A 70,871-nucleotide genomic window follows, 5' to 3' on the forward strand; every position below is an offset into this window, starting at 1 on the left:
CTGAGATTGGCAAGCATGACAGCCATAGCTTCAGCTCCGGTTCTAGCTTACCCCAGTGGTTTTCAATTTCATTTGGTTCATTCCCTGGGAATTGCCCTTATTTGCTTTTGAGCTCAGATAACACTTTTGAGATGTTTGGAATAGTTTATCCAACATTTTTCTGGTGGTTTTTGCCATGGTACATTGTAAATTATTTTTTCAATCTCTTACATGAAATTAGTCTTTTCCTTTTTCTAACTTCTACTTTGGTCAATTTTTGTTATCATATACTAAAAGGAAATCAGTAAGCCCTCTCTGTTTTCAGATCTGCTGCTAAACACACATATGTAATTATTTACTTATAATTCTCACTATATATTTTATATGTGTTTACATCTTCTTTCTGCTTGCAAATTTTGTTAATTTTTGGTTTCTCTACGTTTTTTCTTAATCTTGCAAAGGGTTTAGCTAATTTATAGGTATTTTCAATGTAAAAGCATTTGCGTTTTATCCTATCTACTAACATTTTTCTTAATTCATTAATTTTAGCTTTTACATTTCTGAATTGCTTTTTCACTGTTCTTTTTCTAATATTTTAGATGAATAATTATTTGTTATATTCTTTTATTAAAATGAAGACATTTAAGGCTATGAATTTTCCTCTGAGAATACATATTGTGGTTTAAATTACTCCCGTTGCTTTCTGAATAGTTTTCAATTTTCTTTTTTTCTTTGATCCAAAGTTTATTTATAAATGTGTTTTTAATATAAGCAGATAAAGGCCGCCTTTATATTATCATTTTATTTAAATTGGATCTGTAAATTATATTTACAGATTAAATATAATCTGTAAGGGAACTAATTTTAAAATTCTGTTTCATCTTTCTTTTTGGACCAAATCCTGATTGATATTTTAAATATTCCATTACTTTCTCCCTTTTCCTCAAAAATAGTATGCTCACCAATCCACACATACCTATTAACTCAAGTTTATTGATTGTGTTATTTAAATCCTCTATGTATCAGACAGGAATTGTTTTCAGCTGCTAGAAAGAAAACCAGCACAACAGTAATTTCAACAAGAAAGAGATTTATTTTCTCTCTCTCACACACACAAAGCAAATCTGGCAACAGATAGTCCAGGAAAGATATGCCAGCTCTATGATGTCATTAACAATCTGGATTCCTTTGAGCTTTGCAATCTTGAATTCTACTTTGTATCCTCAAAGTTGCTTCATGGCCACAAGATGGCTGTTGCAATTTCGGCCATCATATCCAACATTATGGACAGAAGAAATAAGAAAGGGAAGGGGCAAAAGACATTTTCCAGTTGAGTCAGCCTTCTTTACATATCTTTCCTAAAACCTCACCCAATAATTTCTGTTTATAAATCAATGACCTCCTTCCACTCTCTTTAGCTGCTATGTTGTTTACTGAACAAAGGTTTATGTTTATGTTTATTAGAGTCTTGATTTTTACAATTATATAATGTTCTTATTTGTCCTGTTTAGTGCTTTTAACTTTAAATTCCACTTGTATCTTTTTTTATTTGCATTTGCCTAATATTTTTGGCCAACCCCTTAAGTTAAATATGTATCAATTTATTTAAGTGTATTTTTAATCTCCTGCCTCTGTAATTTAACGAGAGAGATCAGTCCATTCAAATATAATATAAAGTATCACGTTTTATTTTGTTTTACAGCTTGCTTTATATTTACTATTTATTTTGTATTGCTGTTTGCTATTTTTCCTTTCTTCTAATACACATATTTCTTTACTATTTACTTAAAATAGCATATCAAATGTGGCCTCTATCAAAATGTTCTATTTCTTCCCCATTTTTTTCCAATGCCAGGAAGATAAAACATTTAGTACACTTTCACCTCCCCCTACCTTCGTCTCCTTATCCTTTAAAAAGGCCTTTATCTCTCCTTACCTCCCATCTTTCAGCCTACCTCTATATTTGGTGCAGGAACAATTGGATACCTATTTGAAAAAAATCGAAGCTTAACCCATACCATCAATTTATACAAAAGTTAAACTGAAATGGATGAGGCCAAGCATGGTGGATCACGCCTGTAATCCTAGCACTTTGGGAGGCCAAGGTGGGCAGATCATTTGAGCTCAGAAGTTCAAGACCAGCCTAGGCAACATGGTAAAACCCTGTGTCTACAAAAAAAAAAAAAAAAAACCAAAAAAAAAAACACAAAAATTAGCCAGGTATGGTGGTGTGACCTGTAGTCTTAGATACATAGGAGGCTGAGGTGAGAGGATCTCTTGAGCACAGGAGGCAGAGGTTGCTGTGAGCCGAGATCGCACCACTGCACTCCAGCCTGGGTGGCAGAGCCAGACACTGACTCAAAAAAAAAAAAAAAAGAAAAGAAAAGAAAAAATAGATTTAAAATTTTTTAAATTGAAATGGATGATAAACCTATATCTAAAATCAAATCTATAAAACTTCTAGAATATAATATAGGAAAGAGACCTTTACCATCTTGGGGTAAGTAAAGACTCTATTAGGTAGAACACATAAAGCCCAATGTATAAAGAATAAATTTTACTACATCAAAACAGAATATTAAGATAAACAAACAACCTTTTAAAAATGGGCAAAAAATTTTTGGGCAGTTTACTATAGAAGATAAACACATGAATTTAACATGCTGCTGTTGGGAAAATACAAATTAAAACCCGTATGTGGTATCACTTCACACATATCAGGCTGGCGATTTTTTTTAATGACAATGCCCAGTGCTGGCAAAAATGTTCAGCAACATATATTGCTGGTGGCAATGCAGAATAGCCACTTTCAAAAATCAGCTAGCAGTTTCTCATAATAGTAAGCACACAATTACCATACAATCCAGCAATCCTGCTTCTGTACATTCACCTGAGAGAATAAAAAACTTGTATTCACACACATATTTCTATGCAAATTTTTATGCCAGGCTTATTCATAATCTCCTAAAAGGGAAAACAACCCAGTGTCTTCTAAACAATGATTAAACTGTGGTACATGTCCATATATGCACATAATGCACTACTACTCAGCAATACAAAGTAACAAACTACTGACACATGAAACAACATGGACAAAGTTCCAAAGCATTTTTCTAAGTGCACAAATTCAGACTCCAAAGGGAATACATTACATATGATTCCATTAATGTGACTTTCTGGGAAAGGTAAAAGGATAGGGAAAGAAAACAGGTAAGTTTTTGCCAGGGGCTGGGTATGAGAGGGAGAGACTGTGATTGTACAACTGTGATGATTTATCAAAATTCATAGAACCATATATCGAAGGCTGTAAATTGTACTTTATGTAAATTACACTTCAATGAAAAGGACAAAAAAATCCAAAATTACTCCATTTTGCACTCTGTGGTTACCTCATGATCAACACAGTGATAAGGCACAAAGTCTGTTCCTTCCAAATAATCTAGTGAATAGAGTTCATAAAATCCTCAAGAATGGTGTATGGTTTTGTCAGAACCATAAGAGGTCAACTAGAAGTTGAAATTCCTACTCAGACTTGGGTGGGACCGATGCCAGTAATATATTCTTCAGGAATTTAACTGCTTCAGATGAACTATTTTCTTCTGGCTGGTAATACTAGCAGTTCTCAGTTTGCATGTCCAATCAGCACCTGTTTTCAGCAGCAATTTAACTTGGGGGCAGGGCTCAGTCAAGCCTGTCTCCGCAGAGTTGCTTTCTGAAAAGGTTTTTTTCTAATTCTATGTTTTCCTTGTGCCTGCAGTCAGACTCTTTGAGCTCTGAAGCTAGGCAGTGCAGCTTTTCTTCCACAGGTCTTTCTGATTTCCTTTGCCTACCTGACTCATGGCATCCTTCATTGTGGTTGGTTCTGGCTGTTCATGCAGGAGGAGCTCATTGTGACCTGACAGTGATAGGGAGGCACGGGATCTCCTATGCCTTGCTCAGTTTACTCCTGTCCTGTGTGCCCAATGCCAGAACTACTACTGAACTGTTAATACTATAGATTTCCCTCCTGTCCAATAATACTGTCCACTTAACAACCCCTCGCATCTTTTACAATCTGCACTTTCCCAACTTTTATTAGACAGTCCAAATTTTCCATTTGCCAGCTCAGATACCACAGCCTCAAGCCAAGATTTTAAGTCTAAGAAAAAGAAAATAAAAGAAAAGCAAACAAACTATTCTTTTCCCAAGACTTGTGGCCTTGGGAAAAAATATTCAGTAACTATCTGGGCTTATTGAAAACATCCCAGCTCCAAATGCTAATGTTGAAGAATTAATTTCTTCTGAATAATTAGTTGGTCAGTTTCCATGAATAATAATAGTGTGTTTAAAATGTAGCTTACCAATTCAGGAGGTTGAGGCAGGAGGATAGCTTGAGGCCAGGAGTTTGAGACCAGCTTGGGCAACATACCAGGACCCCATCTCTACAAATAGATAATAATAATAATAAAATAATAAAGATCTTGTCCCAGTGCAATCGATTCCTTGCCTCCTCAGTGTGCCAGCTTTATGAATGCTTTTACTGGTTCTTTTACATGGAGAACTCCAGCAGGAGGCCATGGGTTCTGGAGCCAGGATGCATTCTGAAAAACTGATAATATATTTAGTATCAGTCCTCCTGTCCATGCAGGCCACTGTTCTTGAACCACATTTGCTTGATCTCTCTATACATTCTTTCTTAATAGGCCTCCCATTCCTCATGAAAAAATAGACTTATTGCAGATCATTCTACCAGCAATTTTGCGGACATGCCAAAATTCCAGCTGTGAAAATACCTTAGGCTCATACTAGTACATTTGGATCTCATTCATTCAAATTACAGTTGCTGTTTTTTCTATGTAAATACTTATTTTGTCATGTAATAATTTTTCCTCCAGCATTCCCTTAATTTTTTTCTGTTTTTTATTTGTTTGAGACAGAGTCTGGTTCTATCACTCAGGCTGGAGTGCAGTGGTGGGATCTCCACTCATGGCAACCTCCACCTCCCCAACTCAATCGATCCTCCCACTTCAGCCTCCCAAGTAGCTGGGACTACAGTCACACACCACCACACCTGGCTAATTTTTGTATTTTGTTGTACAGATGGGGGTCTCATCATGTTGCCCAGGCTCGTCTCAAGCTCCTAGGCTCAAGCAATCCATCTGCCTTGGCCTCCCATAGTGCTGGCATTGTAGGTGTGAGTCATTGTGCTCAGCTGCCCTTAATTTTTATAATGAGGAAATGTTGGAAGAAAAATTATTTTCCTTTTTATTTTAGAATATTTTTCAATTTACAAAAAAGGTACAAAACTGATACAGAGTTCTCATATAAGCTTCACCCCTCACCCAGTTTCCCCTAATGTTAACACTTTATATTAGTGTGTCTGGAATTGGTGGGTTCTTGGTCTCCCTGACTTCAAGAATGAAGCTGCCGACCCTCGCGGTGAGTGTTACAGTTCTTAAAGATGGTGTGTCCGGGGTTTGTTCCTTCTGATATTCGGACGTGTCCGGAGTTTTTTCCTTCTGGTGGGTTCGTGGTCTCGCCGACTTCAGGAGTGAAGCCGCAGACCCTCGCAGTGAGCATTACAGCTCTAAAGGGCGGTGAGTCCGGAGTTGTTAGTTCCTCCTGGTGGGTTTGTGGTCTCGGTGGTTTCAGGAAAGAAGCTGCAGACCTTCATGGTGAGTGTTACAGCTCATAAAGACAGCACAGACCCAAAGAGAGACTAGCAGCAAGATTTCTTTCGAAGAACAAAAGAACAAAGCTCCTACAACATTGAAGGGAATGGGAGTGGGTTACCGCTGCTGGCTGGGGTGGCCTGCTTTTAATTCCCTTATCTGGCCCCACCCACATCCTGCTGATTGGTCCATTTTACTGAGAGCTGATTGGTCCGTTTTACAGAGAGCTGATTGGTCCGTTTTGATAGACTGCTGATTGGCACGTTTACAAACCTTTAGTTAGACACAGAGTGCTGATTGGTGCATTTACAATCCTTTAGCTAGACACAAAAGTTCTCCAAATCCCCAGCCGATTAGCTAGACACAGAGCGCTGATTGGTGCATTTACAAACCTTTAGCTAGACACAGAGTACTGATTGGTGCATTTAAAAACCTTTAGTTAGAAAAGTTCTCCAAGTCCCCACCTGTCCCAGAAGCCCAGCAGGCTTTACCTCTTACTGGCACTCGCCAGGGGACTTTGGAGTACCTAGCCCAGGCACTCTGGCAGCCCAGATGGAGCTCCTCCCAGACAACCTAGAGGAAAAAACGGGAAACGACAAAGAGACGGAGACCCGCCATGGTGGCCAATGAGCCGGCAAAGAGGTAACGGAAGTCCACGCACGGGACCCAGCCTCCGATCAAGCCCAACAGGCGCCAGCCAGCTGCACCCAGTGTGGGGCCGCTGAGCCCGCACCCACCCGGAACCCGCACTGGCCCACGAGCGCGCGTGAAGCCCGGGCTCCCGCCAGCACCTCTCCCTCCACACCTCCCCATGAGCAGAGGGAGTCAACTCCGGCCTCGGCCAGCCCCAGAGAGAGGCCCCCACAGCACAGCGGCGGGCTGAAGGGCTCCTCGAGTGCGGCCAGAGCAGACGCGGAGGCCGAGGAGGCTCCGAGAGCAAATGAGGGCTGCTAGCACGTTGTCACCTCTCATTAGCATGTTACACTTGTCACAACTAAGAAAGCAACATCTGTATGTTACTATTAACTAAACTGCAGACTTTTTTCAGATTTTGCTCATTTTTTCACTACCTTCCTTTTTCTCTTCCAGGATCTAATCCAGGATACCACATTGTGTTTTCTCAATATGTCTTTTTAGTCTCCTTTGGTCTATTGACATTTCTCAGTCTTCTCACTTTAATTTTTAAATGATTGGAATTTTTTTTTTTTTTTTTTTTTTGGAGACAGGGTCTTGCTCTGTTGCTCAGGTGGGAGTACAGTGGTACAATCTTGGCTCACTGGAACCTCTGCCTCCCGGTCTCAGGTGATCCTCCCACCTCAGCCTCCTGAGTAGCTGGGACTAAAGGCACATACCACTATGCCTGGCAATTTTTTTTTTTTTTTTTGGTACAGATGATGTCTCCCCATGTGGCCCAGGCTATGGTTAGGATATTTTTATGTCAGTTTGACAGGAAGGATCTGAGGCCTTCTCTGCCAAGGTACTACAATTTATGAAAAATGTTATTTCCCAATAATTCTAAAAAGGCATATTTGTCAACAGAGAGGAGCAAGAAAAATCTAAAATGTTGCCTCATAATATAATCATGGATTATGCTACTGAGGTTGGATTTTCCTTTACTTATTTAAAACAGGCAACTTTTTCATACAGGCTTGGAGCAAACATCTCTACACTTAAGCCATATCCTCTGCTCCATCAACTAGTTTGCCATTTTGAGTAATGGGATGAAGGGTGCAGCACTCACAGCAAGCTGCACGCCCAACACCATCATCCTCTTCTTCCAAAAGAAATGCAGTTCTGTTTAGGACAGCAAGGTGTCTGGCTACAATCCTCAGGCTTCCTTGTAGCTATGTGTGGTCAGGTAACATGGTCCTAGCCAATGAGATGTAAGCAGAAATCTACTGAATGTAGATTTCTCAATGCAGGGAGAGCAAGTATTTTCCTGATTATTATTTTTTAAAGGAGCAGCTGGCATGTGCCTTTTGCACTATGTTCTTAAACCCTTTTTCCTGCATAAAATGTAAACTCATGGTCTAGAGAAGGAGCAGTCAACTTCCCAGCATGGGAATTTCAAGGAGGATTAGTGGGAAGAAGAAGGCGCCACCAGACTACATCCTGACTGCCTGTCTCCAGACTTCTTGTTACATAAAAAGAAAAAATGAAATAAAATAAAATAAACCCTTTACTTGTTTAAGTCAATATTTTTCAGATTTAAGTGATATATAGTCAAATGTAACCAGATCAATAAACAGAGCCACACTTGTGACATGTACTGACCCAGTAAGTGCAGTAGACAGTGACAGTTAGTAACTACCTTAAATAATCTCTGAGAAAGATGTCAGGAGATTAGAGACAGACAATATTCCACATTTCAATATTTCAAAAGAAACATACAGACCTCCCAGCTTAATCAACTCCTGGAAAAATTCTAAACACTATTCTCTCTAAACAGAGTCACACTTCTGAAAGACATTGTTTACTGCCCTTCAAGTAAAAGTTCACTTAACTTTGGCAGCTCATTGAGCCCAAATTAATGCACAAGCCAAGGTCCATTGCAGCTTAGAAATATTTCTCTGCTTCAATATTAAGAGCTCTCTTAAAGCACTCCTTGATATGAGAACAAACTAGTCATGAGTGCTGCTCCTCAGAGGCAAAATTCTGTGTGGGTTTGTGGATGATGAGGGCAATACATGCAAAGGGCTAGGTCCACAATTCAGTTTTAACATCGTTGAAAAGACATTTAATGTGTGCAGACACTGGTTGAGTTATTTACATAGATTATCTCATTTGATGCCCACACCTCCAATGAGATGCATGCTTTTATTATCCCCATTTTATGGATAAGGAAACTGAAGCATAGAGAGATCAAGTAACTTGCCCAAGAAGACTGGTTAAAGAAGAGCCTCATTCCTAATTCATAAAAACCTTAGAAATCTATCCTTTGTTTGGATCTGATAACCAAAATGAGTGATTGTGCTGTAAGTCTCAAAACATCAAGGTTTATTGAGCCAGCTTGAGGGTGCACCAGGAAAAATGTGAGTCACAGAAGCATCTGTGGCTGTTTTTTTCCCAAAGAGGTGAACAGGAGGTTTAGTATTTACACATTTTCCTTAAAAATGAGGGGTGGTAGTGAGACAAATAATTATATATTTGTGAGACTTTAGTGGCCAGTAAATCCACACTTACATAAAACAAGGTGAACATTTGAAGAAAAAGGGAATGGAGAAAGCAAATTTCTTGGGGAGAGGTAAATAAATGATTAATCTCATTTTGTCTTTGTTCTGTACCTGGGACAATAATCTAGTAGTCTTTTGAAAGGGCTGGTTTCTGTTTAGCCCTTAGGGAATAAAACCTATGACTGTTAGCGAGGGAGGGAGTATAATGAGGCGTGTCCAATCTCTCATCCTGTCATGGCCATGAATTCAGCTTTCAAGGTTTCTCTGCAGTTCCCCTGGCCAAGAGGGGCTCTGTTCATTCAGATGAAGGCTTAGAATTTTACTTTTATTTCTCAGATCCATCTGTGCAGCTCAGGGAAACTACTAAGGCTCCCACCTCCTTAAAAATTGCCATTTTCTCATGCTACTGGTCACTGACGCCTTGGTTTAATGCTTTTTCCTTTTTTTTTTTTCCTTTCTTAAACTTTTTTTAGAGACGGAGTCTTATTTTGTTGCCCAAGCTGGGGTGCAGTGGCCTGATCGTAGCTCACTGTAGCCTCAAACTCCTGGCCAGAAGTGATCCTCCAACCTCAGCCTCCTAAGTAACTGAGACTATAGGCATGCACCACCATGCCAGGCTAATTTTCTTACTTTCTTGTAGAGTGGTGGGGGGTGCGGGGGGGAAGTCTCACTATGTTGTCCAGGCTTGGCTCAAACTCCTGGCCTCAAGCAATCTTCTCAACTTGGCCTCCCACTGGGATTACAGGAATGAAACTGGCACTTTGAGTTTACAGAGACAACATCCCCTCCACATTTCATGTGACATATGTGCATAACAAATGGCAACCAGCAAAACTTTAGTACTTGGAATTTCAACAATGTTGAGACTGATCTTTGCTTTAGTTCTTTGAATGGGTGGGCCTCAACATGACTCATTGTAGCCAAGTTGACTCCTGCTCCTCATAGTTGTTATCTATTAGTCTGGTTGTTTGGTTTTGTACCTCAGATTCCATATAGGTTAGGTGCTCTATCAGAAATGCATATGGCTGCAAGTTATTGAAAAGCCACTTTAGCAACACCTAATCAAACAGAGGTTTATTTTTCTCACATAAGTCTGGTGGTGGCTGGACACAGTGGCTCATGCCTGTAATCCCAGCACTTTGGGAGGCCAAGGCGAGTGGATCGCTTGAGCTCAGGAGTTCGAGACCAGCTTGGGCAACATGGTGAAACCCCGGCTCTACAGAAAAATACAAAATTAGTTGGGTGTGGTGACGAACACCTGTAGTCCCAGCTACTCAAGAGGCTGAGGTGGGAGGATAGCTTGCGATTCTCTTAACCGCAGCCTCAAGGTTTCCCTAACTTTAGGTGTCACATCCATAACCAAGGCAGGCATTACAAAAGAAGATAAAACATCAGCCAAATTTGTCCCCTTTTCTCAAAAAAGCAAAAGCTTTTCTAGAAACTTCCCTGTAAACTTATGTTTAGATCACATTTGCAAAAAAACAAAAATAGTCACGTGGCCACTATGGTTTCAGGGTTGGCTGGAAACTTGCATATTTAGGTTTTCCACTCTCTAGGTTAGAGGCAGGCAAGAGAAAATAAGGCTGGGCATGGAAGTCAAGTTAGCCAAACCAGTGACTGTGACAGATTGCATGCTATTTATTCTCAATGGATAAAGAGAAAATAATGTGATTATCTCATAATGAAATCAATACTAAAATGACCTTGAGGGTCAATACTTCTACTTGTACCGGCTTCTTGGTGATGTTTGGGCTATGAATATCAGTCCTGACACTCGACTCCAAGCCAAGAAAGAAATTCCAACGCAAATGTCTAATATTGAGCTCTGACATGTACAGAGCTTGGAAACTGGCACTCCTTTCAACAACAACAAAACATTGAACAAACAGAAAAGCAATGACTTATCTTAGACCAAGAGATTTAAGGCCCCAGGGCAACCTGCCAGCACCAAATTTGGAGCGATAGGTGAATACAGAGAATCAGAGCAGAACTTAGATTTCCTGAAGCAGCAGCCACTGGAGCCAATTAGGTAGGAAAACTTAAGTGGTGGTTTTGGTGAATTGCTTGAGGCTGGGTGTGGGCTAGTTTGAAAGTTGAAAATTCCTAGGGGACAAATCGGAGGCAAAGGCTACACTTTCATGGCTTTTGCCTTCAGGAACCCCACCAGTTTCTGACAGTATATATCAGAGAATTTCTGCTTCCTGTTTCCTGAAGGAGGAGCAGGAAGCAACCACTTTGAAATATATTCAGTATATTCTTTGTAACAAATGCTTGCCCTACGAGGGAAACTACCTTTCCAGAACCATTCCTGACCTAGGAAGGGATTATTAGCCAGTGCTAGTCCTTTTTAGCCTTCTTATCTCATCTAAAGGGAGAAAAAAAGCTAAGAAATAATTCTGAAGATTACAGCCCAGGAACTCAACTAAAAATCTGAAATTTAATCATAAAATTATAGAACATTTCCCTTCCCTAACACCATGCCACTGCATCAACAGTGCTCCAGTATAATAGCAATAGATTACAATGGGAGAGCTGAGAAACCCAGACCATTTAAGAAGAAGTTGATAGGGAAACGCAAAGACAGCAAAGGAGACAAAAACAAAGATACTGAACTAAAGCATCTGGCACCTACAGCTACAGCAAACATTAAACACCCCAACTCCTAACTGATTAACATAAAAAGTCAAACTAAAACCTAATTACCTCAGTTCCTATTACCCAATACATTATACCTGACTTTCAACAAAAAATTGCAAGGAATGCAGAAAGGCAAGAAAAAACACAGTCTGTAAAGATAAAGCGAGCAAAGGAACCAGACTTAAATATAACAGTGATTTTAGAATTATCAGAAAGTAAATTTAAAATAATTATAATTAATATGTTTAGAGCACTAATGGAAAAAGTAGACAACATGTAAGAACAAATGGGTAATGTAAGCAGAGAGAGAGAAAGAAAATCTCCAAGAAAGAATTGTAAAAATGATAGAAATTTTTAAAAAAACAACTGTTACGGAAACACAAATACCTTTGATGGGCTCACCAGTAGACTGGAAACAGCTGCGGGAAGAATCAGCGGAAAGAACCAATGAGATTGAAGATATGTTAATAGAAACTTCTGTTAATCAAGTTTATCCTAAAGTTGCCTCCTTACATATTTAAGTTCGGCCTAAAGGTTTTTCTGCACATCTTGAACTATAACAAGTGGAGGTATAAACCAACCATAGCCCGCACCTGTGCCAATGACTGAATTTTGACTAATCAAATGTAGCCAACTGTTTGAACCCTGTTTAAATAAAGCTAACACCAAGCTGTAACCAATCCAGTTGTTTCTGTACTTGACTTCTGATTTCTGTATGTCATTTCCTTTTTTTGTCTATAAATCTTCTTCCATCACATGGCTGCACTGGAGTCTCTGTGAATTTGCTGTGATTTTGGGAGCTGCCCGATTCACCAATCGTTCATTGCTCAATTAAACTCCTTTAAATTTAATTTGCATGAAGTTTTTCTTTTAACATTTCCCAAACTGAAATGCAAAAATTAGATATAAAAAAAGAAACAAAATATCCAGGAACTGTAGACAATTACTAAAGGTATAATATGCTTATATGAGAATACTAGAAGTAGGAGAGAAAGAAGCAGAAGAAATATATGAAATAATAAAGGCTGATAATTTTCCAAAATCAGTGACAGACACCAAACCACACATCCAGGAGGCTTAAAAGACACCAAGCAGGATAAAATTTAAAAAAAAAAAAGTCCACACCTAGTCATATTATGTTCAAATCACAGAAAACTAAAACAACCAGAAAACATGAAAGAAGCTACAGAAGAGGAGAAATTTACCTAAGGAGGGACAAAGATAAGAATTACATCAGAAATCTCATTGGCAACCATGCAAGAAAGAAGAAGGTAGCGTGAAATGTTTAAAGTGTTGAAAGGATAAAACTAGAATTCTGGATACAGTGAAATTATCCTTCAAAAGCAAAGAAGAAATGCTTTCTCAGACAAAGGCTGAATCTGTCACCAGTAGACCTGCCTTGAAATAAATGTTAAAAGAAATTTTTCGGACAGAAATGAAATGACATAGGTCAAAAACTGAAATCTACATAAAGAAAAGAGCTTTCAAGAAGGAATAAATGAGCATAAAATAAACTCTTTAATGTTCCTTAACCTTAATTGATCTAATAAATATAACTATTTTTTCAAAATAATTATGTTTTGGGTGATTATAGTATACGGATAAGTGAAGTGAATAATAGCAAAATTTTAAGGGACATAACGGAGGAATTGGGAATACTCTGTAATAAGGTACCTGTACTACCCATGAAGCACTATAGTGTTATTTGAAAGTGGACTTAATTAGATATAAATATATACTGCAAATTCTAGGGAAACTACTACATTTTTAAAAGTATAATCAATATCTAAGATCTCTTTTATTAGAGAATAATATAAAATGCTCAATTAAAACCAGAGAAGGCAGTAAAAGAGGAAAAGTTAAAAAAGAAACCAAGAACAAGTGAAATAAATGGAAAACAGTTAAAACATGGTATATATGAATCTAACTATATTATTATCATAATCAATTTAAATGTGAATGGTCTAAATACATAAATTAAAAAATGAATAATGTCAGAATGAATTATTTTAAAAGACCCAATTATGTATTGTCTGCAAGAAGCCCAATTTAAACATAAAGATATACCTAGATTAAAAGTAAAGGGATAGAAAAAGATATACCATGCTAACACTAATCAAAAGAAAGCTGAAGTAGCTATATTAATTTCAGACAAAGCAAACTTCAGGGCAAGGACATTATCAGGAATAAAGAGGGGCATTACATACCGATAAAGGTGTTAATTCTGCAAGAAAACATAAAATTCCTTATTGTATATCCATCTAGCAACAGTGTCAAAACATATGAGGCAAAAGCAGACAGAGCTGCAAAGAGAAACAGACAAATGCACTGTCATATTTGGAGACTTCAACACCTCTCTGTCAGTAATTTACAGATATAGCCAAAAACATCAGTAAGGATATAGTTGATGCTGAACATCCTTATCGATCAACTTGATCTAATCAACATCTATAGACTTTATTGTGTGTGTGTGTGTGTGTGTGTGTGTATGTGTGTGTCAGTCTCACTCTGTCACTCAGGCTTGGAGTGCAGTGGGCAATCTCTGCTCACTGCAACCTCTGCCTCCCAGCTTCAAGTGACTCTCATCATGCCTCAGCCTCCTGAGTAGCTGGGATTACAGGCATGCACCACCACACCCAGCTAATTTTTTGCATTTTTAGTAGAGTCGGCATTTCACTATGTTGGCCAGGCTGGTCTCGAACTTCTGGCCTCAAGTGATCCTCCCACCTTAGCCTTGCAAAGTACTGGGATTACAGGCATCAGCCACTGTGCCTGGCCTGATATTTATAGACTATTTGATCCAACAGAGACAGAATACACATTTCTTTCATGTTCACATGGAACATTAATCAAGATAGACCACATTCTGTTTCATAAAATTCACCTTAAAAATTAAAAAAACAGAAATCAAACAAGATATTTTCACAGATTACAATAAAATTAAACTAGATATTTTTAGAAACCTAGAAATATGCTAGGCAATGCCCTCAAATATTTGGAGATTAAACAACACACTTCTAAATAATATATGGATCAAAGAAGATGTTTCAAGAGATATTAAAAATATTTTGAACTAAATGAAAAAATAAACTTTTTAAAATTTATGGGATGCAGCAAAAGCAGTGATGAGAGGGAAATTTATATATCAGCAATGAACAATTGGAATTTGAAATTAAAAACATACCATTCAAACCAGCACTGAAAAACAAAATATTTAGGTATAAATCTAATAAAATATGTACAGAATCTAGTTCAACACCTTATGAAAGAAATGAAAAATCTAAATAAATTGAGAAATATCCCATGTTCATAAATAGCAAGACTAATGTTGTTAAACTGTCACTTCTTCCCTACTTGATCTATAGATTCAATGCTGTCTGAATCAAAATCCTAGCAAGTTATTTTGTGAATATTGACAAACTGACTGTAAAGTCTATATGGAAAGACAGAAGATCCAGAATAGGCAGTATAATATTGAGGAAGAACAAAGTTGGAAGACAGACACTATCTTACTTCAAAGCTTATTACAAAGTTACAGTAGTCAAGACAGTAGGGTATTGATGAAAGAAAAGAGAAATACTGTTGTTCCTCAGTATCATGGGGGGAACTGGTTGCAGGATGTCTGAGGATACCAAAACCTGTGGATTCTCAAGTTTCTTATATAATACGACGTAGTGTTTGCATATAACCTATGCACATCCTCCTCCTGTATACTTTAAATCATCTCTAGATTATATATAATACCTAACACAATGTAAATGCTATGTAACAGTTATACTTTATTGATTTTTTATTTGTATTATTTTTATTGTTATATTGTTATTTTTAGGGGATTTTCTTTTTGAGACTGAGTCTTGCACTGTCGTCAGGGCTGGAGTGCAGTGGTGCGGTCTTGGCTCAGTGCAACCTCTGCCTCCTGGGTTCAAGTGATTCTCCTGCCTCACCTTCCTGAGCAGCTTGGATTACAGGTGCCCGCCACCATGCTCAGCTAATTTTTTGTATTTTTAGTAGAGACGGGGCTTCACTATGTTGGCCAGGCCGGTCTCGAACTCCTGACCTGATAATCCCCCCACCTTGGCCTCCCAAAGTACCAAAATTACAGGCATGAGCCACCCCTCCTGGCCATTTTTAGGGGATTTTTAAAGAATATTTTTGATCTGTCATTGGTTGAATCTGTTGATGCAGAACCCATGGATACAGAGGGCCAACTGTAGATAAATGGAACAAAATAAAGATGCCAGAATTAGATCCATACAAATACAGTCAACTGATCATTGACAAAGGAGCAAATAATTCAATGGAGAAACAATGGTCTTTTCAACAAACGGTGCTGGAATAACTGGACATTCATATGCAAAAAACAATCTAGACACAGACCTTATATCTTTCACAAAAATTTACTCAAAATGGATCATAGACCTAAATGCAAAACACAAAACTGTAAAACTTCTGGAAGATAACATAGGAGAAAATCTAGGTGAACTTGTGTTTGGTGATGACTTTTTGGGTACAATGCTAAAAGCACGATCCCTGAAAAAAACTGAACAGTCGAAATTTTTTCATTACAAATGTCTGCTCAATGAAAGACATTGTTAAATGAATGAAAAGACAAGCCACTGTCTGGGAGAAAATATCTGCAAAATACATAATCTGATAAAGGGCTGATATCTAAAATATATAAAGAACACTGAAAAATCATCAATAAAAAAAACCCAATGGGTAACAGATCTGAGCAGACACCTTATCAAAGAAGATACATACGTGACAAACAAGCATAAGATGCCCAATGCCATATGTCATTAGGAAATTGCAAACTAAAACAATAAGATTCTACTATGCACCTATTAAAATACCCAAAATTCAAAATACTGGCAACACCAAATGTTGGCAAGGATGTGGAGTAACAGGAAGTCTCACTCATTGCTGGTGAAAATGCAAACTGTTACAGCCACTTTGGAAGATCATCTGGTAATTTTTGATAAAGCAAAACATAGTCTTACCATATGATCCAGCAATCATGCTCCTTGGTATTTACCTAAATGAGTTGAAAACTTATGTCCATACAAAAATCTGTACAAGAAAGTTTACAGGAGCCTTATTCATAATTTTAAAAGACTGAAAGCAACCAAGATGTCTTTCAATAAATAAATGGATAAACAAACCATGGTATATACATACAGTGGAATACTGTGCACAATAAAAGAAAATAAACTATCAAGCCATGAAAAGACACAGAGGAATGTTAAATGTATATTGCTAAGTAAAAAAAAAAAAGCAGTATGAAAAGACTACATACTATATGATTCCAACTCTATGACATTACGGAAAAGGCAAAATTCTGCAGAAAGTAAAAACATCAGTGATTGCCAAGGGTTGGTTGCAGGTAGACCAGATGAATAGGTGGAACACAAGGAATTTTTTAATGCAGTGTAATTGTTCTGCTGACACTGTAATGGTGGATATGTTATGCTTTTTTCAAAACCCACAGAGCTATGCAACACAAAGAGTGAATCTTAATGTAAACTATAGACTTTAGTTAGTAATAATGCATCAGTTGTAATAAATGTACAATGCGAATGCAAGATGTTAATAACAGGAGGAACTGTAGGGGAGGAGGGAGATTAGGAAGTACATAGAAACTCTCTCCACTATCTGCTTAATTTTTCCATAAATGTAAAACTGTTCTAAAAAATAAAGCCAATTAATTATTCTTTTTCTAATATCTCATTTGAATGAGAGGTCATGGTTAAAGGAAATTGTCAGAGAAAGTGTCAAGAAAGAAGTGTGACTTTAGCTGGGTCCTGAAGGGTACATAAGATTTGAGAGTCGGAAAGGGCAGAAGGCATTTCAGCTGGGTTTGAGCCATGGAAAAGACTCAGAGGGCTCAAATTGCGAAGGAGCAGGAAATAGCACAGAATAAATCAATGCAAAGACAACAGGCAGCAATTTAATGGAAACCAAGGGCCAAGGCAGGGCTAGAAACACTGAAGCATCATTCCAATATCAGATAAATATAGGCATGAGAGCTGACTCAACCTCGGCCGGGTCCTCAACACATATTCGTTCATTCATGTAATATTTAGTAAACATTCACTATGTTCCAGACACTGTGGTAGGCACTGGGGACAAGCAGTGAATAAAACAAATGGAAATCTTTGTTCTCACTGAGCTTACACTCTAGTGAGGGGAGAGAGACAGAACCTGTCTGCTATTTTCAAGAAACAACAAAGAAAACATTATGGCTGGAATGAGAAACAATGGCCTTTTCAATAAACAGTGCTGGAATAACTGGACATTCATATGCAAAAAATAATCTAGATACAGACCTTATATCTTTTGAAAAAAATTTACTCAAAATGGATCATAGACCTAAATGCAAAACACAAAACTGTAAAACTTCTGAAAGATAACATAGGAGAAAATCTAGGTGAACTAGATAGATTTCATGCACTGGAATGAAGTGAAGGGGGAAAGTAGAAGGTGAGATAGCGGAGATAACAGAAGTCAGAGTATATAGGGCACTGAAGCCAGAATAAATAATGACTCTGGCTTTTACTCTGAGAGATGTAGGGAGTCACTGGGGGATTGTGAGTGGCAGAGTGACTTGATTGACACCTCAACAGGGTCATTCTGTCTTCTGTGCTGAGAACTGTCAGAGAGGGTACAACAGTGGACAGTGACTGCAGGGATACCAGCGAAGAAGTTGCTGCCATAATGCAGGTAAGAGAATGGAAGCTTGGACTATGGTTTTAGCTGAGCAAATGATCAGAAACAGAGTCTGGATTCTACAATGATTTGCTGATGGATCTGATGTGTGAAAGAGGGTCAAAATGTCTCAGTTTTAGGCTTGAGCAACGAACTGGAAGGCAGGAGCTGCCTGTAACGAGAGACAGGAGAGAAAGAGAGAGAGAGAGAGAGGACTTTGGAAGAGCAGGCTCATGATCAGGCCTGAGCTCAGTGTCTGAATTCAGGTAAGCTATCTTGAAAGGGGAAATATCAAAAGCTAGAGATCAGAGTAAGGCTGAGACTCAGAGTCAAGTGGGGAAGACTAAGTTGCAGTATGTACTGGCAGTGAAGATAAGTATTTATTCATTCATTGAACATACCTTGAAATCAACCACTTTTAATGTGCCAGGGACACAAAGATAGAAAAGACATTTGCCCTGTCTGGAAGGTACTAATAATCCAATAAGGAAAACAGAAATATAAATAAATTATTCTAGTACACTAACCATCATAGTAGAGGTATTCAACATTTGTTGAGTCTCTGCTATATGCCAAGCAGTGTAATGAGGAAGCAGAGGGTATGCACAAAGTTCTACAAGAGCACAAAATAAGTTCTGGCAAAGGTTTGTAAAGACATTCACAAGGGTTTTCACCACAGTATGACTTCAGGGAGTTGGCAGTAACCTAGATGCCCGATCAGTAGGGATATGTATGAATAAAATTTCTGGCATACTCGGTAGCAAACTAGGTGTACACACAGCAATGTGGGTATAGCTCAAAAACAGACTGTTGAGTAAAACAGTGGGAAATAGAGATTTACAGTCCAATACCATCTCTGTAAATGCAAGAGGCATAAACAAAACATTATCTGTGTTAAATTATCAAGGATCTCTATCGAACATATTGCAGCTTGTGTCTAGAAGAATGAGAGTGGGGATCGAGAAAGATGAGGAAAAAATAATATAAACACTATAAAATAATGTAAACAAGGACCCTGTAGGGACTGATATGACAATGTGCTGAAAATTGAGGAGCAAAGTTAACTCTCTGTACCTGAGATAAAATAACTAGCTAATAGGAATCCAGCTGAAAACCTTAAGGTGCAGGGCCTCTATGGGGCCCAGGAAGGATGTGTAGAGACATGAACGGATGAAAGTGCATCACAGGTTCAGGGAACAACACAGGTTGAGTGTGGCTTGTAGTAAAAATGGTTGTGAAGAGTTGACATATTTTTAAGCCCTGGGTAAATTGAACAACAGCTTACACTTGGAGGGGTATAATCATTCTAATCAATGTGTCCCCTTTTACTATAATACATTGGAGTTGCAGCTAATGCTCTGCTCCCATTCAGCCTATGATGAGATTCTCTTTCAGCCCTATTGGGTTCTTGGCCTCATGTGACTACTCCAAAGACCCTAGTCCAAAAGGTCTTTCCTGTTTGCTATGGCCTTGAGGAATGTGGCCCTAGATCCACCGCTTTAAAGCTGGAGTTCCACCAGCAGCAACATCCTCTCATTCTGGGGCACCTGCCTGGGGCAGGTCATCCTGCCTCTGCCAACTCAGTGCTATTAGTTAACTCTCACCTGCCATATTCCAGCTGGAATCATCTCCCCTTCTCCACCCCAGACTAGGTCATGTTCCGCCATCATGGAAGCGCCTATTCTTCATACCCCTTATCACAGCTGCAACTACTCATTTACTTGTCTGACAATTTGATTTATGTCCACCTACTTTGCTAGGTACTAAGTTCAATGCTGGCAGTCGTTTCTTCTTTTTTTTTCTTTTCTGTTTTGCTCACCGATTTCTCGTTAGCACTTAGCACAGTGTCTGGCACACGATAGATGCTCCGTCAACTTCTCAGTTGGATACCAGCATCCCGAAGGGAACATGGATTAAGGCAGCTATAAGCACGGTGTAAAAACAGGAATAAGAAAAAGTTGAGGTTTGTTTCACAGTGGAATGTAAAGGGTTGCAAGGAGGTGCATCGGCCCCTGTGGACAGGACGCATGACTGCTACACACGTGTTCACCCCACCCTCTGGCACAGGGTGCACATACAGTAGGGGCAGAAATGAACCTCAAGTGCTTAACACAATTTTTAAAAAATATATAGTCAAGTGAAAGTATGAAAATGAGTTGAGGAAAGGCGAGTACGTGGGTCAAAGCTGGGTCTGAGGAAAGGCTCACATTTTGAGATCCCGACTCAATCCATGTCCCTTAAAGGGCACAGGGTGTCTCCACAGGGCCGCCCAAAATCTGGTGAGAGAGGGCGTAGACGCCTCACCTTCTGCCTCTACGGGTCACAAAAGCCTGGGTCACCCTGGTTGCCACTGTTCCTAGTTCAAAGTCTTCTTCTGTCTAATCCTTCACCCCTATTCTCGCCTTCCACTCCACCTCCCGCTCAGTCAGACTGCGCTACTTTGAACCGGACCAAACCAAACCAAACCAAACCAAACCAAACCAGACCAGACACCCCCTCCCGCGGAATCCCAGAGAGGCCGAACTGGGATAACCGGATGCATTTGATTTCCCACGCCACTGAGTGCACCTCTGCAGAAATGGGCGTTCTGGCCCTCGCGAGGCAGTGCGACCTGTCACCGCCCTTCAGCCTTCCCGCCCTCCACCAAGCCCGCGCACGCCCGGCCCGCGCGTCTGTCTTTCGACCCGGCACCCCGGCCGGTTCCCAGCAGCGCGCATGCGCGCGCTCCCAGGCCACTTGAAGAGAGAGGGCGGGGCCGAGGGGCTGAGCCCGCGGGGGGAGGGAACAGCGTTGATCACGTGACGTGGTTTCAGTGTTTACACCCGCAGCGGGCCGGGGGTTCGGCCTCAGTCAGGCGCTCAGCTCCGTTTCGGTTTCACTTCCGGTGGAGGGCCGCCTCTGAGCGGGCGGCGGGCCGACGGCGAGCGCGGGCGGCGGCGGTGACGGAGGCGCCGCTGCCAGGGGGCGTGCGGCAGCGCGGCGGCGGCGGCGGCGGCGGCGGCGGCGGAGGCGGCGGCGGCGGCGGCGGCGGCGGCGGCTGGGCCTCGAGCGCCCGCAGCCCACCTCTCGGGGGCGGGCTCCCGGCGCTAGCAGGGCTGAAGAGAAGATGGAGGAGCTGGTGGTGGAAGTGCGGGGCTCCAATGGCGCTTTCTACAAGGTACTTGGCTCTAGGGCAGGCCCCATCTTCGCCCTTCCTTCCCTCCCTTTTCTTCTTGGTGTCGGCGGGAGGCAGGCCCGGGGCCCTCTTCCCGAGCACCGCGCCTGGGTGCCAGGGCACGCTCGGCGGGATGTTGTTGGGAGGGAAGGACTGGACTTGGGGCCTGTTGGAAGCCCCTCTCCGACTCCGAGAGGCCCTAGCGCCTATCGAAATGAGAGACCAGCGAGGAGAGGGTTCTCTTTCGGCGCCGAGCCCCGCCGGGGTGAGCTGGGGATGGGCGAGGGCCGGCGGCAGGTACTAGAGCCGGGCGGGAAGGGCCGAAATCGGCGCTAAGTGACGGCGATGGCTTATTCCCCCTTTCCTAAACATCATCTCCCAGCGGGATCCGGGCCTGTCGTGTGGGTAGTTGTGGAGGAGCGGGGGGCGCTTCAGCCGGGCCGCCTCCTGCAGCGCCAAGAGGGCTTCAGGTCTCCTTTGGCTTCTCTTTTCCGGTCTAGCATTGGGACTTCGGAGAGCTCCACTGTTCTGGGCGAGGGCTGTGAAGAAAGAGTAGTAAGAAGCGGTAGTCGGCACCAAATCACAATGGCAACTGATTTTTAGTGGCTTCTCTTTGTGGATTTCGGAGGAGATTTTAGATCCAAAAGTTTCAGGAAGACCCTAACATGGCCCAGCAGTGCATTGAAGAAGTTGATCATCGTGAATATTCGCGTCCCCCTTTTTGTTAAACGGGGTAAATTCAGGAATGCACATGCTTCAGCGTCTAAAACCATTAGCAGCGCTGCTACTTAAAAATTGTGTGTGTGTGTTTAAGTTTCCAAAGACCTAAATATATGCCATGAAACTTCAGGTAATTAACTGAGAGTATATTATTACTAGGGCATTTTTTTTTTAACTGAGCGAAAATATTTTTGTGCCCCTAAGAACTTGACCACATTTCCTTTGAATTTGTGGTGTTGCAGTGGACTGAATTGTTGAGGCTTTATATAGGCATTCATGGGTTTACTGTGCTTTTTAAAGTTACACCATTGCAGATCAACTAACACCTTTCAGTTTTAAAAGGAAGATTTACAAATTTGATGTAGCAGTAGTGCGTTTGTTGGTATGTAGGTGCTGTATAAATTCATCTATAAATTCTCATTTCCTTTTGAATGTCTATAACCTCTTTCAATAATATCCCACCTTACTACAGTATTTTGGCAATAGAAGGTGCGTGTGGAAGGAAGGCTGGAAAATAGCTATTAGCAGTGTCCAACACAATTCTTAAATGTATTGTAGAATGGCTTGAATGTTTCAGACAGGACACGTTTGGCTATAGGAAAATAAACAATTGACTTTATTCTGTGTTTACCAATTTTATGAAGACATTTGGAGATCAGTATATTTCATAAATGAGTAAAGTATGTAAACTGTTCCATACTTTGAGCACAAAGATAAAGCCTTTTGCTGTAAAAGGAGGCAAAAGGTAACCCCGCGTTTATGTTCTTAACAGTCTCATGAATATGAAATTGTTTCAGTTGACTCTGCAGTCAAAATTTTAATTTCATTGATTTTATTGATCCATAATTTCTTCTGGTGAGTTTGCGTAGAATCGTTCACGGTCCTAGATTAGTGGTTTTGGTCACTAGATTTCTGGCACTAATAACTATAATACATATACATATATATGTGTGAGTAACGGCTAATGGTTAGGCAAGATTTTGATTGACCTGTGATATAAACTTAGATTGGATGCCACTAAAGTTTGCTTATCACAGAGGGCAAGTAGCACATTATGGCCTTGAAGTACTTATTGTTCTCTTCCAGCAACTTATGATTTGCTCCAGTGATTTTGCTTGCACACTGACTGGAATATAAGAAATGCCTTCTATTTTTGCTATTAATTCCCTCCTTTTTTGTTTTGTTTTGTAACGAAGTTGTTTAACTTGAAGGTGAATGAAGAATAGGTTGGTTGCCCCTTAGTTCCCTGAGGAGAAATGTTAATACTTGAACAAGTGTGTGTCAGACAAATTGCTGTTATGTTTATTTAATTAAGTTTGATTTCTAAGAAAATCTCAAATGGTCTGCACTGATGGAAGAACAGTTTCTGTAACAAAAAAGCTTGAAATTTTTATATGACTTATAATACTGCTGTGAGTTTTAAAAGTAAAGCAAAAGTAAACTGAGTTGCTTGTCCAGTGGGATGGACAGGAAAGATGTGAAATAAAAACCAATGAAAAATGAACTGCTGTGGAGAAGTGTTACATTTATGGAAAAAGAAATAGGAACCTTGTTCATCAAATTGATAGAAAAGCTTTTAAAACTAAACAAATCAAACAACTTGAGTATAATGGAATTCAGACTTTGATTTGCCTAACATAACCACCATATTTGCAAGGACAGCTCTCTATCTTCTGGTGTTTATTCTTAAAAACTTAAAAGTTAGATTTAGCGATCACCAGAGCCACTACTTTTATGCTTAGGTATTTGTTTGACTTAGAAAAAATTGGTCACGTGTACCACTTTATAGTGCCCTGCAGGTGTTAAGATATGAAGGCACTTTGACTTACACCTCATAAAATCTTTACAAAGTATTTTCTAAATGAATAATGATGAAATAAAGTCTTTATTCTAGGTGCATCTGCCCCACATAATTTGTTTTCTTTGGACTAGAAGTTTTGATGTGTTGAGAATGGTAATGAATTAACTCCATTTTAAATGTAGAATGCGTATCACTCCAATATGAATGCCCTAATGAATCCTAAGATTTGTAGGTTTTGTGTACTAGTATGAAAATTACTAAAGATGGAAAAATCACATGTTGGAGACATAAGATACAAACCTTTTTGTTTTCTGAAAATACAACCTCTGATTTCTGATTCCTTGTTGTAATATGGTGTAATTATACTAGATTGTAATTTTGTTGTTAGATTATACTTTTTTAAGTTCAGTGTTTGAGGACAGACTTTCATTTGGTTAGTAGTATTATGGCAGCTAGCAGCTAAATATGATAAAGTGTACAATCAAAAGGATATTTTTAATGAAGATATTAGTGGTCTAACATGTCATTTCAGATACATAGCTGAAATGTAGTAAAATCAGTTTTACTACAAATAAACTTGCATAAGGTTTATAAATTTATAAGTTTATAAATCAACTTGGGTAAAGTGTAAATAAACTTGCACTCGTGGTTTCTCTGAAGTCTCCTGAGCTAACTTTGCATAAAGGTGTTATTCTGTACTTCGAGGAAGTGAATTATTGGGGTCAACCACATTTTTTTTCCTTCCTACAGTCTGATTGCCCTTTTTAGTTTTTAGGATCTTTGTGGCTGCATCATTTTTCCCCTTTTGAACTGTGCATTTTCTAACCCCATACTTAAATATTCTCATAACCTCCAAATTATTAATTAGATGCAACATTCAGTGGTATATTACTGGAGTTTCTGATTTCTGCCCACTATAGGAATGTGCTTCCTGAGAAGATTGGGATCGTGATTATAATAATAGTTAACAGGGGATGAGTACTTTCTAGGTGCCAGGCACTGTTCTCTCTGATACTTTATTTGATGTATTGTTGTTATTCCCATTCTTTAAATGATGCACAGAGAGGTTAGGTAAGTGACTTACTACCAAGTGTCAGGGCCATTAAGGGTCAGGATTCTGAATTCCTGAAATGATGAAATTTAGCTTGAAGAAATTGGTTTGATTTCCTGCTTAGTTTTCAATTTCATGGTGGTCTTTGATTGTATTTTGTGCTATAACACTGCCTTAGCATCCTATAACTATAGTTACAGTGTTATATTACCATTTTTTATTGTTAATACAAAGCCATCATGAAATAATTCAGTTTATGTGCCAGCTTTTTTTGTTACTAATTCTTGAACCTTGGCGCTGTACTTCTTCATGTGGATGCCTGTTAAGGAAAGATAAAGTTAGAAATCTTTGACCCTGCTAGGAAATTTGTCTTTGTTATATTGGGAGCTCATAAAACTGAAGTATTCAAAAGTTAGAATACATACACACAAGAAAAATTAGTAACTAATTTAATAATGTTTTCTTTGCACATGTCTCTGTTGTCTTTTGGTCAGAGTGAAGCTAAATGTGTTTTTCACATAATTTGTAGCCTATATGAAGTCCTGGACATGTGGTATGGTTGGAAGGACTGTTGATGAGGTTTATTGTCTCTCTTTATTCTTTTATGTTGTTAGTGTCCCCATACAACGGGGCGGGGGGAGTGGGGACAAAATGATAACTTGCTTTATATATGAAGCCTTGGGTTTGAATCATACTGTTATCACATTTCCTATGTCCCTATCCTGTCTCCTGCAGGTTTTCTTTCTTGGTTTTCTTTTTTGGTTTTCTTTCTTCCTTTCTTCCTTTCTTTTCCTTTCTTTCCTTTCTTCCTTTTTTCTTTCCTTTTCTTTTTTCCTTTCTTTCCTTCATTTCTCTCCTTTGCTCCTTTAGTTTGTTTCTTTGTTTCTTTGGTTTGTTTCTTTGTTTCTTTGGTTTGTTTCTTTGTTTCTTTAGTTTGTTTCTTTGTTTCTTTGTTTCTTTCAACAGGTCTCACTGTCGCCCAGGTTGGAGTGCAGTGGTGGGATCTCAGCTCACTGCAACCTCCACCTCTCGGGTTCAAGCCAGTCTCATGCTTCAGCCTTCCGGGTAGCTGAGATTACAGGCATGTGCCACCATTCCTGGCTATTTTTTGCATTTTTAGTAGAGATGAGGTTTCGCCATGTTGGCCAGGCTGATCTCAAGTTATCTGCCTGCCTCAGCCCTCCAAAGTGCTGGAATTACAGGCATGAGACACCGGGTCCAGCTTCCAGCAGGTTTTCTTTAGGAGGGATATTTTACAATGCTGTAAGTTTTTCCTAACGAGAATTATCATAGCACTACATGTTCTGTCTTCAGTAAGTGATACAAGCTTACTGATGATGTTGTAGTTATGTTCATTGGTGGTCGGGTGTACATTGAAACTTTAACACATAATAGCCTCTCCTGTGAGCAGTGGTTCCTGTTGGTAAGATACTTTACTAAGGGAAGGAATGTGAGGTGTCGCTGGGGAGAGTTTACCCAAATAAGGATGGACTTTCTGTCTTTGTTTCATCAGTCCTGGTAATAGAATGTTTGAATAGATAGCTCTAGGCATTACATACTTTCATAAATATGATTATTGTAATTACCTCTTTGGCCCAGTTGCTAGTAAATTAGGGACCCCTTAATGATTTATTTCCTGTTTATTCACCCTGATGAAGAACTTGTATCTCTTTTAAACTGTACTTTATCGCCTTTCTCAAATTCCAAGATTCTCATCACATTTTTTTTCTTCCCAAACTCTAAATAACCTTTTAATATTAAGTATCTTTGTGGAAACATTGTTTTCTTTTTCTATCCCAATTTTTAAAGCTTTTTTAAAAAAAAGAGTGCTTTTGTTGGGATGTACATTTTCCAAATGCAAAAACATTTATGATTCTGTGTCTCTTATAAAATATGACACTCTCTACTTTTCTCTCATTTATTTAGTGCCACCTATGTGTGTAATTTCATTACCCACAGCAGTCTTAGGAGGCTGGTCGAGTTCCTTATTTGCAGATGAGGAATCTGAGGTCCAGAGATCACTTCTTGGTGAGAGTCTCACAGCTATTAAGTATTAGAGCCAAGATTTTGAACGTAGGTCTGATTCACAGCAAAACCGTTAACCACTAAGTACACTGACTCCAGTAAGAGCCCTAGTCCTCACCCAATACACTTTAATTCCCCTGTGCATTCATTCAAATTCATTGAATTTGCTGCCTTTGGAAACCTCTCAGGAACCTCCTCAACCTCTCTTCTCTACAGACATCAGCTTTGCCTGATAGGTAGGGATCATAGCAAAACACAGTTTTCCAAGGTGGTGATAGGTGGAGTGATAGTGCTCTGGAGATGGCCAAAGAAGGAAGGTATGAGTGTATCTGTGGGTGGGTGAGTGGTGGATAAGGGGAAGGACAGAGCCAAAAGCGACGGCTATTGGAAAAACTATGATGAGAAACAGGAAGATGGAACCTTGTTGGAATTAGTGAAAGACCTTAGAATTCACAGGAGGTATTTGTCCTTCACGCGAGTGTAGACCAAACGTAACCTATGAGTTTCTTTTATTCCACTTATTAAAGCAGCAACCAAAGGTATTATATACCTTCTGTATTCACTTAAAATGACTGATTTTGAAAAAGTCATGCAAACATCCATTTACAGATAAGCCTCATTAACTCAAAGGCAGTGGCCCTGTTGGGCTCTGATGATTACTCAAACCATTTCTGACACTCTGACACTACATCCGGAAATCATCCGGAAATGCATTCAGAGCCTGCAAAAGCTTTTTTTTTTTTTTTTTTTTTTTTTGAATAGCTACAGCACTTGCAGATCTTCCTCCTTTGAGAGAATATTTGATTTTAGGAAATAAGCAAATGTAGATAAGTATGATTCAACTGGGCAATAACTTTTAGGCAAAGAGAAAAAAACAAAATATAGCAATGTAGTAATAAGGCTGATATTATAGTGCTTTTATGATGAGTCTGAAAACAGTCTCCAACATTTGTAAATGTTTTAAATCGGGTCTGTCTACTACAGTAGCCCTTAAGCCATATGTAGCTATTGAGCACTTGACATGTTGCAAGAGTGAATTGGAGACTGATTTTAATTTTATTTAATTTTAATGTAAGTAGTCGCACATGACCCGTGGCTACTATGGTAGATGGCATAGTTTTAGACAAGGGCAGTAGTCTTGGGTAGATACTTGATTTACTTAGAACATTTCTTTACCTAGCTGTAACAAGGTTCTAATAGCTGATTAAAGGACAACATTTTTAGCATGTAATATACAGTAAGGAACTAATGTTAATTACTGCCAAGATGTATAAACATTATGAAACCTTAAACAAGGATGAACACAGAAGCAGTGGCCCTTCTTTGTAAATAAGGGGTCAGTTACTTCCTAATAGGTGTCTTAGTTTTAGTTAATAATCTAATAGCACCCCCAAAAAGCAAACTGTTAATTTGTTATTAGCCATCCTGTAAAGACAAGGGAGAAATCGGGGCCAGGAGAGTCCTCTTTCCCATTCTCCATAATTTTTACGACCTATAGAAATAAGAGCCTAAGAGTGACCAGTTCCTGCAACCTAACTCAAAATTAGGCCTCTCTGTTGAAGTAATAGTGAGGCAAACAATCCCTTGAAGCACTGGGGCATGCACCCTTATGAAATCTAATAATTCTAAAATATCATTGGCAGTATTAAGCTAGAGTTCTCAAAATATGCTGTAGAAAATATTGGTCATTTAAATATAGCTGAGTAAAAATAAGCAAGATCAAAATGATAAGAAAATGTTGATTTCTCCCCTTTTGAACCAGTAACTAACTATAAGGGTATATACCCATGCTTAACTTAAAAATAATTATTTAGCCACCTTGGGTATAGCACAACATATGGATGCCATTATAGTCCACCTTGATCTTACAAGGAAGCTTTCTTTTAGCGTAGCTTTACTTTTATTTAAGCATTATTGAAGAAGCTTGGTATCTCTGTTTAAGTTGCTTCTGTATCAGTGTTTTCCAGGGCCCTGTCTCAGCTTCCATAGTTTTTCTTAAGAGCAGCTAATTAATGCTTCACTCCATATGCTTTAATTTGATATTTTGGGAAGTTTCATTTTTTAAAATAATCTTTTTATATCATAGGCCTTTGAAGACATATTTGTTTACAAAGACATCTGCATTGAACCATTTGTTTTTAAAAACATGTATCGGGCATGTTCTATATACCAGAAACTATGCCATTTACTGAGGACACCGAAGTTAGAGAATGGTCTTAATCCGAACTAGTTATTGTCTCACTATCCAATATGGATATCAAACATTCAGCGTCATGAGGATTTACTACTGTGTTTTCTCCCAAGAGTTTTATAATTTTAGCTCTTATATTTAGGTCTTTGATGCATATTCATTGATTTTTTTTTGTATGCAGTATGAGGTAAAGGTTGAAACGTATTCTTTTTGCATGTGGGTGTCCACTTGTCCCAGCTTCATTTTTTGAAAACACTATACTTTCCCCATTGAATTGTCTTGGCTTCTTTGTTGACAAAGGATTTATTATTTCTGCCACAACCCAGCTGTTTCTCACTGTCTAAACCTTTATGCCTGCTGCCCCGTAGGCTTAGTGGAATGCCTCTCCATCCTCCACTCTCTTTTGTTTAGCTAGTACTTCCTTATCCTTTAAGGGGTCAGTAGGAACCTCACCTTCTTCAGTATGTTTTCCTTTGTCTTATCAACCTACCACCATCACCCACACACATACCTTTTCCCTAAGGCTGGGATAGGAACCTCTTAGGCAATGATCTATTTGATAAGTACTCACTGAGTTCATACTAGACACTCTGCAGTATATCCGTAAATGAAGTAAAACCTGACACCACCCTCAGAAAACTTACTGTTAGTGAGAAAATGGGCTATAATAATAGAGTGGGGTAAGTTTATTGTAGGGATAAGCATAGGATGCTATGAGAATGCAGAGGACAGGAATTTAACCTAGACTTCTCAGTTCTCCCGTTGAAGTTGACATCTGAACTGAAATCTGGAAGACCAGTAAGAGATAGCTATGTAAAAAGAGGGGAAGGACAATAGGAAAGAAGGAATGGAGAGAGGCCCAGAAACTACAGAGTATGGCACAAGTAGTTTAGCATTGTTGGGTCACAAATTCTAAGGATATGAAAGATAAAGTTGAAGAAGTGGTGGGGCTGGGGAGGACAGCTCCTGTAGAGCCTTTTACAGCGGGAGAAGGAGTTTGGCTATGGTCCTGCAGGCAGGGAGAAACCACTGAAGGGGAGAAACATACAGAATAAATTTGAGTAAGAAGCTTAAATCTCCCCAAGCCCTTTTAAAATAAATTAAGATATAAAGCCTTTGGGTTTCTTTATGCTTTGTCCTATTCTTCTAATTGTCCAAAACAAAACAAAAACCTTCCTTTTCTGTACCTATTAAAAGGTTAATTTTATAAAGTTACAGACAGCATGCTGATTAAAGAATTCTTGATAATTAGCTATTTTGTCTGTCTTTGTGTAGATTACTAACAATTGTGTCATCAGATTTAAAAGATCTAAACCTCTGGACTTTATATATTTTTTCTACAAGTACTGTGAGATTGAGAACTTAATTCAACTCTAGTAACTGGACTTTTTAGTGTTGTTTGCAGCATATGATTGTTAAAGAAAGTTTAGTATATTTGTGTGTGCGTATATATATATATATAGATAGATAGATAGATTTGAGGTTATATTTAATCATTGACTATTGGTATTCTAAGATTTTAAGGAGAGAAAGGTAGGTTACAATATATGGCTGATATATGGTTCTGGAACAATTTTCTTAGTTTTCAGTAATTCTACCTAAAATGTACGTCCAGCTTTGCACTCACTACCACATTGTAATTTCCAGTATACTTGTCTATTTTTCGAGATGTTGAAATCTGTGGAGAATTTTTTCTCATGTTTAGTGTTTTAGCTATGTTTATCTCTAGGGTATAGCACATACAAGGTGGCAATATAGATGTGCTTAATGAATAAAATGATCTTCAAAAACTGACCTTCATTTGAAGTTCTATTTTATTCATAAACACATAAAACGTTTGGTATCACTGTAAAATTTAACTAAAAACAAAAACTATCTTTAAGCTCACAAGTTAATTTAACGTTTTTTCTTACACAGGCATTTGTAAAGGATGTTCATGAAGATTCAATAACAGTTGCATTTGAAAACAAGTAAGTGTCTCGTTATATAATTTTAATGATGAGGTTCTTTAATATTTTATGCTAATTCTACTCTTCATTTTTTAAAAATTCAAGTCCAGTTTGAGTGCTTTTCAGGAATGGATCTTCATGTTACTGACTGAGAAGTTTCTGAACAACTCAGTATTAAACTAATGGAATGACTGTTTCTGCTAATGTCCTGGAGGTCCCTTATTGTATGGTATTGATCCTTACGTCTTAATTCCCTTGAATGTGAAGAAAGAAACCAGAGAGTCTTGTGTATTAGTAACTGGAAGTTCGCATAGGAGTATTTGTAAATTTTAAAAAGATAGTAATGAAAAGATTCATGGGTATTGCTAAAAAGTTGTATGTGAGTTCTTTAACATTAAATCTAAAACTGATGGTTTTAGTTGTCTAGTATATTTTATGGAAACAGTCATGTTTACCTATTATCTGATTTTTTTTAATGTTTCATATGTTCAGCAATAGCAGTAGCTGATCTTTTCTGTTCTCTTTTGCTAGATGAAGAAATAAAAACAGTCATAGGCCTAGGAATATTAACTGTATGAAAGCATCAATAGTATAGATGTTAACATTTTATTGGAGAACACAAGTCTCTTGACTAAATGTTTTGAATGCTAATAAAGGCTATTTTCAGGGTAGCTGTTGGTAAGATTGTAAAGTACATATAAACTCCTTAGTCAAAGTGTAGATGTGGCTATGATCTTAGGATTTTACTAAACTCTGATGGATGGTTAACAGTTATCATTTTTTTGGCTCTTATATACCAAGAAAATTAATAATATATCAAAAGCAGGCTGCAAATCTATAGAGACAGAAAGTAGATTAGTGATTGCTTGTGCTGGGGCTGGTGGGGAGAACATAGCTAAAGAGTACAGGATTTTTGTGTGTGTGGCAATGAAAATGTTGTAAAATTGACTGGTAATTATTGCACATAACTGTAAACCTTCTATAAACCATTGAATTGTACATTTAAATTGATGAATTATAATGATATGTGGATTATGTCTGCTAAAATGTAGTATGTGACCCAGGCATACTGAGCAATAAATACACACATCTTGCTTCTAAAGTTTAAAACCAGGCCTGTGTTTCAGTGTCTAGAAAATATATTTCATAATTGAACTTAGCAGATTCTTTTGGCTAGCAACAGGACAAAGTAGTATCCTTAGATGCCTGAAACACGTGTAGGGGGACAGAGATAAAAGGATTAAAAGCATCTAACCCTATTTCTGGCTCTGGACTAATAATCGCAGACCAAAATACAAGTTTGAATAGTAGAATACCTTTCCCTGAATACATAAAGCCAAAAGTTTTAGTATTTGTCTCTTCGCTGTTTCATATATCCATGGCTATGCAATAGACAACAGCATCACACCAACAGAGGAATCTTTGATAACTTGGAGGGTATTTTTTTCTTACAATTATACACTTTATCTACTTACTTACATCACTAGGTAAATGCTGTTTCCCATAAAGGGAGAGTTGTCTTTATTTGCTACTCTTTTAGTTTTTCCTGTAGTCTATAATCTAAAGTGTTAAGCAAACACTCATTTCCTCTATGCATTTAAGAATTTGTCTAGTTTATACATTGATTTATTAGATCACTTCTTTTTAATTTTCAATCAGATTTCTACCATAAACTTAAAATTATTTCATCTTTGGACCTTCCAATTATTTATCTCCTGTACCATATCTGCATGAAAGTTTCTCTTCAAGCTCTTTGTCATCCTGGGAGTTTGAAATAGATCATTGATTTTTCCTTGTGTTCATGGAGTATGTTTGCAATACAACACTGGGTTTGAGCACATCAATAGGATTTAATAGGTCTCCACCAAAGTAATCTCTTTGCCCTTCCTTGTGTGTTTCCTTTTTGGTTTTCTGTTAGAAACAAAACGAAAACAGTGTTTTGTAAAACACCAGATTGTATTTACCCTTTCTTTCCTTTCAATCAGGAAGAAGCTCCTGTTACTGATAGCAGATTGTTTTAGGTGCTTTGTTTTTAGGTGCTTCCTAAACCTTCCATAAAGCATAAAGGTGTTTTCATATTTCACATTTTTTAATAAGGAATTTGAATTTTTATCTGTATACACTTAAAATCATTATTTTTTCCTTGGAACCATTGAGTTATATATTATTATATGCTTTAAAATCAAATTTAGCAATGAATGTATAACATCTATTAGGTGTGTATAATAACTCAGAGGAGGGTTCAGTTAATTTAGGCCCTAATCAGATTTCCACAAATTCTGACTTAATATTTGCCCGCTTATATAACAGCTCTTCTTTAACAAAAACAAGTACTTTTCTCAATAGAATTTTACTAAGAAAGCTCTTTAGTAAAACATCGACATTATACATACAACATATCTCAGTATCTGCTGATGAAGAACACCAAAAAGAACCCAGATGTGACTGCTCCGGAAGTTGAATCCTCAGTATTTTTGCAAAGTTTGTCTTTCAGTATTTTATTTGTGTGTGTGTGTGTGTGTGTGTGTGTGTGTGTCTATATATATATATATTTTTTTTTTTTTAAAGACAGGATCTCACTCTGTCACCTAGGCTGGAGTGCAGTGGCATGATCATGGCTCACTGTAACCTTGAACTCCTGAGCTTGAGCTATCCTCCCACCTCAGCCTCCCGAGTAGCTGGGACTATAGGCACATACCACTGCACCTAATTTTTTTTTTTTTTTAATAATTTGTTGTAAAGATCAGGTCTTACCTTGTTGCCCAGGCTGCTCTTGAAGTCCTGGCCTGAAGCAGTGCTCCCACCTCAGCCTCCCAAAGCTCTGGGATTATAGGCTTGAGCCACCGCATCCTAATATTTTATATTTTTATGGATATAAAAAATAATTTGGTATCTTTCAGAGTTGTTTAATATCATTTTAAATTTAAAAACATAGGCAACTTAAACTCCTATAGGCTGTCTCCATCGGGTTTCTGTGGTTTAGGAGACCCCACCATCCCAGTGCATGCTGATAACGTCATACTGATCAGCATCCAGCTACCCACAGCAAGAATTGACCACCTCGTGGGATCTAAAATTTAAAGGGGGAAAAGTGAGTTGTGAATTGCTAATGTGCTGATAGCCCCATTTTGCTTGGGAATTAGAGGGCAGTTTTTGTGGTCCTTGGAATGTGGTTAAAATTCTTCTGCAAGTGGAAGCATATTTATATTACTAACAATTACTGGTACTAATATTCAAATATTGAAGGAAATTTCTGTTGTGGACTTATGTTTAAAGCTCTTAGAAGTTGAAATTATTGGAAAGAAGACTTGTTTTGAAAATCATAATGTTGCTGTATTGTGTTTAGAGAAATATTCCAAACGGGAGTAGGCTGCTGTGCTGCATGCAGACTTTGCTGAAATGTTACTATATTGCCGTTATGTCCCACTCAGCAAAAACTGATGATTTTAAAGCTTTTGCTTCTTGAAACTAGAAAAAGAGGGGTCAGCCTTAACCAAAAGTTGATGGCAGAGTGGTCATTATTTCAGTTAAACATGAAAAGCATGTTAAATAATTGTATGTTTGCTTATTTACAGCTGGCAGCCTGATAGGCAGATTCCATTTCATGATGTCAGATTCCCACCTCCTGTAGGTTATAATAAAGATATAAATGAAAGTGATGAAGTTGAGGTGAGTTTTCCCTGCCATAAAGTCATTTAGCACTGAAAGAGTGGGGTTAATTTATCTGTGTTTTTTTTTAATACTTTGTCTTTAACACTGTTTAAATTACTTTGAGAATTACAGCTGGAATGGACACGTGCTTTTGACTAACTCATCTTATTAATAATTCAAAATGATACATGATGCTTACATTTGGCTATTTGAGCAGTACTCAGAGCATGTATTTGAAAGTCACTGCCGCAAGTTCCTTTGCCCACTAGTAATTCTTTTCTCCTTCTCTCAATTTCTGAATCTTTGAATAGTATGTTGTTTGTTTACAACTGTGTCCCCATTGTAAGCAAAATGGATTATGAAAATTAATTTTACACAGGAAAGAAATCATGCTTTATTACAAAATAGTATACTAGAATTTCTTTAAGTAGCAGTGAATCTTCTTGGTATATTTTTAAAAACCTACAAGCTTTAGTTTATACATATTGGTAAAATCTCTTTTTCACAGGTTATACCGTGAACTACCTGCTTATCTCCCGTTGAGCTCTTTGACCAAAATGTGCTATGGAGATCTAACATGTGAACAGAAATGTTGTGTTTGTGATTTCTTTCTCCATTAGAAATTGGTTTTGTATTTAAGGCGCTTACAGTGCCTCATATAGTTTGTGTGGTATCTTCTCTCCTTTGTATCCTTTCACATACTCCATTTTGAGCTGCTTCTCTTCTTTTTCTACAATAATAAGCATAATGCCTTACTATTAGTTAATAATAGTTGCCGTTCCATGAATATTTGTAGTATGAAGGATGTCGCTAAGTAGACATTTGTGCAGGTGAGGCAGAGTGGTTCTAGGTCCTGTCCTTCAGTTCTTTATTTATTTATTTATTTATTTTTTGAGATGGAGTCTCACTCTTGTCATCCAGGAGTGCAATGGCGCGATCTTGGCTCCCTGCAACCTCCGCCTCCCGGGTTCTAGCGATTCTTCTGCCTCAGCCTCCTGAGTAGCTGGGATTACAGTCGCCCACCACCACGCCCAGATAATTTTTATATTTTTAGTAGAGACGGGGTTTCACCATGTTGGTCAGGCTAGTCTCGAACTCCTGACCTCAGGTGATCCACTCGCCTCGGCCTCCCAAAGTGCTGGGATTACAGATGTGAGCCACCATGCCCAGCTGGTCCTTGAATTCTTATTTGCTGCACTAGGTAGTAAAGGTGTAGCAAAAACAGGACAGAATCTTCTGCCTTTGATGAAATCACATTCCAGTAAGGATAGCTAATATGACAGATGTGAGTCTTAAAGAAAAAAAAAGGGAGAGGATGAAAGGTGATTTAGGGACAGGATTGCTGTTTCAGAGAGTAGTCAGGGAAGATCTCTCAATGTCCAGGCCTGTGTTTTTCTCTCTACAGTTTTAAAGTGGACATAGGATATAGTGTTATTTATTTTCCAAAAATGTAACCAATCTCTACTAGGTGTAAGCAGCTGGGCTTGGTTTTGCAAGGGATCTTAATAGGGAACAGAAACACTGTGTATGCTTAGCTGTCCACTTCCCCAGAAGACTGTAAGCTCTCTGAAGGCAAGACCCAGGTCTTTGGTCTGTATTAGGAGTACCCAGAATAGTGTTTGATGGAGGGATGAAAGGGACTTTTTCTCCCCAGCTTGGTCACTTGACAGATCGGGACCAATGAGATACCATTGCTAGGATGACCTCACTGTCTTACACACCGATTCGTTGAGGTAATTTCTCTGGCTAGAGTAGTTGAGAAAGATGGAAGCAAGAGGGAAAGGTATGTTAAGTTGTATTCAGTCACTGTATTGTGTGATCATTAACTTTGGTTGTAAAAGGGAGACAAGTTCGAGCTTTTACTCTACTTGTCAGCCCTAGACTTTGTACCTCTCTTGGCCTCATGTCTTTATCCCCCTTGTCTTTCTTATTTCTCTTTTCTGCTTCTGAGTATCCCTGTCTCTCTGTCCATATATACTCTGTTGTCTCTTTTCCTATTAACCTTGATTTGCTAGGGTCTTCATGAAAGGTTCCATGCTGTACATCTTAAGTGAACTTTGAAGTGGTCATCAAAGAGATCAGTTAGAAGAACTGATCTGCAGTGTGTGACAGACCAGGAAAGTGATATCCAGAGGATTGCCACCATGAAGTTGTCATTTTTAGTGGAGAGGAAGCAGGAGACCAGAAAGTGACCAAGGATCTGTCCATTTAGTTCCAGGAGATATGACTGCCAGAGTGGTATCCTTAGTGGGCTGAATGTTCAGTGGTCTTACTTTAGTGACCAAGCAACAAGACAGTAGGGCATGGTCAGTAACTTTCAGTCAATTTTTGCTTACTAGGATAAAGCAAAAATAAGCTTATACATTTTTAGATACATTTTTTGTAACTTGCTGAGTACCCAAGGAAAGTGTGCTTGTATTTATGGGCGTCTATTTTCAGAGCACTAATTATTGCTGAATTAGAACAGAAATATAGGAAAACTGATTTTTACAAGGAGCTTCAAAGCAATCTCAGGTAGTTTCTGATTATGTATCTCTGCCTACCTCGGGGTACATAGACAGGGTTACAATTTGGTTGAGGATATATGACATGTGGTTTTTAAAGACACCTAGGGGCATTTTAAGAAAATTTCCTCGATATCTGAAAATCTGTAGATTTCAAAATTATGTTAATCATGAAATATTCTGTGTTGTAATTTTTGTGTAGGTGTATTCCAGAGCAAATGAAAAAGAGCCTTGCTGTTGGTGGTTAGCTAAAGTGAGGATGATAAAGGGTGAGGTAGGAAAATGCCTATTTAAATTTTTTTCTTATATTGTTTCCTTTTTTTAAACCCAGGTTGTACATTCCCGTGTGGATTTCTATTTTGAAGTAATATCTAATTTTGAGTAATTTAATTAAAATGTTTTCACTATGTGTTCAGTATGTTTCTGTTGGTCATAAATTTTTTCACATAGATTATTTATTTTAAAATAACTGAATAGGGAGAACTTCTTATTCTTACTTTAAAAATTGTGATTAGAAGTGACTTTTATTTATTTCTCAGTTTTATGTGATAGAATATGCAGCATGTGATGCAACTTACAATGAAATTGTCACAATTGAACGTCTAAGATCTGTTAATCCCAACAAACCTGCCACAAAAGATACTTTCCATAAGATCAAGCTGGATGTGCCAGAAGACTTACGGCAAATGTAAGTTGATACACAAGAAATGCTGAGAACTTGGAAGTGATATGCAATTAGTTTAGAAGAATTTCTAGTAGTTTAAAATTTTTTAAACTACTAGAAATTGATTTTAAATTTGGTGGACTTTGGCAAAAATGGTTTGGTTTGCAAGAGCAATGGAGAAAAAACTTATTTAACTTTTCCTACTTATAGAATCAAGGCAGCCTTGCGCTTGTTTAAACTTACTTGGCTATACACGTGTCTGATGTACATAATGTACATTTGTTTTCTAAACTAACTTTGTTCATTCTAAGATTTAAAAACTGATCAAACAAATGTGATAATTCTGTCATAAGTCACAAACTATAAACGATTTCTCCGTTTTTTTCTCTTTTACCTAAAATGTTTTCAGATAAATGTGTAATAAGTAGAGCCAAAGAAGCTTTAAAAAGTCATCTCATCTTACAATCCTTGATCTGGAATAATGCTTAAAGACTATAGAAGAGACGCATTTTTATTTTTTACAGATTTTATTAAGTGAATACAGTACGTTTGATTTGGACATGTTGTTGAACATTAAATTGCAGTTCAGAATACATAGAAATCCTCCCTTTTCTAGAGATTGTGTATGTGTGTAAATTTTTGTGCCTTCTGGTTCATGTACGTTTCCTTCTCTCCCTCAAATCGTTTAGCAGTTTCTTACCCCATTCTCCGTGATGTGCTTATTTCATATTGCATGCCTGTATCAAAACATCTCATATGCCCCATAAATATATATACCTACTATGTACCCACAAAACTAAAAATTAAAAAAAAAGGAAAAAAAAAGGCCTGCAACAAGAGAAGAAGAAAGAAATCAGATACCCTGTAGGTAGCTATCTCCAAAAGTTTTCAATAGTTGACTTAAGAAAACTACTGACTTGTATGTAACTGAAATCAGGAAACCTGTAGTGTAGAGTGGTTCCCCTGAATATGTCTCTTTTGGTAATCTAAGCTGTATTTCAGAAATGTACAGAAAAGGAGCTAAGCTTCTAAATGGATATAGCATATTTTGCATAAATCAAATTTAATATGAATCCATGATTCTTGTATGTGTAAATCTGCCTGCATTTATTTATGTCAGTAGTTGGTAATTATTCATCTTAATTTTTTTTTTTAAATTTCTAGGTGTGCCAAAGAGGCGGCACATAAGGATTTTAAAAAGGCAGTTGGTGCCTTTTCTGTAACTTATGATCCAGAAAATTATCAGCTTGTCATTTTGGTGAGCATTTTTGAGTTGTTTATTTTTAGTTTAATTCATCTGGGGCAATTGCCTTGATAATAATGTTGTTAATTTAAATCATTTAGTCCATCAATGAAGTCACCTCAAAGCGAGCACATATGCTGATTGACATGCACTTTCGGAGTCTGCGCACTAAGTTGTCTCTGATAATGAGAAATGAAGAAGCTAGTAAGCAGCTGGAGGTATGTCACTTTCCCTAGCACTGCTTGTAAGGGTACCTAGGAACGATTAACTGTATCATTCCACAACTTGAATATGGGGAGCTTGTCATTTATTTACTGCTTCTTAACAATTCCTTAGGTTCTATAGTTGGAAAATTGTACAAAGCATAATCATACTAAAGTTTCCATGCCTGAGGTTTCAAAATTAAACAGCAGCTTATGTATATTAAGGGACTTCTGGTACTTTCACTTTTACTAGAAGTTTATCAAAGTTGCTAATAAAATGCGGCAATGCTTCTTCCATATAACATGTTGTCATTAAAAATACTAGAGAATATTTAAATATCTAATCATATTCCTCTCATTATGTATGTTTATCTTTGTTTAAAAGGGTATAGAACTTCTTCATTCTAATTGGTTGTCATTCTTTAAAACTCCTGTCTTCAGATTCCCGCCAGAGGCTATTTCCCTAACTTACTATTTTGTCTCTTAAGGTGCATTTTATCTACTTTTATTAATCCTCCAATAATTTTCATCACCATATATTTGTTTTCATTGATAACTATCAAGTACGTCCATCCATTACTATAGAAACTAAGTGGATCTTAGATGAATGTGCCAGCTCTACTATATTCCTGTCAAATTCCAGAGTTCGTCATCATTATTCATTAGAAGGAAAACACCACACATTTGAAATAGTAAAGAAAAAAAGGAGTTCCAAACTGCATTTTAGGAGAAAAGGTAGTCAAGACTGTGTTCTTATAAAAACCCTGTGAAATTTGCCACCTGTCAACTTGATGTATGATGCTGAACTCTTAGCAGAAGGGGAAAAGTTTAATCTCCTTTTGCCACTTTGTTTTTTCTTAAGGCCATGGAGGTCTGTTTAATTGGTCTTTGCTCTCATTCTTTCTTGATGTCCCTGTGTTCATGATTTTGTGGTTCCTTCAGTGATTCTCTCATAACTTTTAGCCCAGAGCTGCCTCCTTACTTTGATTGTGAGTATTATGAAAATATACTCATATGCCTCTTAAACATCGAATTATTCTTAAATGATCTATCATACTTTTGGCTAACCATTTATCAGTGAATTATCAATGAAAAAGAACGAACCAGATTAATGAACCAGGACTCAAAAAACATGACTTCTTGAAAAGTCCTAGAATTATTTTATAGATTTTATTACTCTAGTCTAAAAAAAATGGGTATTGCACTTTTAAATTATTTATGCTAGTTGTATTCATTCATTCAAATTATCAGGTCTGTTGAACAATGAGAAACTAGTATGCATGCCTATCTTTCTTCACTACTAATATTAAAGAGATTTACATGTTCCTATAAGAAATTCCCATTTTTCAACATGAGCCACTAATACGTTTGGTTTTCATTAATGGCATGCTAGAACTGAACACTAAATTTTGATAATGGTATTTAAAGACAGTGGTTATCCACAAGTTTGGGATGTCAGTGTAACTTAGTTTCGTCATCACTGGATATTTACAAGTGCTCATCATAATTGTGGATCCAGATCACAAGGTCTTACGGACTCTGGTCTCATGTTAGCTTTCAGATGCTTACTAAGTTTTTAATTTTTGACATTTTTTGATTATTCAGTTTAACTACTGTACCAACAATTTTTGATTCCTTAGGTTTTGAGGGAGGTGTCATTTTAATGTCATTTCAACAGAGGAATGTTTAGACCACAGTACCTAATGATGTTATAAAAAATGGCACTGTTTCCAGAAAATATATACTGATACCTTTTAATAAAAATGAAGCGAATAAAATTTTCTATAAAGATGATATTTAAACATTTTTTTACCTAAATAAGTAACATTGAGTTTGTCAGACCGAGTGAGCTGGTTTTTACTGGGGAACATTTGACCTGCTTCTTAGTTATTATATTGCTGATGTCATTGGTTAACTAAGGCAGCCTTGTGATAAGTTTTCAGCAGTTACCTTGGAAAATGTCAACAAGTTCTTTCCTATTAACAAAAACATATAAAATGTCATAGACCTTTAGTAACCTAAAAAGTACTTAGGCTGTGAGAGGTATTTTCTAAAACCTGTTAGTTTTAACCTAAAACTATTAATAATTTATGGACCCCTCATATACAGGGTCAAGATAATTTACATGGCTGGCCTAAATACAGTTGTCGTAATAGTTGATAAAGTGTATTCATCAGACGTCCATTTCTCTTCAGAGTTCAAGGCAGCTTGCCTCGAGATTTCATGAACAGTTTATCGTAAGAGAAGATCTGATGGGTCTAGCTATTGGTACTCATGGTGCTAATATTCAGCAAGCTAGAAAAGTACCTGGGGTCACTGCTATTGATCTAGATGAAGATACCTGCACATTTCATATTTATGGAGAGGTAAATATTTTACTGCATAGTTTTTTTTTCCCCAAACAAGTATTTCAGCTGGCTAATCTTTTGTCTTAAAATGTTTCCCCTTTTATTAGGATCAGGATGCAGTGAAAAAAGCTAGAAGCTTTCTCGAATTTGCTGAAGATGTAATACAAGTTCCAAGGAACTTAGTAGGTAAGTCAGAAGTATCTGTTGACATATAGTACAACAACTAAGTTTAGGTAAACAGTTTATTTATAGTGATAGAATTCCATTTTTTCTTACTGGAGGGTATCATTTAATTGAAACATAGTCTTTGAAATATGATCTGTTCTTTTTTTTTATTATTTAAGTTTTAGGGTACATGTGCACAATGTGCAGGTTAGTTACATATGTATACACGTGACATGCTGGTGCGCTGCACCCACTAACTTGTCATCTAGCATTAGGTATATCTCCCAACGCTATCCCTCCCCCCTCCCCCCACCCCACAACAGTCCCCAGAGTGTGATGTTCCCCTTCCTGTGTCCATGTGTTCTCATTGTTCAATCGATCTGTTCTTACAGCATACAAAAAAATATTTGTTAAGTATGATGCTCAAAGGTTACATTTTCAGAAGGTATTCAAAAGAGATTGCTTTTCTAGTTCAAACCTACTAATACCTGAAAGGATAAATCTTGCCCAGCCCTCCTGACTGTATACCTTTTATATCTTAAAATTAAATAATTTTTCAAAATGAATGATATTTGGGGACTTTATGATTTGAAATAGATTTGTATTTGATCTTTCTTATGGGACTATAAAATGATAGCATTCATTTTAATTATCTCAGGGTTGAAGATCTGAACATAGGTTACTTAAATCTAAAAAGTTCCAAAGCTAGAAGAAACTTCAGATGTCTCTGGGACTTTCTGCAAAGTCAATAGTAATTCTTCATTTTGACTTGAGTAGTGTTTTATCACCATCACCATCGTGAGTATCAGCAAATATTTAGGAGCTCTTCACCAATACTCCTAAATGCTGCAGATATCTTTAGTAGAACATATCAAAACCAGGTGCAGTTTTATCAAGAAAGCTACATATGTTTTTAATTTGTAAATAAAATTGGGACATACTGCCTATATGTTTTTTATCTTTTAAACTTGAGATCATGGCCATTTTATATAAAGTAATACATGTTCTTTGGAAACTTTAAAGAAGAAAGCAAGGACTTCTCATACATTCTGTTTACGTAGTTTCAATGCTAATTTAGCCTGCTTTTTTGTCAGCATAGACTCATAAACATCTTCCTTGTCATTAACAAACACTAGAAATGATAAATGTATCTCCCAAAGAAAATTAGCTTGAAGATAAAGTGCAAATAGTAGGAAAATAATGCAGAAGTGTTAGCTCAACTGTGTACTACAGACAACTGGAGAAATGTGTTTGTAATGTTACTAAGGTAACTTGCATACCAATTGTATGTGTACAGAATGTATGCATAGCGCAAGATAAAGTGCTAATCTCAAGACAGTTGGGTGATGAATAATATTTATTTTCTTCTTTACAGCTTGTCAAGCAATTGCATACCTTTTGTAGTTAGAAAGGTTATTGTAAATTTAGGAATTCTTATGGAAAAAGAGCTGGTAGTTGTTTTGTTTTTTTTTTTTAATAGCAAATGAGTAGAGAATTATGTGTCAGATTCATTAAAGTTGGTTTTGAAGATGGCATGATGGTAGTGGGGAAAGTGCTTGGGCATTGGAGTTGGATCTGGATTTCAGTCCTACTTTATTCTTTGGTGGCAATGTGAGCGTGGGTCACTGTCTTAGCCCCCCTGAGAATTATTTTTCTTACCTATCAAATGTGATAATAGGATCCACCTCATAGAGTTGATGTGATAATTAAATTGGAAGATATAGTAGGGGACAATTCTGGACACAGTAGGGGACTCTGTTCTTCACCTTATTCAAAACAACTCCATTTCAGTAGAACAGAATCACAGTAAATTGCTCTTTGGGATTTGGAAATAAGTGTAATGTAGAATTGGATTATTTGCTATTAAATATTAAAAGTAGATTCTACCTGTGGTTACCTGGAAAGAAGAGGATCTCAGAAATAACCAGAAAGACTGCTAAAAGTAAATCAGCCTTGTTTTTGTTTTGTTGTTTCTAGTTAGTAAAATGAGATAATTCTGTTTTAGAGATGGTCCACTGCAACACTGGGAACGTTGGAACTTTTCAGAAAGCATTTTTGTGTAAGATTCTGCAAGGCAGATCTTTAGAGAGGTGTCATAATCAGTTTTGCATGTGTTTTGTTTGAGTCAACCAACGTTATTTGTGATCTCTATTTTTCACAAACTCTCTTTGGTATGTGCACTAATTTATCTTTTCATTAAAATTGGATTCTTCACTCACTAAGAATGAATTGGTATGACTATTCAGTCAGCTATAGTTAACACACAGTACTTAGGATAATTAAGATATTATCTTAATAAAAACATCCCCAAATCTCATTTTTCATTTTGTTAACTCACTTAGATCTTTATTAAAGTCAACATTAATTCATGAAAATGTAAGTGTTGCAGTTTAAAATCAAACTGTGTGAAGACTCCAAGTAGCTTCTCTCACCTCACCTTTCCCCTTTTCGTTATAGAAGAACAGAAATAATTGACAGAAGGACCTAGACCAAGAATCCTGATTTAATGGTGTCAGATCTGTTCTATGACCAGTCAAAGAGTTTCTAGGGGTGAATGAGGCAGCCACACACAGCAAGAATGTCAAAGCTATGCTCTGATTACAAGAGCCACAAGAATTTTTTGTGAGAAGGCTTTTCACTGAGTTCTTATCTAGCATTGGCTCAAAGCAAATTTTTGCTTCCATCTTTTCCCCCAACTTTGCCTTGAGCTTTGCCTTTAAAGGCGAAAAGGAAAAAATGGAAGATGAGATGGTGAGGGCAAGCACATGGTGGATGTGGCCAATGTAAGGGTACTTAGGTACCTTGGGTGAGCCCTCAGAATCAGATGTAGTTCACATGTACATTTCCAGAATTAGTAATTCTTAAGTTTGTAATGTCTTGCTTTACCACTCGTGTCATGATGCAAATGAAAGCAGTCATTTTCCAGTAATGTATATGATTGTAAAATAAATAAGGAAATGATCAAGTACCTATTTTTTACTGGTACTTGAAATCCCAAGTTTTAATAGATGTTACTGAAAAATACTTAAATTGGTTTAAAGCTTTTTCATTGTGGTTTTGAGTTATCTTAAAGTGGGTTTTCTTAATCTTTTACTCTGTGACTAATCCCTTCACTTTTTAATACATTGCTAAAGTTTGTAAGTAATGCACAGGAGTGATACTCTGTTAACACATTGACCTTGAAGAATTTGTATTCCTTTTGGATGTATGTATAGCTGCTTAAGCCACTTTCAGACTTAGATTATCTTTTATAAATGTGCCTTCCATACAGAATTCTGAAAATATTTACCATGGACAAAGAAGCAGATTTAAATCAGGTACAGACAAGAATTGAAAGTGTTGAATAAGTGAATATATTTCCCATTCTCTCTACTTTTTTCTTAATTCTTATAGAACTTTGCAGAAAGAATGATACATACCACAGTACCAGCAAGTTTAAAGCGTACCCTTTTGTGCAAAAATAAGAGGTTATCTTTGAACTGCCTTAAAAATCCAAAATTACCCTATCAGTTTGCAAGTATTAATCAACTCTGGTACCTGACCAAAGGAGTTTAAACAATGATGTCCTAATTAAACAGAAAACCAGATTAACCATCTTGTTGAAAAGAGTCTCTACTTTGGTTTTGAAATCTTACAATTCAATACATACACATACACATAAAAATATCTATCTATATGAATGTAATAGTTTACAGTAGGGCTGTGCTTACTGCTTTGAGGTATGTGTTTTTAAAACCAAACTTGATTTATTTATTTCTTAGGCAAAGTAATAGGAAAAAATGGAAAGCTGATTCAGGAGATTGTGGACAAGTCAGGAGTTGTGAGGGTGAGGATTGAGGCTGAAAATGAGAAAAATGTTCCACAAGAAGAGGTATGTTACAGTGCGAATATTTTGTGGCACATATAATAAAAGTAAAAGTTTTTTATGTGATATGTTGAGGACCTCTAATATGTGCATAAAGTGAATGCAAATATTCTGATTATCAAGCATGCCTGCTGTAATTAATGTTATAATTGTAGATAATGGCCCTTCTCTGTCCTCTAATGCAGTGAGTTTGGATTAGTCACTTTATTGAATTCTTTTTTCCTGATCTTTAAAATGGGTAGTTATAAATTTTTAAATATGAGACATACATCACTGGGTCGAGTGTTAATGGCAATTTAATAAAATAATATATATGTAAATGCTTCGTAAAGCACTTTGTAAATGTTAATGTTGCTGACAAAAGCAAAATTGGAACACAGGTTTTCTGGCTTTCATCTTTTCACTTTTTTAGTGTGGGGATTGTGTAGTATGTGTGTTTATTCTGTGTGCTTTAAATTTATTTCTGTGCTTAATATCTCTTCCCCATCCTCCTTACCTTTAAATTCTGTAACCCTTTTATCTTCATAAATATATGCTTTTTGTAGCAGCTTTTAAAGTATTTGCATGGGGTAGAGAGGTGAGGATGCACCTTTCTGTGCAATAGTACTCTTAAGATACTGTCTCATCAAAGAGCCGTAATTTTCACATATTGTCTAGCTTTCTTTTTGAAAGATTCTTTTAGCTAAAGTTAAATCTTTTTTTTCTGCGTACAATTTGTATTCGGTAATTTTATAAACCAAAACTGTTTATAATAACTTACATTTTTTAAAAATATGATGATTGATAACACTAATAGAGCTAAATAAAGTCTTAAATTGGTCCTTTTTTTCTCTTTTGTGTTTTCTGTTTTTTACCAAGGAAATTATGCCACCAAATTCCCTTCCTTCCAATAATTCAAGGGTTGGACCTAATGCCCCAGAAGAAAAAAAACATTTAGATATAAAGGAAAACAGCACCCATTTTTCTCAACCTAACAGTACAAAAGTCCAGAGGGTAAGAATTACTTGTCACTTTGAATTACAATACAAGTAATTTGTCTCAGATGTCACAATTGGTATTTTGGATGTTTTCTCTGGTTAGACTTGTAGGCTACTTATGTTCTATTTTTTTTCCAAATGTAATTGCCAGCTTATGAGATACTACAAATTAGTGTGATACATACTTTTCAATTTATTCACAGTAACAACTCTTATGCCATAAACACAAAATAATGGGGTTGCATTTAGTGGTCACATTTTTCTTTTGACAGTGGACTCTCTTTTTTCCATGCCTTCTCTCTTTAAATTTTGCAGGTATCGTAGCTCAAAATACACCTTCTGTTAGTTGCATTAGTTACTACTTGAACCATATTTTAGAAACTAATTTTCTCTGTTTGAACTAATCTGTTTAGAAATGGGTTTAAAAGTCCTGCAGTGAAAGTCCTGCGTTCAGGCTTCTGTGTATCGTTTGTTATAGTTAATGACATCCCTTGCATTCCTTATACTGCTTTAGGTGTTAGTGGCTTCATCAGTTGTAGCAGGGGAATCCCAGAAACCTGAACTCAAGGCTTGGCAGGTAGGAAAACATTCCTTGAGAAATACACTTTCAGTTTATATTTTAATGTTTATTCCCCTTGTTAACAAAGATTACAAATGATCCTCAGGATTAGGGACTGGAGGGAGGAGTGTTTGTGGGTATGTGGATCCATTGCCCTGGAGTTAAAGCTTAAACACCTTCATGCCGCTTGTAAGGCTTTTCCTAATTACTTGTCTAGTTATCATCTTTAAATTATCTTCTCCCTTGCACTCTAGAGAACCTTAAGCCATACTGAAGTACTTTGAGTTCTCTGAACATTCTCGTGCTTATTTTGCTTCTAGACATATGTACAGGTTTACTCTGCCTGGAATGCTTTTTCTCCTCCACATGTCACCTCATTTTGACCTTATTCCTTACAAAGCTTTCCTTGTGTACTTGCCGAAGATCCCCACCCCCTTGACTGGTTCAAGAGCCTTCCCCTTCTGTTTTGCAATGTGCTCACCCCTAGCATAGCACTTAAACATAGATGTTTATTTGTTGATCTCCTCAACCACATTGTAAGTTCTTTGAGGGCAGGGAGAGCTGGTGAGAACTGTTTATGGAAAAAAATGTTGTGGACTCATGGATTAAAAGCAAAGGTGCCATTTTACAAAGAGGACTATAACGGCAAGTGGATTGGATATGTCTCATTGCCGGGCAGCCCATTATTCCAGAACACAGAGTAACTTTTTTCTGGGGTCCGTACTAAAGGCCATCATTCCATTCTTGCCTTTCTTCATTTTAATTTACTATTCAGGTCTACTCGTGAAGTGCTTAAATTAGAGTGGCCCTTGGGGTACTCCAGCAGTTTAGACATGTTGCAAGAAAAGATATTCGTAAATAATTTGCTCCGAAGTCAATCTAACTAAATCTGTTACATAGGATTTTAAAGCTATTTTGGTGATATTTGACCCAGAGGGAAGGGTGTAGCATTCATTCCATCACATGGTATTTTGGGAAATAATACAGTTAAAGGCTTTTGTAACAAATAAAGCTTGTTGGAGAAAAACCCAACATGCAGAAATGAATTGCCAGTTATTAATTTGCACAATTGTTTCTAGGTTTCCCTATAACTTGTGACAAGAAGTAGTTGTTTTTTTTTTCCCTCTTAATATATATATATATGGGCTAGGAGTACAGACATTTAGCATATGCCTTTTAAAAATCTGTTCTTATGTTAAGTAGTGTCCATAGAGAGAAGTTCAAACTTTCCTTGTGATTCAGCCTTTTAAAATTTTCAGAGTACATTATTGAAATGTGTATGGGCTTGATAAAACTTAATGCTTGTCAATGTACCTATTTTTTTGTCTCACAGATTATTCAGTGCATTTTTATCCTGATGTTTTTGTTTGTATTTTGTGTGTACTCTATTTACTTGGTTAGCAGAAATGATTTACTTTTTACTTTTGTACCCTTGGTATTTCATTTTGATTTTTTTTTTAAGAATTTGATCGGCCAGGCGCGATGGCTCATGCCTGTAGTCCCGACACTTTGGGAGGCCAAGGCAGGCAGATCGCCTGAGCCCAGGAATTCGAGACCAGCCTGGGCAATGTGGCGAAACCCCGTCTCTACAGAAAGTACAAAAATTTAGCTGGGTATGATGGCATGCACGTGTTGTCCCAGCTATCCAGGAGGCTGAGGTGGGAGGAACACCTAGGGCCTGGGGAGGTCGAGGCTACAGCGAGCCATTATCATGCCACTGCACTCCAGCCTGGATAACAGAATAAAAAGACCCTGTCTCAAAAAAAAAAAAAAAAAAAGAGGCGGAGGCGGGCGGATCACGAGGTCAGGAGATCGAGACCATCCCAGCTAAAACAGTGAAACCCTGTCTCTACTAAAAAAACAAAACATTAGCCGGGCGTAGTGGCGGGTGCCTGTAGTCCCAGCTACTTGGGAGGCTGAGGCAGGAGAATGGCGTGAACCCGGGAGGTGGAGCTTGCAGTGAGCCGAGATCCCGCCACTGCACTCCAGCCTGGGCGACAGAGCGAGACTCCGTCTCAAAAAAAAAAAAAAAAAAACAAAAAAGAAAAAAAAAAAAGAAAAAATTTTGATCAGGATAAAGCCTTTCATAAATGAATTAGAGCATCTTATACTACTCATTTTGTTTATACATCTCATGGTAAAGCTTGTATAATTTTGAATTATACATTTTGTGATTTTGCTGATACTGAATACTAGTCTTTATAATAATCTGATACGTTTAAAAGGTTGCTATTGATCTATTCGTATTCACAGTAGATGTGTAAAGTAGTATATCAACTACTTTTGTTTTCATATATTGATTTATATTTACAGCAAACATTTGTATACCTGCTGTTCACCAGATCCTGTGCTAGGGAATTAGTCGTTATTTGCATTTTTCAGATTAATCTATCATTACTTTTATAGGATCATTGTTGCAATTTCTTTTTCAGGGTATGGTACCATTTGTTTTTGTGGGAACAAAGGACAGCATCGCTAATGCCACTGTTCTTTTGGATTATCACCTGAACTATTTAAAGGTGAGAACAGAAAGAACTTTAACTTCTAATCCTTTTGTACTAAAATATACAAACTTTATAGTAGATCTTTCAGCAGTTAGGACTCATTCTAGCCTGTGCAAAACACTGTATGACTTGTCAAAGGTAATAGAGAAAATACGTTGTTTGGCTTATAATTTTTTTAAAAATGGAAGTCTTTATAAATTTAAGTACCAATATACCAGTTTTCAATAAAATTTTATACTTCCCTTTATTCTTCTCTTAAACCCTTACACTCAGTTTAGGCAATCCTGTACATAGCCTGTTAATCCATTTGATCCTTTCTAGCATTTTGGTTTTTTCCAGACAAAAATCTGTGTCTATAACTCTTGCCTTTATTGTTCCTTTTATGTCATTTATCAAGGAAATCTAAGCATTTCATGAAGTTCTTTGTTTAAATGTTTACCCTATTTTTCTCTTTACTGTTATTCAAAATACAAACTATTTGTGTCTTCTCATAAATGTTCAGTTTAGTTAGTGTGATGCGGTTATGCCTCCTTAAAATTTCAAACTGGAAGATAGGAACGAGGAGGCTACAAGGTGTAGTGGAGCAAGCACTGGATGGGCAATGCAGCAATTTACTTATAAGACTTCAGCAAATGAACTAGCTGTGTGACTTTAGGCAAGTCACTTCCCTACACTAGATGCTTCTTGAAATTCCTTTTGGCCAAAATGTTCTATACTTTAATGAAATGGAAACTGATCTACTTCATTTTCATAATGTTTTATTTGTATCCATACATATCAAAATTATAATGTAGCTGGTATTAAATGTTTTTAAAAAGCATTTCAACTCTATTTATGGCATTAAGAATTTTTTTGCTGATTTCTTGAAAGAAATAAAAAGTACATGATTTCTGCTTGTGTGTAAATAAGAATGAAAGGAAGAAAAAGTGTAATACTGGGCATGCCATTCATTCTTATGGTGGCCAGTTAATTAAAAGTGGAAAGGTTTCATCCAGCAAGGTTTACATGGGTAGGATACCTCTTTGATTTTTTTTTAAGTATGTTTATGTGTAATCTCTCTGTGTGTGTGTCTCTCTCGTAATTAGCTTAAATCATCATGAAGGCCTGGAGAGTTAGGATTGCATTGTATCAAATCCCTTGTTCTTTTGACTAATGTTCTTTCTTAGATCCTTTGATTTATTCTCAAGAATATCTTCTTTGGTTATCAGCAGCTGCCCTGTTGCCATTCTTTCCATCACCAGAACTTCCCTCGTTTGGGCCTGGCATCTCTCACCAAAAGGTGACTGCTTTGCCCCAGTGGGATAACCTGGACTACTCTTCTGTTTTGCAAGATATTCCTATTCCATGAGCTATTACTATACCTTTGGAGGAAGTCACTCACTCAGCTGCAGTCTCTCCTTTGCTCAAATTCTATGTAAAACAGATTCTGGTGTAACTATGTAAATTGCTAATGATGGCAGAGCACAGATGAAACGGACCAAATCCTTACCTGACCTTTCTTTTCCAGAAGCTGCCACAACCAAGATTTTAGAAACTTAGCTTTACAGGAGCTTCTCCAATGACTGTTCATGTAGACAGTCTCTATGATAACCTCTGCTTCACTGAGACGCCTACTACTACTATAGTTATGAATCTGATTCCCCGTAGCCAGTAAATGAGATGTTTATGAGTGGATTGGAAGGACAGTGGTTAGAAATGAGGTTTCATCTGGTTTTAACAGAACCCAACATACTGGAAGTGCTTTTTGTAAGGGTCTGTCATTGGACCCCAGGTGTATATTTCTATCAACTAAATGTATACTGTTTCTCGTACTTGTTGTAGCAGAGTTGTAGTCTTTAGGAAGTTTTCAAGGCATGATGTAAGACCTAGCTGTCTGGTCAGCTATTAAATAGTTTTGTTTTCCCCTCATGAGGAATAGTCAGCATTTTCAGTTGATGAAAAAATCATTGTTCCTTAACCATAGTATATGTTCTTTTAAAACAAAAGATGGCCCAAACTCAATGCTTTGTAAATTAAGATATTAACTGGCAAATCTATTTTAATCAAGATTATTTACAATGTGTGATTTTTAAGGTTAGCTGGTTATACCTTGAATGTCATTTATCTATATTCATACATTTTAGCATGTTTTATTTAATATCCTATCATGAAGAAGTCCCCAAAATAGCATATCTGTGCCTTAGCAGTAGAATAATTGGATAATAGTGCCAAATTAGACAACTTTAAATTTTATTCAGTATAATTTTACTGCTGAGTGTTTTTGTTATATCTCTAATTCTTGACATCAATAATCTGTTATCTGTAGTAATTTTCTTTTTAAGGAGATCATTCAATTTCCTGATAATTCTGTGTAACAGTGTTTACTGTAAATTTAGAACTGAAATTGAAATATTCCAGTATATTTTTATCTGATGAAAAGGAGAAAGGTTTTATTAAGTAAAATGTCAAATTATTTTTACTGTTATCTTGTATATTTTAAATAGGAAGTAGACCAGTTGCGTTTGGAGAGATTACAAATTGATGAGCAGTTGCGACAGATTGGAGCTAGTTCTAGACCACCACCAAATCGTACAGATAAGGAAAAAAGCTATGTGACTGATGATGGTCAAGGAATGGGTCGAGGTAGTAGACCTTACAGAAATAGGGGGCACGGCAGACGCGGTCCTGGATATACTTCAGGTACAAACTAAGCATTTTACTCAGTAACTTTATCTGTTCCTAGACTTATAGCTGCTAATCTCTAATATTCATTAGAACCCCATTATAACAATTTGCCGCTACATGGTTTCCAATTCACAGTGGGTTAAATTGTGTTACAGGAGACATAGAGTAAAAACCTGATGATAAACACGTAGAGTTCACAGGGCCGGTGCAAGTTCTGTTCATGCTCTGATTGGGGGTAAATCTGCAAAGCCCTTGTGTGTTGATGATTTTCTTAAGGCCTCTCCTGATTTTATAACTGTATAGTCAAAACTTTTTTCATTTGTGTACTGTGGCTCATTTTTATTTTGTCAGGTATGTGCTGGTCATACTTGCTGGATGGACTGTGTAAATCAGGGGTCTGCCTCTTGTGGCTCATAAGGTGATTTTGAGTGACATGGCCAAAGTCAGCCCTAGGCACAGTCAAGAAGTAGGCGAAGTTTCTCTTTGCCTTCCCAGCTTTTCTGTCCGTGCTTCTTTCTTCTCTCCCAGTACCTTTCAGTGAACCTGATCCCCACCTGCCAGTGCCTACTGTCTTTCTTGCTCAACAGTGTATCTCCTTTGTAACTTGCTAATGATGGTATAAGGTATAATCCATTTCACGCATATTTGCATTTCAAAAAGGAACTCTTTAAGATGGAAAAGCCTTCAAGATCCACAGGAATGAAGCTATAATGGTGAAGCTATAATTGGTCATTAGCTCCAACAGAGGAAGAGAGAGGTAGTAGAGCTGATATTCTGGAGTTGGGGAGAGTTACCTACTCCTAAGGCCAACCTTGAACCTAACCCCTAACCCCTCTCCCAACAGTCTGTTCTTTTTACTCATGAATTTCTGCCTCACCGTGGAGCTCTTTTTCTCCGCTCCTGTCCTCTAAGTCGTTAACCCCTTCAGGCATAATGAATTTATTATAGTAATTCTTTATTAATGATCAATTATTGTAATGGGAGTGGGAGGGCAGGTTGTGGACCAAACATCAGGCAAGCATGTATCTGCCTTCAGCTAGATCCAATCCATGACCCACAAGAGACCCTTCCCTGAAGCAGTTGCCATGGTGGCCTCCTTTGCCACCCTCTCAGAAATGACCAAAATATATACATTCCCCTCTGTCCTGGGCCAAATCTTGCTAAAAGGAGCTCTCTTTTTAGAGGTTTTGTTTATCAGGGTATCACACTTAACTGTCGTGGATAATCTTTTCCTCCAGAGAGTATAGATGTTTAAAGGAACACAGCTATTTAATGATATGGCACATCAAGGTTTGAACTTAGGTGGCTAATAACATACCTTTTTAAAAATGAGAATGAAACATGTTTATAACCAAAATTAACCTCAAATATTGCAAAGCCCTTCATTTTGAGTTTAAAATTTTGTTTTATGAAATGGAAAGTGATAATACTCTTTGTGGGCTTATAAATTGGGAAGAGTTTTGGATTACCCCTGAAACGTCTCTGGAAGCTTCTGTTAACCCTCTTTTTTTTTTTTTTAAAGTCAGACAATGGTATATAACTTTTAACTCTCGATAGGAACTAATTCTGAAGCATCAAATGCTTCTGAAACAGAATCTGACCACAGAGACGAACTCAGTGATTGGTCATTAGCTCCAACAGAGGAAGAGAGGGAGAGCTTCCTGCGCAGAGGAGACGGACGGCGGCGTGGAGGGGGAGGAAGAGGACAAGGAGGAAGAGGACGTGGAGGAGGCTTCAAAGGTATGGAGATCTTCATTAAGAAATCAAAGTGAATTGTAACAGCTGTCTTGAAGTTCCATGAGAAATCCTATTGATGCAATGAACTGTTACCAAGATCCCATCTCTCCCGTTTTGTGCTGATACCATAGGAAAGGATCAGCCTTCCACTTGTGTAGAAAGAAAGAATATTAGGCAGCCTTCCTTATGGTTCATACAGATATATGAATAAATGCTGATAACTAATTCAGCATCTTGGTGGGTCTAAACAGCATCCCTTCATTAACTCACATTGACCTGTAGATGCAGAATTATAATAACTGTGAAATATTTTCTGTTACTTAGCAGCAGGCTAGATTATTAGCCATTGTGTAACTGGAATCACTGGGGTATTGATTACATTTCAGATTCTGTGGTTGGTTTAAATAGAGGGTGTGGGAATAAAGAACTTCCAGTAAGCATTTCAGAATCAGTAACTGTTGAACCTTTTGAAAATATTCTCATAGGAAACGACGATCACTCCCGAACAGATAATCGTCCACGTAATCCAAGAGAGGCTAAAGGAAGAACAACAGATGGATCCCTTCAGGTAAAACCTGTCTGCCTCTTTTCATCTTAATTGTTTGAATATGGTAGTTTGAGATTTATGAGTTTATTTTACTTTATTAAAAACATGTTCAAAGATTACAAATCCAGTTTATGTGAAATATTTTACCTTCAACATTACAATTGTAGTCAATCTTAGTTCTTTGTGACAAGTATACAAATAAGAGGATTTCTCTAGAGAATATGCAGTCTGAGTATTTGTGAAGACCTTGACAGCCACACTATGATTTTATTATTTATTATTTATTTTTATTTTTTTGAGACGGGAGTTTCGCTTTTGTTGCCCAGGCTGGAGTGCAATGGCGCAATCTCGGCTCAGAGCAACCTCTGCCTCCCGGGTTCAAGTGATTCTCCTGCCTCAGCCTCCTGAGTAGCTGGAATTACAGGCATCCACTACCATGCCCAGCTAATTTTTGTATTTTTAGTAGAGACGGGGTTTCACCATGTTGGTCAGGCTGGTCTTGAACTCCCAACCTCAGGTGATCTGCCCACCTTGGCCTCCCAGTGTGCTGGGATTACAGGCGTGAGCACTGTGCCCAGCCACACTATGATTTTAATACCACATTGGTAGACCTGCAATCCCCCAGAGAAGGAACATCCTGGGATGTACTTAGAGACCTCAGTAAACCTTATGTGTCTTTGCTCCCCCAAATTAACAGGGATAGGGTATTCTCTTTGAATAGAAAATAAGGAAAAGAAGGTGTCTGTCTTACAACTAATAATCATGATAGACAGAGCTGATGATATTCAGCTAGTCTCCATGCTTGGTCAGTCATCTGCTTATTTACAGCCAGGACCTAGTCCGAGGATCTCTTCTCAATTGGCTGTCACCAGTGCTAAACCAATTGTTAAATAATTTTAAAATTATCTCCTGAGCACATCCAGGCACCTTTGCTAAGTGCTTTGTGTATGTTTTATCTCATTTAATCTTACAGCAACCCACTGAGGTAGTTTTATTATTCCACTTTATAGGTGAGTGCACTGTAGCTTCAGTCCTTTGCCCACAGTCACATAGCTAGCATATGTCCAAATGATAGTCAAACCTTAGTGTCTGATTCTCTGAATCTATGTTGTCGTCTACTTTTTCTGTAACTTTTAATTATTAAGTAGTTAGGGTTCCTTCCTGACTATGGATTCATTTGGGACCATCACCCAAGATTAGTGAGAGATACTTTTTAAGACAAAGTTTATGATGGAATATTTCTTGGAATTCATAGCAGCTCAAAGTAAGTGTTAACTATTGGTGGGTTCTTAAGGACCAGCATGTCCAAGGGATAGATAGATTGGTAAATTACTGTATGTACCTGTCTTTTACAAAGCTATAAGATATTTAAGTACCCGTTTTGTAATTTTCCACTTAAACTGATATGTTTGATGAACTTGGCAGTCTAACTGCATTGGTTAAAAGGATGCACATTTATATTTCTAAATGAAATGGAATACTGAATTTAAAAGGTGATGTTTTCTCTATTAAGTATGAAAATAGATACAAATCTGGCCAGGCGCGGTGCTCACGCCTGTAGTCCCAGCGCTTTGGGAGGCCAAGGTGGTCAGATCACCTGAGGTCAGGAGTTCGAGACCAGCCTGGCTAACATGGTGAAACCCCATTTCTACTAAAAATACAAAAAATTAGCCAGACGTGTTGGCGGGCACCTGTAATCTCAGCTACTCGGGAGGCTGAGGCAGGAGAATCGCTTGAACCCAGGTGGCAGAGGTTGCAGTGAGCCAAGATCTTGCCATTGCACTCCAGCCTGAGCAACAAGAGCAAAACACCATCTCAAAAAAAAAAAAAAAGGGCCAGGCACGGTGGCGCACGCCTGTAATCCCAGCACTTTGGGAGGCCAAGGCGGGTGGATCACAAGGTCAGGAGATCGAGACCATCCTGGCTAACATGGTGAAACCCCATCTCTACTAAAAATACAAAAAATTAGCCGGGCATGGTGGCGGGCACCTATAGTCCCAGCTACTCAGGAGGCTGAGGCAGGAGGATGGCGTGAACCTGGGAGGCGGAGCTTGCAGTGAGCCAAGATCGCGCCACTGCACTCCAGCCTGGGCGACAGAGCGAGACTGTCTGGGAAAAAAAAAAAAAAAGATACAAATCAAAGTACTGAATCCTTGGTAACGAGACATTTAAAACACATGCACATACCCACTACTTAAACATACTTTGAAATTACAACCATTTGGGGATGTTTTTAGCATTTGTGCTTGAAGTAGATCAATATTTGTAGTTGTTTTAGTTCCATTTGTCACTGTTAACTTTCATTTGTACCTCTGGAATTAGCAGTGCTGTATTCAGCATTGGCACTTAAAATATTTTATAGCTCTTAGAACACTATTTTTTAAATTACATTGATCTTTATACTCTCCTAGGATTCCAGTCCTTCCACAAATTATTATATGCAGTTTTCTTTATACTGTTCCATTCTTCAGACAGAGTTCAGGTTGTAGGATCATCTGAATTTTCTTAGTGAAATACAAGCCAGTAGAAACCAAAGCTCGTGTTTTTCTACTGTATGACTATGGGAGCTCTCAGTATAGAGAAACTTGATCATACCTGTGATAGATATAAAGATGTAAATTAAAGTCTAGTTAGTGAGTTATTTGAGGGTAAAGCCAGAATAGGAAAACATTTTGTTTCTCTTTTCCTGGGCTTCACAATCTTTGGAGAATAACTAATTTTATTTTAACTCTAGTGTTAGAGGCATGTATGTCTTCTGGTAATCAGTAATAGTAATTCATTTTACCTGTTTGTTTCTCACTGTTTTATTCTACTTAGAAGAAGACATGATAGGATTGTGAGTTTTTCTCTAACTTTGGATGCAGTGAGATGACCAGTGTGTTCCAGTTAAAGAAGAAGAGTGTTTTAAAATCATAAACCAAATAAAGAATCCTACCTTACATTAATTTCTTGCACTTCTTCTGTTCTCATCTCCATTTCTCTTTTTAACATGTGGAATTTACACTTCAGGTTTAAATTTCTTGTCAGGCCAATTACAGATTACAGTAGGATATGGTCTGTGTATATAACAACTATAACTTGTTTTAGATCAGAGTTGACTGCAATAATGAAAGGAGTGTCCACACTAAAACATTACAGAATACCTCCAGTGAAGGTAGTCGGCTGCGCACGGGTAAAGATCGTAACCAGAAGAAAGAGAAGCCAGACAGCGTGGATGGTCAGCAACCACTCGTGAATGGAGTACCCTAAACTGCATAATTCTGAAGTTATATTTCCTATACCATTTCCGTAATTCTTATTCCATATTAGAAAACTTTGTTAGGCCAAAGACAAATAGTAGGCAAGATGGCACAGGGCATGAAATGAACACAAATTATGCTAAGAATTTTTTATTTTTTGGTATTGGCCATAAGCAACAATTTTCAGATTTGCACAAAAAGATACCTTAAAATTTGAAACATTGCTTTTAAAACTACTTAGCACTTCAGGGCAGATTTTAGTTTTATTTTCTAAAGTACTGAGCAGTGATATTCTTTGTTAATTTGGACCATTTTCCTGCATTGGGTGATCATTCACCAGTACATTCTCAGTTTTTCTTAATATATAGCATTTATGGTAATCATATTAGACTTCTGTTTTCAATCTCGTATAGAAGTCTTCATGAAATGCTATGTCATTTCATGTCCTGTGTCAGTTTATGTTTTGGTCCACTTTTCCAGTATTTTAGTGGACCCTGAAATGTGTGTGATGTGACATTTGTCATTTTCATTAGCAAAAAAAGTTGTATGATCTGTGCCTTTTTTATATCTTGGCAGGTAGGAATATTATATTTGGATGCAGAGTTCAGGGAAGATAAGTTGGAAACACTAAATGTTAAAGATGTAGCAAACCCTGTCAAACATTAGTACTTTATAGAAGAATGCATGCTTTCCATATTTTTTTCCTTACATAAACATCAGGTTAGGCAGTATAAAGAATAGGACTTGTTTTTGTTTTTGTTTTGTTGCACTGAAGTTTGATAAATAGTGTTATTGAGAGAGATGTGTAATTTTTCTGTATAGACAGGAGAAGAAAGAACTATCTTCATCTGAGAGAGGCTAAAATGTTTTCAGCTAGGAACAAATCTTCCTGGTCGAAAGTTAGTAGGATATGCCTGCTCTTTGGCCTGATGACCAATTTTAACTTAGAGCTTTTTTTTTTTAATTTTGTCTGCCCCAAGTTTTGTGAAATTTTTCATATTTTAATTTCAAGCTTATTTTGGAGAGATAGGAAGGTCATTTCCATGTATGCATAATAATCCTGCAAAGTACAGGTACTTTGTCTAAGAAACATTGGAAGCAGGTTAAATGTTTTGTAAACTTTGAAATATATGGTCTAATGTTTAAGCAGAATTGGAAAAGACTAAGATCGGTTAACAAATAACAACTTTTTTTTCTTTTTTTCTTTTGTTTTTTGAAGTGTTGGGGTTTGGTTTTGTTTTTTGAGTCTTTTTTTTTTAAGTGAAATTTATTGAGGAAAAATATGTGAAGGACCTTCACTCTAAGATGTTATATTTTTCTTAAAAAGTAACTCCTAGTAGGGGTACCACTGAATCTGTACAGAGCCGTAAAAACTGAAGTTCTGCCTCTGATGTATTTTGTGAGTTTGTTTCTTTGAATTTTCATTTTACAGTTACTTTTCCTTGCATACAAACAAGCATATAAAATGGCAACAAACTGCACATGATTTCACAAATATTAAAAAGTCTTTTAAAAAGTATTGCCAAACATTAATGTTGATTTCTAGTTATTTATTCTGGGAATGTATAGTATTTGAAAACAGAAATTGGTACCTTGCACACATCATCTGTAAGCTGTTTGGTTTTAAAATACTGTAGATAATTAACCAAGGTAGAATGACCTTGTAATGTAACTGCTCTTGGGCAATATTCTCTGTACATATTAGCGACAACAGATTGGATTTTATGTTGACATTTGTTTGGTTATAGTGCAATATATTTTGTATGCAAGCAGTTTCAATAAAGTTTGATCTTCCTCTGCTAAATTGATGTTGATGCAATCCTTACAAATGATTGCTTTTAAAATTTTAAGCTAGGAAAAGAAATCTATAGAAAGTGTTCTGTTACAAAATGTAACTGTTACCATTGGAAATTTCACGTCATAGGAAGTTAGCCTTTATCTACCAACTTTCAAGAACTTGTTTAATAAAGCGAAAAACTCAACCAAATGGTACAAAACCACAGTGTACCATTAAAATATGCACTAAGTCTCTTTTTTACAAAGGCTGTATTCAGCAAGGCGCTAACTTGCTTAAATGTGAATTACTAACTTCTAAAACTGTACTTTGATTCACATGTTTTCAAATGGAGTTGGAGTTCATTCATATTACAATATTTGTGTGCTAAACGTGTATGTTTTTCAGTTCAAAGTCATGATGTTTTTAAAATCTTATTAAAGTTTCAAAAATCTGAAGATTGTTTATCTAGATGTAAATTTTTATTAAAAAGTTGCACTTATGAAAAAGCAAAAAATTAGTCTGACAGATGTTTGCTCCTGGTTTTAAATTTCTACATTTGACAAAAACTAATGATATGTGGGGGGAAAGTTGTGCAAAGTAAATGTATGTTGCAAATAATCTTTTATGAGCCCTTAAAAGGCAAAAACGAAGACACTTGAAAATAATTCTCCATATTCCCAGACATAAAATTTCAACACATTTATTACATAGGGTGCCACTAAACCATATTAAACATATACTCCTATTTGTGCACACATGAACATACCCTGCCCTTTGGAAAAAAGTATGTCTATGAAGTAAAAAAAAAAAATTGATTTAAACGTCTCAGTAATAAAATAAATGAGAGGTTTGTAGGTAGAATGTGCCTGGGAATTGACTACTGTAATCACTTCAAGGAACTCTGGCACAGCCTACCCGCCTAAAAGGTACAAATGGAGAGGTGACAGTGTCAGTGTTCTACCCAGGGTTAGAATCCAAAATGATGCTAGACAGCCTCCTCTGCATTGATGAGTTTTTTTCCCCAGAAAAATAACTATTTTCTGCTTTTCTTGTTTTTCATTCTGATGCTTTTGTGGTTCTTTGCTACCCATTCTGTCTAACTGGGCATCATTAGTGGTGGGTAGGCTGAAACCATACTCAAGTAACTTGTTTGGATTTTCCTTGTTTCACAGTAGTTTTCAGCACTACACATGAACAGCCTGTTGGAGGCAGCCAGCTTAACACTCAACTTGGCTCTCTCAGAGCCATCTCTCTCATCTGATGATGGTCTTAGAATTCCTGGTGGCTCGGAATATACGTCTTTTAGAGGCAGCAAAATGATTCTGACCCTTTTGAGCCAGTTTCAGTTTCATGGCCATAAACAGCCTTGTGAACCTCTATGCCTCTGATAACCAGTTATTCTGAAATAGTCATTACCATGTGCTAGTCTTGATTGTTCATAAGGCTTAATGTACCAGAATTTAAATCTTGAGCATCTTGTTTTCTCTGTTTATCTGAGGTCATTTAAAAAGTTTTATTTCAATTTCTCTCTATGTACCATAATGAAACTGGGAAAATCCATTTTATTTTAATTTTTTTTAGTATACTAAGGGGTTTTCTGTTAGTGAGAGAGGCTTGCTCTGTGTTAAACTCACAGGGAAGAATTATCCTTCCCCTGGAATACAGACCCAGGGTGCAGCTAGCAGTGCTCTGGCCTTTGCATGAGAGAATAATATCCATGTGTCTCTTCCTGACCTTTTGCTGACAAGTTTCCCTCATTAAAACCACTTTCTTCTGTGTGGCTTTGTGCAGTTTGCCATAACCCATTACCTCAAAAATGGTGCCCAACATGAGGTAAAATCCGCTTATTTCACCTCTGGCTTTTTGGAAACTGCAAAAGGGATCAACTAAGCTATACTAGGGATGGACAGCATCCCTGCTGGGGCTGGTGATGGGAAACCCAGCCAAGCTAACATCTGCAAAGCATGCTAGTGTGGTGCTTATTGGTGTTCATGTGCCACAGAGGTCCTGGGAAGTTTGTGTAAGGGAGATTGAGACAATTAAATCCTTTGGCACTCCAAGTCTGGCAGCCTCTGTGAGACCTAAGGAAAAAGAAGTTGGGAGAAAACCCTCAGCACCTAAGTGCCATTAGAATAGTTGATGCAGTCTAAACGTTTTTTTGTTTGTTTTGGTTTTTTTTTTTTTTTGAGACAGGGTCTCTGTCACCCAGGCTGGAGTGCAGTGGCATGATCTCAGCTCACTGTGGCCTCCGCCTCCCAGGTTCAAGCGATTCCTGTGCCTCAGCCTCCCTAGTAGCTGGGACTACAGGCACCTGTCACCATGCCCAACTAATTTTTGTATTTTTTTGTAGAGATGCAGTTTCGCCATGTTGGCCAGGCTGGTCTTAAACTCCTAACCTCAGGTGATCTGTCTGCCTTGGCCTCCCAAAGTGCTGGGATTACAGGCCTGAGCCACTGCACACAGCCACAACTTTTAGATTTGAGACTTGTCATTGTGCAGTGTGCCACCCAGGGGCCTTTGGTAGGAATTGAGGTATATCCTGTGGGATTTCAAAGACACTAACAGGGAATTGGACTCCCAGCAATGGTCACAAGAGTAACCTGAGGCTTTAATTGTTTATATGATGACGAGGCTACACCTACAAAGTAGTGAAGCTGAATGGCAAGCACTTTGGGTTTATCACGGGATTCTCTTCTGCCAGATGAATTTGCTAGGCTGACCAATGGGGAGGGAGCAAATGGACCTGCCTTGTTCTTGAATTGGATGTTCAGGGCAATCAGATTCACATAACCACCAAGAGGAGACTTCCTGAGAAACTGAGTGCCAAGTGAACCATTCTACTGAGGTTAAAGCTGTTTTGAGACAACTTGGCATTTTTGCATACTTGCATGAAAATCCTAGGCATCTAGGATAAGTAGTAACCAAATGACCTTAATTCAGAGAATGCTGGAAAAGTTGATGGTTTCTTATACGGAGACATCCCTAACTTTGCTCCTTCTGCCAGAGTGTAAAGGATGAAATAATCCTTTGGAGCTGATATATGCCCCACCCAAAGTGGGGGTAATGAGATAAGGGGCCCTGGAAAGAATATGTCTCAGCAAAAATGAAAAGTCAAGGGAAGAGCATCAACTCTAGACTTTTCCTAGGCTTGCACAGGCAGTACATCATGACTCTTGGTCTGCAACAAAGTGATGACTAGCTAAGGAGATAGATAGGAAAGGTAGAATCACTCTAAGGAGCTTGCAGAGAGAAGGATGCAGGAAACAACACTGATATTAGAGTAGGCATTAAGAACCCCCCTATGGAGAGCTGATGCAAGGAGGTTCTGGATGGGAGGGTTCCCTTTGGAGATGGAGGCAGTTAGCTTTCCCCACTGCTTGGCCAGCAAAGCTCCAATGCCTCCTGCGTCCTTGTAGAAGGGTTTAGAGGAAGCTAAGCAGTTGGCCACATCTTAACACTGCTGAAACAAGACTCTCAGACACTCCCTACCCCCAGAGGCCTCTGTGCCACCTGAGAGATTGATTTTCTAGGCCGATTGCTGGGGAGCTCTTCAAGTCCATTTAAACCAAAAGCAAGCTTGGCCCAGGGCCAGTTCCTCTGCCCTCTTCAAGGAGATGCTAACTTCATGTCCTAATCCATGTAGCCTGGAACATAGATAGGGGAAGGACTTAACAGACCTAGACTTAATAAAACACAGGAGCCCAAGAAGCTGTTATTCTTGGACCTGATCAAGTCCACAGTAAATTTCCCTGGCTGGAGTTGGGTTTGGTTTTACTTAGAACCAGGAGACTCAGCATAATTACTGCAGATGCTGTTGGCTGCTTTCATAAGACCATGCTCACTCACCATCCCTTTGTCAGACTCCACAGTTGATATGGACATGCTGAGTCCCCTCAGCCCAGCAAAGCAGAACATCTGAATGGATGCAAACATGGCAATGTCTCTTAGTGAATACTATAAATCAGTCTTATTGAGTTTGCAGAACCCCCTGCACTTCCAAAGCCTGTCGGAATTGTGCAGTTGAAGCTGGCACATACCAAAGATGAGAAAGAAAACATTCCCCTCATACAAGATTTACTGCCATTGCCAGGAGGGAATGGTAGGCTACACTACCTTCCAATTCCACAACCCTGTTAGGCCAGTGAGCAAATCCAGTGTCTTTGGCCCCAGATTACAGATCATTATGGATCATTGTGATTTTAACAGTGGCCACCATGGCACTCACAGTGCCTGATACACCAACAGATGACTGAACTGATTGCAGCCATTACTGGCAACGTGGTATGTCCTAGAGCTACGCTGTCCAGTTCTTAAGCCACTAAGCCATATACGGCTGTTGAGTACTTGAAATGTGCTGGTCTGAATTAAGACGTGCTGAATGTGTAGAATACACGAGATTTTGAAGACTTGGTTTGAAAAGATGAATGAAAAATGTCTCCTTTTTATATTTAGCTGTTGAAATATAAATATTTTAAATCTCTTGGGTTAACTAAAATATGCCATGAAAATTCATTATACCTATCTCTTTTTTACCCTTTTTAATAATGACCACTAGATAAGTTAAAATTGCATATGTGGCTCACATTATATTTCAATTGGACAGAATTACTCTAGATACTACTAATGTTCTCCAAATTTCTCCAGAAACAGAAGAAATATTTTGCTTTCACCTGACAGAACATTAATTTCTGGTTTGTTGTGGGAATTTCACACTCCTCCAGCAAATAAGTGCAATTTATCAGTAATGGGTTGGGCAAGCCCATTCCATTATATTGATGACATTTTGGTAGTGCCCCTCACAGAGGAAACTGTCCTCACTGTAATGCATGCTCTCTAATCTAAGCACAAGTGTCCACAGGTGGCCTGGCCCTTGAATGAGGATAGATGCCAGAGCCAGGCCACCCAAGTACATATCTTGGGGGCTGTATTAGCAACAGCCTGAGGAGACATTCCATAGCATAATAAGGAAAGTCTATTGGCCTTACAGACACTACCAAAAAAAAAAAAAAAGAAAAAGAAAAAGCCTATGATCTGTTCGGCCTCTTTGGGTATTAGAGGCAGCACATCTCACATTTCAAAATGTCATTCAAGCATCTGTACCTAGTCACCAGACTGGTAGCCAAATTTAAGTGGAGACCCCTACAGCAAGAAGCCTCAGAAGCAATACAATAAAATATAACCTGATTCCCATGGAGTTTTATGTATCTATGACAGGTCTTACATCTGATACACCTGGCAACAAGACTCTGCCAATACTGGGGTGGGAAATCTCTCCACTGCTGAATGGTACGTGCCTTTTAAACGACAATTATTTGTCCATTATAAATCTCTGGCAGGGACTGTTGTCTCACTAAAGGGAAGTGATTGTCAGATCTAACATCCCCACTCTACAATGGGTTCACTGAACCAAATTTCATAAGATTAGTGTATCAGTGAGTGTATCCACCAGTGAGGAAAACAGAAATCACACCACTAATTTTAACAGAGAGTTTGATGTACGGATTGGTTAAACAGATATTAAAGGGCTGAAAATGCAGAACAAGAACATTAAGGTAATAGAGGTAGGATCTGCAGGAAGCATCTACCATCCTGAGGCCTGGTGGAATGAAGGGATGAAGCTAGTATGATGAGAACCCAAAGCTCAAAGGAGGGGCCCATGGAATTAAAACTCCAGACCTTTAGGAAAGGGAAACTGCTTAGTTAGTACTGGTATCTTGGAGGCAGAACCTCATGGGGCTTGGACTTAGACCACTGAGGAGAGGGTGCCAGCCAACTGACTGATGCTGGTGTCTGAGGAGGCATGACGATGCTGGCTCAGAGAGTGTGGAAGGAAAAATCTGGCAACTGGATTCAAGTGCTGCTACTGGAACAAACTGTTTCTACCAGAGTGAAGAACTAACATCTTCAAGTCTCCTTCTAGAGCCCCTTGTTGTCAGAACCTAACAGGAAGCAGCTGGTGAAGGAGAAATGTGATGTGCAGAGTCTCAGCCCCAGCATCACAGAGCAGATTATAGAAGGATAGTTTGGAACTGAGAGACAATAATTTAATAATTGGCAGTGTGTGACAAGCCACAGAAATGTGAAATGGAAATAGTACATCCAATTGAGAGTCAAGCCCACTGCAAGGATAAGTGGTTGCCTATGCAGTAGGTACGGAGAAAGTTTCACTCCTGCTTTGCCTGAGCAACTGGCTCAATGATGGCATCAATTTCAATGGAAACTAAGCCATTGGTTATAATGATGATAAGTGTTGATGTCCCATGGCACTGGCTGCTCTGCACAATTAATAGAAGTACTTCAAGTGGTGCTTTTGAGCAATAAAACATTCTGCTTCTTGAATGAAAATGTCTTTACACAGACATGGGCTGCGCTACCGGCCTTGCTCTTAGGTCAGGATGTTGGACCACCCAGGATGAGACCATTAAAGTCATACGTATGTGCTGCTCCTTATGGAAAGAGATGCACCTCATCCACAGGCTCAATTAATAAGTCACATATTTATTTGTCTCTTAAAAAAGGCCACATCCTGAGAAAAGCAAAACATTTGGAATGAGAAAGTCAACTGAGCCTCTGAGCCATCCTATTTATGGTGACCTACTAGATCCAGATTTAGACCCACCACAGAAACAAAACCATCATGAAGGGCTGTCATACAGAAGTCAGAACTAACTCATACTGGCAGATTTACTTTATAGGTCCCCCTGCCCCTATGTAGGTCCGTATAGTGGGTCCTGACTGCTTTAGACACACTCTAGATATGGGGTTGCACTCCACCTGCCCCAGTCAGATAGCACACATAGATTAAAGTGTGTGACTGACTTTACTACCTTTGTCATGTGTTGACATGTTCTCACATGATACAATATGACAACTCATTTATGGCCAGTGTCAAACAACAATGGGCCAATGAGTCTGTCAGCATGGAATTCACTGGCACTCCTATGCTTCTTTCCACTCTCATTCAGCAGGTGAAATAAAGTGCTCGAATGGCCAGCTTAAGGAACAATCACACTGGCCACTTTAAGAACAAATTCTGTAAGGCTGACTAGCACAATTCTCATTAGCTGTATACACTGCCATGTTCCATGTGTTAGTTCAGGTCCTCTGAGAAGCAGATGTCAAGACAGAATTAAATGTGCAAGATATTTTGGGGTGAGAGTCCATGACAGATTAAAGGGGAGGGAGCCAGAGAACATCAAGAGAGAGTTTAGACCATGATACAGATCTGACATTGATGAAGGATAGGGAAGAAAGAAGGACTGAGTAAGGAGATCCTCAACTATAGTGCAGTTTCAAGTACGTTTCAACCAGGTTGATGAGGAGTGCTTGATCTGAAGTCATCTGTTAAAAAAAGTTCTACTTGCAAGAATGGTTCTGTATTTGCATTAGTACCCCCACTGTGCTCAATTAGTGGCTAATTATTGGCTGAAAGTAGCCTGAAGGAAGCACAACCTTGGTGCATACACAGTGGTGGATCCAGAAGGGTAGCATCTGGGGCTGTCAGTCAATTATGCTCTCCACAATAGGAGATTGAAGTGGTACACTTTGGTGGCCACCACATTATGTAATAATAATTTCCCTCTTTTTTGTTTGGTTTTAGAAATGAGGTCTCACTCTGTTGCTCAGGCTGGTCTTGAACTCCTGAGCTTAAGTGATTCTCCACCTTGGCCTCCCAAAGTGCTAGAATTACAGGCATAAGCCACCACACCCGGCCAAATTCCTTTTTTGGTCCCACATTAACCATGATGAATAGCTGGGAGGATTGTACTGCATGGATCACAGAAATGTGGATGAACATAAATTTAGAGGCTCTTTTCTTTTTTCTTTTTTCATTGAAATGGCATCTGGTGACCTTTCCCCTGCCCCCCACATCCCCAGACAACTCTGAATCTGGGGTTGCCACATGCCTCCTTTGCAATTTGAGAACACTGCTGTGGTTCTCATGCTCATATCATTAGTCACCTCTGTGCTGTAAAAATCTTCCTGGATCTCAAGAGGTTGTCTTTGATAAAGGGATTGTTATCCCCATGGTCTCTGCAGAGATTTTCATTCTAGGAAATAAAAGAAAGTCTGGTTCTTTCCTGAGGGTAGCTGACAGACCCTGACTGGTTGGGCTCGGGCGAATTCAACCCTGAGAAGCATGTAGAGGATCAAGGGGCAAAAAACCTCTCTGTTTTCCTATTCCAGATAGGGACAGACTATACCCATCTGAGGCAGTGACCTCTAGTGCCAATTATCACAAAGCTATATATGTCACTCCCAACTGGATTTGGCTATGGGGGATCATATTAGCATCCCACTATCAAATGATGCCTCAAGTATTGCTCCTATAGGCAAGGGGCCTCAGCCACCATTTTCCTGGGCCTTCTGCACTCATGTGTCTATCCCCTGTGATGTCCATACCAAACGAATGCAGAGTATCATCTTGGACCCAACTCAAAGTAGCATTTGTGTACCCCTCGCCCGCTTTCAGGATTAGTTTTTCTGTGCAGTTAAGATAGCTTCCTTTGCCTCCCCTGCCTTTCCCTTCAAAGAGTCGTCCACTTCCTGAGGGTAGTCATACAACTCTTCAAAAAACAAAGAACCAGTGGGCACAGACTATATCCTCAGCTTCTGGCACCATCAGTAGGCTCTCCTTGGGAGCATTATGGACACAGTTTATTGTTATTTTACATGGGTTTTTCTCTCATCAGGAGGTGTTTGTAAGGCTCACTAGGGGAGATTACCGATGAGACAGCTGGGGATCTCACTATCAAAGATGTTGACTCCCTAACTCAGATTGTGTTAGACAACTGCATAACTTTGGATTATTTACTAACTACGCAATGTGCATTGTGGTCAACCCGATTCTGGATGAATACTTCAATACAAGTAGAGCTATCACTCAGCAACTGGTGGAGTTAGCCATATGGCTCCAAAACACTCCCAATCAAAGCCTTGGATCTTTTTCTCATAGTTTGGCCTGGGCTCCATGATTAGAGGTCTCAGGGAACTCTACAGATTTTTATTTTAAACTTTGTACTTTTAGGACCTTCCTTATTTTACAAAATTTCCTTGGCATAGTCACATACTCCAGAAACCCCACTGAAAAATCCAATTTATGTTTAGTCCCAGTGGGCAGGCACATCTCCCAGAAGAACAGGAGCCCATGTATTTCGTCTTACTAACACTTTGGCTTGCACGTTACCCCCAATTAAACCTATTCTTATGCCCATTCTACATAACACAATAGTGTATTCTTCCACTCACCTTTCAAAGACAGACTAAATGGGCAAAACTAGAGGCAGAAAGATCAGGCTGTTGAAATTATGAGCCAATGCTAAGGTAGTGAGAATGGAAAAGAATCATGGGATTCTTATGACATTTAGGAGATGGGATCAGTGAGACTTGCTGATTATTATGTGGGGAGAAAGGGGAAGGGAAGAAGCTAGGGTTATGATTTACAATTTCTTTTGGAGAAATAGATTTATTCATTCAACTGATGTTTATTCACTGTATACCATGAGTCAGGCAGCATGTTTGATGATGAGGATACAGAAGAAAAATACACTGGGAGACAAAAATTAACATAAAATAAAAGAACAATTACAGAGACAAATAGATATAATGTGCCTCCTCATATGATGCACTGAGAAGGATACAACCTCACTTCTGTAGTGTTCCTGCTAAAAAATGAATAAGCTGAAATTAATCATATGAAAACATCAGACAAGTCCAAATAGATGAACGTTTTACAAAATAAACTGCTTGCACTCTTCATAATTATTGAAGTCATAAAAGACAAAGAAATACTGGGAAAGTATTTCAGACCAAAGGATACTAAAAAGACATGGTAATTAAATGTAACATGATCCTGGATTGGACTTTGAACCAGAAAATGTTGTCTTTTGTCATAAATGACATTATTGGAATGATTGGCTAAATATGAATAAAGTCTGCAGATTACACAATGCGACAAAGCTGACTTACTAATTTCAAAGATTGTACTGTGGTTATGTAAGAGAATGTTCTTGTTTTTAGGAAATACACACTAAAGTGTTTAGAAGGAAAAGGCTGAGCTATTGGCTGAAAGAAGGCGTAAGCAGTAGCAGAGCAACAAAGCATGCTTAGGCTCTGGAGTTAAACTACCTGGGTTCTAACCCCAGCACAGCAATTTGCTACCTATGAAACTTTGGGCAAGTTATTTAAGCATTCTACAAATGAAATTTTCTCATGAGTAAAACGGACGATGCTTATAATAGCCCCTACTCCATAGAGGTGATATGAGGGTGAAATTAGTGAGCATATGTGAAGCACTTAGGCTCATGCCTGGCATGTATGTGTCATCAATGCTGGCTGTACTTAAGCTATATTTCACTCTGTGTCCTGTGAATACAGAAGGAAATGTGACACAGCCTCCTTCTTCAAGGAGACACAGTGTAGTAGGAAAAATAACAAGGTTAACAGATAATAATAAAACCATGTGATGAGTACCCTGATCTGGACTTGAGCTGAGAGCAGCTGAGCTAGAGCAGTAAATTCTGTGGGGGGATGTCAGGAGGGGTTTCACGGAGGGCTTAGGATTTAAATTGGATCGAGAGATGTGAACAGAAGTTTGCCCAAAATATGCATCTCTCACTTCTGCCAGGCCAAGGGCATCATACAAAACTCTGTATAAGCACAGAGTTCCAGAAGGTTATTGCGTACTATAGTGTATGCATAGGATATGCAGTAATGTAGCATAGGATATGTAATAGAAGGGCCAGACTCACCTTCCAGGTGTGTGGAGAGCATTGACTGCCAGTCTGTTGACACAGGTTCAGATCCCAGCTTAAATATCAATGGTTGCTTTGAGCAACTCATGAAACCTCTCTGAACCTGTTTCCTTTCCAAAATGGAGATACTAGTGTTTACCTCAGAGTTCCTGTGAGGATTAATGTAAAGTGCTTAGCACAATGCTCAGTACATGGCCTGTGTTCAATAACGGATAGCAATTAGTAATAATACTGGTATTAGACATTTCTAGGGCTCCCCAAATTTCCTGGTTCTCCTTTTCTTCCAGGTACATGCTTCCCTGAACAGGGCCTGAGTGAACATGGCCCTGTACCTTCCTTTGGATAACAAAGTGGAAGTGGAAAGGATACATGTCCTTTCTGACTGGAGCCATTGAAGAGGCAGTATGGTTTGATTCTCTACATACTCTTCCCCT

General features: G+C 38.1%; 1 protein-coding gene and 1 long non-coding RNA gene across 11 annotated transcripts, besides 13 other annotated features; one reads left to right on the top strand and one right to left on the bottom strand.

Annotated features, from left to right (window-relative positions):
• Nucleotides 7,724-8,224: an enhancer, noted in NCBI's record as "H3K27ac hESC enhancer chrX:146980170-146980670 (GRCh37/hg19 assembly coordinates)". NCBI's record gives its function as "activates a minimal SCP1, AML or CMV promoter by ChIP-STARR-seq in primed H9 embryonic stem cells {active_cell/tissue: H9 hESC(primed)}" and the evidence as "EXISTENCE:reporter gene assay evidence [ECO:0000049][PMID:30033119]".
• On the bottom strand, nt 18,503-20,889 carry FMR1-AS1 (FMR1 antisense RNA 1). 4 transcript variants are annotated; one of them, NR_024502.3, is made up of 3 exons: nt 20,714-20,889; nt 20,353-20,456; nt 18,503-20,067 (listed from the first exon to the last, which is right to left on the bottom strand). It is a non-coding gene; the product is annotated as an FMR1 antisense RNA 1 (long non-coding RNA). The 4 variants fall into 4 exon arrangements; NR_024503.3 differs by lacking the exon at nt 20,353-20,456; NR_024501.3 differs by having other exon boundaries at nt 20,450-20,889.
• Nucleotides 20,037-20,226: an origin of replication, noted in NCBI's record as "Frax2 amplicon corresponding to ORI I; peak of nascent strand synthesis detected by quantitative PCR of size-fractionated DNA". NCBI's record gives the evidence for it as "EXISTENCE:fractionation evidence [ECO:0000100][PMID:24419320]".
• Nucleotides 20,037-22,940: a biological region, named in NCBI's record as "origin of replication in 5' region of FMR1".
• Nucleotides 20,522-20,731: an enhancer, noted in NCBI's record as "active region_30006". NCBI's record gives its function as "activates an Ori minimal core promoter by ATAC-STARR-seq in GM12878 lymphoblastoid cells {active_cell/tissue: GM12878}" and the evidence as "EXISTENCE:reporter gene assay evidence [ECO:0000049][PMID:35858748]".
• Nucleotides 20,537-20,725: an origin of replication, noted in NCBI's record as "amplicon 1.4; detected by quantitative PCR of size-fractionated nascent strands". NCBI's record gives the evidence for it as "EXISTENCE:fractionation evidence [ECO:0000100][PMID:17101793]".
• Nucleotides 20,812-21,151: a silencer, noted in NCBI's record as "silent region_21039". NCBI's record gives its function as "represses an Ori minimal core promoter by ATAC-STARR-seq in GM12878 lymphoblastoid cells {active_cell/tissue: GM12878}" and the evidence as "EXISTENCE:reporter gene assay evidence [ECO:0000049][PMID:35858748]".
• Nucleotides 20,817-21,028: an origin of replication, noted in NCBI's record as "Frax1c amplicon corresponding to ORI II; includes amplicon E from PMID:17196195; major peak of nascent strand synthesis detected by quantitative PCR of size-fractionated DNA". NCBI's record gives the evidence for it as "EXISTENCE:fractionation evidence [ECO:0000100][PMID:17196195, PMID:24419320]".
• On the top strand, nt 20,991-60,197 carry FMR1 (fragile X messenger ribonucleoprotein 1). Of its 7 annotated transcripts, NM_002024.6 has the most exons (17): nt 20,991-21,302; nt 31,005-31,057; nt 34,612-34,705; nt 37,394-37,465; nt 37,731-37,879; nt 39,020-39,113; nt 39,200-39,316; nt 41,497-41,667; nt 41,757-41,835; nt 45,576-45,685; nt 46,538-46,672; nt 47,171-47,233; nt 49,648-49,734; nt 52,203-52,398; nt 53,941-54,123; nt 54,606-54,688; nt 57,755-60,197. In NM_002024.6, the coding sequence occupies exons 1-17, from the start codon at nt 21,252-21,254 to the stop codon at nt 57,914-57,916; spliced, it is 1,899 nt and encodes a 632-aa protein (NP_002015.1). In that variant the 5' UTR covers nt 20,991-21,251; the 3' UTR covers nt 57,917-60,197. The 7 variants fall into 7 exon arrangements, 5 of the variants coding, with proteins under 5 accessions (NP_002015.1, NP_001172004.1, NP_001172005.1 ...); NR_033699.2 differs by lacking the exon at nt 52,203-52,398; NM_001185075.2 differs by lacking the exon at nt 52,203-52,398 and having other exon boundaries at nt 54,016-54,123.
• Nucleotides 21,050-21,182: a microsatellite, noted in NCBI's record as "trinucleotide repeat; subject to instability and expansion".
• Nucleotides 21,051-21,183: a tandem repeat, named in NCBI's record as "fragile site, folic acid type, rare, fra(X)(q27.3) A".
• Nucleotides 21,123-21,182: a repeat instability region, noted in NCBI's record as "repeat instability region; expansion of the (CGG)n trinucleotide repeat is associated with a number of disorders, including and fragile X-associated tremor/ataxia syndrome (FXTAS), fragile X-associated primary ovarian insufficiency (FXPOI) and fragile X syndrome". NCBI's record gives the evidence for it as "EXISTENCE:nucleotide sequencing assay evidence [ECO:0000219][PMID:23064752]", "EXISTENCE:polymerase chain reaction evidence [ECO:0000082][PMID:7987398]" and "EXISTENCE:Southern hybridization evidence [ECO:0000078][PMID:7987398]".
• Nucleotides 21,312-21,411: an enhancer, noted in NCBI's record as "active region_30007". NCBI's record gives its function as "activates an Ori minimal core promoter by ATAC-STARR-seq in GM12878 lymphoblastoid cells {active_cell/tissue: GM12878}" and the evidence as "EXISTENCE:reporter gene assay evidence [ECO:0000049][PMID:35858748]".
• Nucleotides 21,768-22,072: an origin of replication, noted in NCBI's record as "amplicon 3; peak of nascent strand synthesis detected by quantitative PCR of labelled nascent strands". NCBI's record gives the evidence for it as "EXISTENCE:nucleotide analog incorporation evidence [ECO:0001107][PMID:17668008]".
• Nucleotides 21,947-22,940: an origin of replication, noted in NCBI's record as "region spanning amplicons Frax12, Frax13, and Frax13a corresponding to ORI III; peak of nascent strand synthesis detected by quantitative PCR of size-fractionated DNA". NCBI's record gives the evidence for it as "EXISTENCE:fractionation evidence [ECO:0000100][PMID:24419320]".

The sequence above is a fragment of the Homo sapiens genome, chromosome X (genome assembly GCF_000001405.40).
Source record: "Homo sapiens chromosome X, GRCh38.p14 Primary Assembly".
Lineage (NCBI taxonomy): Eukaryota > Metazoa > Chordata > Mammalia > Primates > Hominidae > Homo > Homo sapiens.

Excerpts from the sequence above, each read along its gene's own strand:
- FMR1 (NM_002024.6), top strand. The coding sequence starts at position 21,252 with ATGGAGGAGCTGGTGGTGGAAGTGCGGGGCTCCAATGGCGCTTTCTAC. Across the intron at positions 34,706-37,393 it reads ATGAAAGTGATGAAGTTGAG|GTGTATTCCAGAGCAAATGA; the intron begins GTGAGTTTTCCC and ends ATTTTTGTGTAG. Across the intron at positions 37,880-39,019 it reads CCAGAAGACTTACGGCAAAT|GTGTGCCAAAGAGGCGGCAC; the intron begins GTAAGTTGATAC and ends TTAAATTTCTAG.